At 40.6% G+C, this 72,089-nt stretch overlaps 1 protein-coding gene across 1 annotated transcript; it reads left to right on the top strand.

The window, feature by feature from the left end:
- The first annotated feature begins 29,105 nt into the window (after positions 1-29,105).
- On the top strand, positions 29,106-57,183 carry LOC138875892 (uncharacterized). Its single transcript, XM_070154767.1, has 3 exons — positions 29,106-29,389; positions 29,542-29,773; positions 56,938-57,183. The coding sequence occupies exons 1-3, from the start codon at positions 29,106-29,108 to the stop codon at positions 57,181-57,183; spliced, it is 762 nt and encodes a 253-aa protein (XP_070010868.1).
- Positions 57,184-72,089: the final 14,906 nt, after the last annotated feature.

Raw genomic sequence — 72,089 nt, 5'->3', positions numbered from 1 at the left:
AAGGTTCAACTCATATCCACAAAAGTTCAAGTCATATCCTAAAATTTCAATTTATAAACTAAAATTCCAATACATAAACTAAAAGTCCAACTCATATCCTAAAGGTTCAATTTTTATCCTAAAGTTTCAACTCATATCCACAAAAGTTCAAGTCATATCCTAAAATTTCAATTTATAAACTAAAATTCCAATACATAAACCAAAAATTTCAATTCATATCCTAAAGGTTCAATTCATATCCTAAAGGTTCAACTCATATCCACAAAAGTTCAAGTCATATCCTAAAATTTCAATTTATAAACTAAAATTCCAATACATAAACTAAAAGTCCAACTCATATCCTAAAGGTTCAATTCATATCCTAAAGGTTCAACTCATATCCATAAAGGTTCAACTTATATCCACAAAAGTTCAATTCATATCCTAAAATTTCAATTTATAAACTAAAATTCCAATACATAAACCAAAAATTTCAATTCATATCCTAAAGGTTCAACTCATATCCACAAAAGTTCAAGTCATATCCTAAAATTTCAATTTATAAACTAAAATTCCAATACATAAACTAAAGGTGCAACTCTTAGGATTTCTTCTCTTCAAACAATTTCTTCCCCAAATTAGTAGGTAAAACTAAATATTTTGGACTAAATGTATTAATAAGAACCCTAAAAATTACAAATAATATATAACTTTGAACCCTAACATGGTTGAGCTAACTTTGAACCCTAACATGGAGAAATTAACTTTGAACCCTAATATGGTTGAACAAATAATATATAACTTTGAACCCTAACATGGAGAAATTAAACAAAATCAGTGTATTTCGAAAAAAAACAAAGAAAGGAGAGAGAAACCTACCTTGGGAATGGAGGTCGCCGGCGGTGGAGCTGCTGCCGTCGGTGGTCGTCGGTGGCGCCGCTGCTGCTAGGAGTCGGAGGGGGGGGGTTTGAGTGTGAGAGAGAAAAGAGAGATTTTGGGGAATTTTTTTGAAAGAATGGGTGGGGAAACCCGGTTTTGACACTGGAATTAAAAATAATGACCAACTTTGGTCGCTATTTTATTAGCTAAATAAGTTTTGACTTTTTGACCAAAATAGCGACCAAAGTTGGTCGCTATTTCTAAAAAAATTAAATTACTTTTAATTCAATTTAAAACTATGTACATATGTAGTATAAATTTAGGATTTTAATTCAATTTAAGCTATATATATATTAATTGATATAAGTCGAGTCGTTTTAATTTATTATTAATATATATACATGCATATGAGTAGGTTATAAGTCGATAAATCAATTTAAGAGTGTATCAATACCTAAAAGAACCCGTCCCTATTTTTCGAGCGCTTCATGTTCTTATATATATATATATATATATATATATATATATATCGAATATACCTTGATATATAATACACTATACTATATCGAATATAGCTTATATATATATATACATATATTAATTGATATAAGTCGATGAATCAATTTACAAGTGTATCAATACCTAAAAGAACCCGTCCCTGTGTTCCGAGCGCCTCATGTTCTTATATATATATATATATATATATATATATCTTATATACGATATACTATATTATACTATATATATCGAATATACCTTGATATATAATACACTATACTATATCGAATATAGCTTATATATATATATATACATATATTAATTGATATAAGTCGATGAATCAATTTACAAGTGTATCAATACCTAAAAGAACCCGTCCCTGTGTTCCGAGCGCCTCATGTTCTTATATATATATATATATATATATATATATATATCTTATATACGATATACTATATTATACTATATATATCGAATATACCTTGATATATAATACACTATACTATATATATAGTATAGTGTATTATATAATACACTATACTATACACTTAGTATATATAATACACTTAGTATATATATCTATACTATACTATGCACTAAGTATTAGTGCATTAGCTAATATTATATCGAATATAGCTTATATATATATACACACACACACACACACATATATTAATTGATATAAGTCGAGACATTTTAATTTATTGTTAATATATATATGCATATGAGTAGGTTATAAGTCGATGAATCAATTTACAAGTGTATCAATACCTAAAAGAACCCGTCCCTGTATTCCGAGCGCTTCATGTTCTTATATATATATATATATAGCTTATATACTATATACTATATATATCGAATATACCTTGATATATAATACACTATACTATATATATATAGTATAGTCTATTATATAATACACTTAGTATATATATACTATACTATACTATGCACTAAGTATTAGTGCATTTGCTAATATTATATCGAATATAGCTATATATATATATATATATATATATATATATATATATATATATATATATATATATATATATATATATATATTAATTGATATAAGTCGAGACGTTTTAATTTATTGTTAATATATATACATGCATATGAGTAGGTTATAAGTCGATGAATCAATTTACAAGTGTATCAATATCTAAAAGAACCCGTCCCAGTGTTCCGAGCGCTTCATGTTCTTATATATATATATATATATATATATATATATATATATATATATAGTCACGCACGCTTCATAGTACTGCTTAAATGCATGTATAGCATGTTAGAGTATATTTTAGTCTATTTTATCCTTTATATTACAAAAGTGTTAACGGGTTACATTTATATTATTTAGATAGTAAATACAAAAAGTGATTTAGATAGTAGATATTTCTTGTCGTTGTAAAAAGTTATATAGGTAATAGAAAAATGATGAAGGGGAATTCGCGTTAACGAGAATATTGCTGTTCTGAAAGAGTCAGGGATGAGATATCTGAATTTTGAATACAAGAATAAGGAGATATATAAAGGAATTTGGATTATGAAAGTCATTTCTATATGTGCTAGTTTTATCAGTAGAATTACACAATTGTGATGACCCAAAAGGTCATTTCTTGTTTAAGAAGTCAAATTTGTGTTTCGAGGCCTTAAAAACCTCCTTTTGCCTCTCCTCGTTTTGCGTGTACAGTCCGGGCGTATATCCGGAAAGCCCATATGTGAAATTTTTTAAGAAATAATGAATTTTGGCTTAAAAAATGTTTTTGTTGACTTCAGTCAACATTTTAGGTAAATGGACCCGGACTCGTATTCCGACGGTACCAGAGAGTCCGTAGTAAAATATGGGACCTGGGCGATTTCCAGGAATTGAATTCCTAGGTCTCTAGCCCGAGAAATGAATTTTTGAAAAAAATTGTTAACTAAAAAATATAATAGTTTATGAAAATTGAATAGTGTTGAAACTTGATGGTATCGGCCCGTATTTTTATTCGAAGCTCGATACAGGTGCGTTATAATATTTAAACATTATCGGTAAAATTTGGTGAGAAACGCAAGTAATTTGACGCGATTCGAACCTTTGGTTGAGAAAATAGGAAGTTTGAACTATCTTGAAAATTTCATGAGTTTTGGTGTTAAATTCGTTGTTTAAGATATTATTTTGGCGATTTGTTCGCATGAACAAGTCCGTATGATGTTTTTAGACTTGTTTGCATGTTTTGTTTGGAGCCCCGAGGGCTCATGTGAGTTTTGGATAAGCCACGGAGTGTTTTTAGCCTTTAGGAAATTTGCTGGTGTTACAGATCTGCAGACTTCGCAATTGCGAAGTCTGGCTCGCAAATGCGAGCACTACAATTGCGAAGAATCATTTATGATGATTGAGCTGTGCAGGGGGTCTTCGCATTTGCGAAGTTTAACGTCGCAAATGCGACATGAACAGTGACCACAATTGCGAACATTTGTTCGTATTTGCGAAGGCAGCATGTCAAACCCTAAAACATCTACTTTTCCTATTTCCTTCACTTGAGAAGACCCATTCCTCTTCTTTCCTCTTCCTCTCTGCTTCATCTTCATTTTCTGCACTTTCCTCAAGCGTACGCCCAATTGTATTCACTCAATGCAAACGATTAGTATGTAAGAGTGAGCACGATCTAGTTGGCACTATTTTAGATCGGCCCCTTTTTGTATTGTTTCAGACAAAGCTAATTTTATAGTTATATTTTTGGAGGGTTTCTTCTTTCTTTTCTTTGATATGGTTTATTAATAATTATTTGATCCATTTGCGTTGTTTTCTGCCAATTCTACTTGAGTATATAGAGACAATGATATACTATAGTAGTAATACTATACTGAGTATTCCAAACTGAAGGGAAAACGAAGTTTTTTCTACTTTATAAAAATTATCTAAAGTAACCAATTAAATTAAAATATAAATTATTTTTTATTTGCATTAATTCATAATTAAATATATTGTAGAAATCAGATCCTTTATAATGTTAACAACTTTATGGATATTTTTGTCTTTTTAATAGAAAAAAGTGTTTACCAGCACTTGTTTACCAAACACTTCAATAACTTTTTTTAAGTTTCAGCACTTTTATCCAAACAGGTACTGCTTATTTACAAAACAAGTTCCAGCACTTAAAAGTTGCTTTTTTTAAGTCAATCCAAATGGACTTTAAAACCTGATTAATCGGATTTGCGCAAGATGTGGTGACGAGTATCTATACGTCGTTGTCGGGTCATAGCATGCGAGTAAGTTCTATACTTGTGGCAGTTGTGTTTTCTTTTCTATACGTGTCATTCCCGCTTAAGCTAGTTATGGTTCATGTTAACAAGTTTTACTGTGTTGTTCCCGATTTGGATATTGGATGAGTATTGTCTCAAGTTGAGATTTCTATCGTGAAAGTAAATGATGAAACAAGTTGTTTGATTGTGATGCCCTTACCGAGTTGTTGTTGTTTCTGTTGTTGTTATGGTGAGGAAGAGTGATAAAGCACGAAGGGTGATACCGTGCAAATTCATACTTATGCATATTGTGAGGAAGAGTGATAAAGCATGAATGGTGATGTCGTGCACATTTACATTTATATTTATGTATACGGTGAGGAAGAGAGATAAAACACGAAGGGTCATGCCGTGCACATTTCTATTATTTATATGGTGAGGAAGAGTAATAAAGCACGAAAGGTGATATCGTGCACATTTCTATGATTGATTGCATGGTGAGGATTGAGAGTAAAAGCACGAAGGGTGCTGCCGTGCATTTTTTGTTGTTGCTGTGATTATTTCTGTTATCGGTTCAAGTGTACTAATTGTTTCATTTCCGTTACTACTGTGATTCCTTATTCTGGTACCCCCATAGCATGTTGCCCTTCCCGTTAATTTCTGTTTAGCTTCTATTATTGTTATTCTGTTATTATATTGATAACTACACAGGTTTATGTTGTTTGTCGTGTCCTAGCCTCGTCACTACTTCGCTGAGGTTAGTTTCGACACTTACCAATACATGAGGCCGGTTGTACTGATACTGCACTCTGCACTTTCTGTGCAGATTTCGGTGATAGGTCTCGTGAGTAGAGTTTGGGTGGCTACCTTCAGTCCACAGGAGACCTGAGGTAGATTTGCCGGCGTTCGCGGACCCTGGAGTCCCTGTGATGACCCATTTGATTTAAAAGTAAATTCTGTGTTCCGAGGCCTTAAAAACCTCTTTCGGCATCACCTCGATCTGCATGCGCAGTCCAGGCGCGTAGTCGGAAATCTATTATGTGAAAATCTGTGAAAAATGATGAATTTTGCCTTTAAAATGAGTTTAAGTTGACTTCGGTCAATAGTTTGGGTAAACGGATCCAAACCCGTGACTCGACGGTCCCGGAGGGTCCGTAAGAAATATGGGACTTGGGCGTATGCCCGGAATCGAATTCCGAGGTCCCAAGCCCGAGAAATGAATTTTCAAAGAAAATTATTTTCTAAAATTGTTTTTGAGTTTTGGAAATGGAAAGTGTTTAAAACTTGATAGTATCAGGCCCGTATTTTGGTTCCGGCACCCGGTACAGGTTTGATATGTGATTTAAGATAAGTCTGTGAAGTTTGGTAAGAAACGGACTTGAAACGACGTGAATCAGATCATTTTTGAGAAAAATGGAAAATTTGAAGTTCTTAAGAAATTTCATGATTTTGATACTAAATTCATAGTTGTTGATGTTATTTTAGTAATTTGAATGCACGAGCGAGTCTGTATGTTGTTTTTAGGTTGATGTGCATGTTTGGTTTTGAGCCCCGAGGCCTCCGGTGAGTTTTGGATAGGCCACTGAGTGAAATTTTAACTTAGGAAATTGCTGGTATGCTATAAGCCTGCAGGTTTCGCATTTGCGAAGCCTGTCTCGCAAATACTAGCAATGTGTCGCAAATGCGAGATGTGGCCTGGGCTGCCTTCTTCGCAAATGCGAAGTGACTGTCGCAAATGCGACAACTGCCTGGAATCCCCCTTGGTAACAAATGCGAGACTTTAGTCGCAAATGCAACATTTCATTCGCAAATGCGAACTTAGTAGAAATCTGGGTTCGCAATTGCGAACCCTTGTTGCAGTTCCCATATCTGCAACCTGCAATTTTATAACTTAGCCGAAAACTTTCATTTTTTACTCTTTTAAAACCAAAACACTCTTGGGCGATTTTTCAAAGACAACTTTTCTTCCAAATCCATTGTAAGTCAATTTTAACTCGTTTTGTTCAATCATTAACATCATTTCACATGATTTCAACTCAAAATCAATGATTTTCATGGGGGGAATTGGGTGTTTTGGGTAGAACCTAGGTTTTTAAAAAAATTGGGGATTTAGATCTCGACTTGATGTCCGATTTCAAAACAAATTATATATTTGGGTTCGGGGGGGGGGGGGAATGGGTAATCGGGTTTTGGTTCGAACCTCGGGTTTTGACCATGTGGGCTCGGGGGCGATGTTTTTAACTTTTTGGCTAAAACTTTGGAAAACTCATTTTCATGCATTGGAGTTGATTCATTTAGTGTTTATTGATATAATTAAGTAACTTGTGGCTAGATACGAGCGAATTGTGGGTGGAATCAAGAGGTAAAGCAATAGTAAAGGCTTGAATTGTGTTCGTGGCATTGAGATAAGTGTTTAGTCTAACCTTAGCTTGAGGGATTAGGAGTCAAGTCCTATTTGCTATGTGATATTTGTCGAGTACGACGTATAGTCATGGTGGCGAGTATATATACGTTGGTGTCAAGCATGCCCGTGAGTCTTATATTGTGATTATTATGGCTTCGTTGTATTATTCATGCGTTGATGATGATTTCTATTGCTGGGCAAAGTTTGTGGAAGTAATTGTGACATTTGAACATTGAGGAGCATTGGCTCAAGTTGTACAATGAAATATGAAAGTATAAGTGGAAATTGAACCTTTTAGAACATTGGCTCAAGGTTGTGAAGTAAAAGTGAAAAAGAGAACAGAATCATTATATTATCTCCCTTGCCGGGAATTTGTTATTTTTGATATTATCTCCCTAGCTGGGATGTTGATGCTTCTTTTGATGTTATTCCCTTGCCGGAACTTGATTGTTGAACTATTGTTCCCTTGTAGGAATTCTTATTGTAATTTTATTTATTCCTTTACGCTATTATCTGTGATTATTGTTTGGGTGGGGAAGAGTGTTAAAGCACGAAGGGTGATGCCGTGTACTATTTTGGTGAGAGAGTGTTAAAGCACGAAGGGTGATGCCGTGCCGCACGATGTACCATTCCGTGCCGATTATATTGATTATATGGTGTGGACGAGAGTAAAAGCACGAAGGGTGATGCCATGCACATTTTCATTACTTGATTGCTTTGGTGAGGATGAGAGTAAAAGCACGAAGGGTGGTGCCATGCACTTATTGATTTTTGATTCTTTATTGATATCTGAGATATGTTATTTCTTCAATTACCTGTTGTTTTTCTATTCTAAATTGATAGTTCCCCCGCAACATGTTACCCCTCCTATACTTGACTGTATATCACTGCTCTTCTTTTCCGCTGTATATAGTTAAATTGCACAGGTTTATTTGGTAGTCCGGTCCTAGCCTCGTCACTACTTCACCGAGGTTAGGCTAGGCACTTACCAGCACATGGGATCGATTGTGCTGATACTACACTCTGCACTATGTGCAGATCCCGGAGCAGCAGCATTTGGACCGTAGATTGGGTGGCTGCCATCCGTCCACGCGGAGATCCAAGGTAGACCTGCAGGCGTCCGCAGGCCCTAGCGTCTCCCTCTATCCCTTTTTTCCTATTTTATTTCCTTAATTCAGAAATAGTGTATTGTTTATTTTCAGACTTTGTATGTAGCATTCTTAGATCGTCTGTGGTACTGTGACACTAGTTCTGGGTGGTCGAGGTTCAAACAGTTGTATTAGACATATATATTCAGATAATTTATGCACTTCTTCCGCTTATTGCAATTTTTCGTTGTCTACACGCTTTGGCTTTATAATTGTTAAACAGTATAAAATGGATAAAGAAGCAGTTTGTTCAAATAATTGGCTTGCCTAGCTCACATTAGTAGGCTCTATCACAACTCCCGAGGGTGGGAAATCCAGATCGTGACAGTCCCCTTCATTCTGTTTTAAATTTCCTGTCTCTTTTCATTTCGAGAACAATTATATTTCTTTTAAACCAATGTTTGTAGAAATTCTTAGATGTTCGTGAAATTGTGACACCAGATCATTGGAGTAGTCTTGTTTTAGAACTTTGAGATGTTATGAAACTTCCGCACCTTATATCTGTTTAGCTGTAGTTATCATTATCTTTACTGTTTGGGTTAATAATAAATGTGTTAGAACTGTATCTGTTACCTAACTTTCAAGAGTATGCGCCATCACGATCCCAACGGTAAAAAATCCGGATCGTGACAATAACATAATTCCTTTTCGGGATAATTTTTATTTTATGTGCAACTGAACTAAATATTCACGGAGGAATTGAGGGGACCAGCTCAAAGAGAATGTTTAGGGAAAGAAAACAAGTATACGAACTAGAACCACCAGCTTCGCTTTTAGGGAAATTTTTAACTCTAGATTTATATTTGCCATAATGAAGAAAGACAAATTTGAGGATAGTTGTAGTTTTAATTATACGAATAAATGGTACTGTCTCAAAATTAATTCAGTCAAATAAACATGACAAGATGAGGAAAACGATGTTGAGATGATTCTGGTATATGAAGAGGAGATGTTCAGATGGCAACGGAAATAGATCACAAAATTTAGCATACACATATAATATTATGAATTTCTGGGCTTTTAATATGCGTATTCCGACCGAATGTCGGAAATTAGTCTTTTATTTTGGGTGAAAATCTGGCAGAATATGTCTGCTTTTTAGCTGCACCACCTTTCAATTACAACCAATAATCATCTTATAATAACAACATTACATTGCTGCCATTCAATCACAATTAACCAACAACAATAACAATTAACCAACGCCTACCACAACAACAACGCTAATAACAACAACAATTAAACAACGCCAACCACAACAACAACAATACAAATGTTCAATAACAAAATAATATCAACAATAAAATGTCAACAATATAATTATCATTCAAAACTATTCCAATTAAATATTCACAAGTTCAAGACTTTGTTTAGCAATACACACCATTCAATAGTGTTTTATACTACATCATCTCTATCTCCACTACTAGAAGCTTCATCATCGGCATGGTTCGAAGGATCACGACTAGAAGGATTAGCATCCGTGGAAGACTCACGAGATCGGGGAATAAGAAAAGCACCACTAGCAAGAAGATTGGCCAGCTGACCTTGAAGGACATTATATTGTTGGTCCCTCTTTTCTAGCTGACCTTGAAGACTATCAAATTGTTTATCTCTCTTTTCTTCTCTAGCCTTTTCCTTTTCAAGCTCTGCTGATAGCTTTACGATTTTCTTCTCCATAGCCGAGAGAGTCGACCTATCAAGTGCCTCGCCTTAGGCGGAAGTCCCTATACCTTACAATCCAGCCTTGTAGTGCCAAAATAATCTTTTTGGAAGGCTGTATGCTTCCCCTTTTTAGGACCACCAACAATATCCAACCAAATCTTCTGCGCTTCTTCATCTGAAATGGAAGGCGGGTCGCCTTGCTCAATCGGTAGCAATCTCTGACTGTACTCCTCCACAATAGTCTTATAGCAATTCTTTATTTAAAAGATAGAAAATTATTAGCTATATAATATTATAAAATTTTAAGTTATAGTAGTTATGAAACTTATAAATGCAGTCTCCGCCCGATCCTCGACCCATCTACTAGGATCTGTCGGTGCCTTCTTCTTTCGGATGTGAGTCTCAATGAAGAACTCATCGTGAGTCAGCTTCCTCCTATATATTTATCCTAAAAATATAATAAAATATTTCAATTAAAATAAAATAAATATAGTTCGATAAAATTAAATTTAAATGCTTTAACAAATTACCAGTAGCCTCCTCACAGTCCCCATATTCCTTGCACCACACAGTGCAAAGAGCTACCCTTCTCAAATACTCGGGCCTTCTTTCCCTGTTCACTCCTCTTCTCGAAATCCTCAATGGCCCACTGCCTCAGCAGATCCTCCCATAAATGTGGTAGAACCTATGAAGGCTTCTTATTTTTCTTCCGAGCGGAACAAAAGGAATTATATAGTCTCTTACGACATTTGAACTCAAAATTTACAAGAATGACATTGTTATGCCGGTCGTCCCATGCACACTTAATCTGCAAATGAAGTGTGTAATGTTAGATGAAAATATTATTAATATAATTCTTAAACAGATAAGAATTTTATTAAAACTTTAAATTAGTTAAAAATTTGTTCCACGAGCTCCGGTGGAAATCACTCCAACTCGCATAGGGTGCATCATACAACCGACCAAGAGCTTTAGTGATTATCTCTGTAGTCTGATGACTTGGTATGAACCTGCAACATAACAATCATCATACTATATTATAAGTGTGAAGACTTTTGGATAAAGTTATTTTGCTAAAATATCCTTCAAAAGCTAAACGACTATTTTACCATTCAGTTTAACAATACTCCTTTAACATTGTTGAATAAAAATGTAATTATACATTTGTATACAGTGAAAATCGGGGCTACCCGATTTCGTTCTTCGATGGAAAAAGTGATACCACGTCGGAAGCCCAAGACGCCGAGCTCGAGGTCGAAGCTCCTTTTTCAATGTCGAGATCGATATCATTTACCGAGGTTAGAAGAAGGCATGCTTCGAGATGATACCATTAAGATTCAATAACGAAAATAGCGAGATACCCGCAACGGGCCGGAGATTACGGCGTATATTTCAGAATGGATTGGTCTTCGGCGGTTAGTGTCATGACCCAAAACTAACCCTGTCGTGAAATGCCTAACGCGGTACTTAGCAAGTCGAAACACTACCAAAACCCATCAATATTTTCAATTTTAAGACAAAACCAAAGTTATTTAACAATAAACATGCATAAGGAGTTTAAATCAACATAACAATGAGTAAAGAAAGCTCGACATCGGGGTATTACTAGTTATGAGCATCTACTACAACTGTGTGACAACATCAAGACTAACATACTTTGGAAATAACTGAAAACAACTAAGGGAGGATAAGGAGGGAGAAAAGCAGGGCTGCGATCGCCAGACAACTACCTTGCTAACACCGATGAACCTGTCACTAAATAATCAACACCCGCTACCGGGTTTAGAAATACCTGAATCTGCATACAAGGTGCAGGGATTAATGTGAGTACGCCAACTCAGTAAGTAATAAAAGTAAATAAAGACTGAGCAGTAAGAAAACACATAATCCACGTCATAACACCACAGCAAGTATATGATGTTTCCAAAACAATATATAAATCAAGTCATCTTGTTAAAAATCAAATTTCAGTAAAAATCCTTTGAAACTGTCTTTCAACAATTTTTCATAACAAAGTAATAAAATAGTGAGTAAAAATAGTAAAAACATAATCATCCCCTTAGGCAAAACTCACTCGTATACAGCCCCTCGGGCAACATAAATCACAAATAGCCCCTCGGACAAGACATGTATCATAAACCACCCCTCGGGCATAATATCAATAGAACCAGCCCCTCGGACATAACATGAATCAAGATCATCCCTTCTGGCAATATCATATCACTCTCTCTGGGTACCCGCGCTCACTGGGGGTGTTTAGACTCCGGAGGGGCTCCTACAACCCAAGCGCTATAACAAGCCATCTCGGGGCATAACTCAATCAGGCCCTCAGCCTCATAACAACAAGCCACCTCGTGGCATAAATATATCAGGCCCTCAGGCTCACAATATCATGAATTAGTAACAACGTGCTGCGACGTGTAGCCCGATCCCATAATATCCTCACAATACAGGCCCTTGGCCTCACTCAGTCAGAAACCTCTCAAGCCATTCGGGCTAATAGTAAAACAGGGCGTTCAGCGTGTGCGTCACCTCAAAGTAGTGAAACAATGTGAAATCTGGGGTCTCATACCCTCTGGACAAGATTTACAATCATTACTTACCTCAAACAAGCCAATTCCAATACCGAGCAAGCCAAACGATTCTCCAAAAATGTCATCTCGCGTGTTCCGACCTCCGAATGGCTCGAAACTAACCAAAAACAACTCAAATACATCAAACAATGCTAAAGCAACCAATCCAATTGAAAAAGGTCGTATCTTTAATCAAAAGCCCAAAATCAGCGAAAAAGCCCAACTGGGGCCCGCATCTCGGAACCCGACAAAACTCACAAATTCTGACAACTCATTTAATTATGAGTCCAACTATACTAGTTTCATCCAATTCTGATTCCGAATCGATGTTCAAAACATAAAAATTCACTTTATGAAACTTTAGGCAAAACCCCCAAATTTCACTTTGAAATCATCAATCAAATGCCAAAAACGAAGATGAATTCGTGAAATATAACCAAAACCGAGTATAGAATACTTACCCCAATACATATGGTGAAAATCACCTCCAAAATTGCTCAAATCCGAGCTCCCCAACTCAAAATAGGACCAAATGAACAAACCCTTATTTTATATATTTTTCTGCTATCTATTCTGCCTCGATTCTCATTCTAAACGACCCCAAAACTAGCTTTTGATGCCTTCAATAGATTTCTTGTGAAATTTTAGTAAAGTTAGGATCTTGAATCACTCAATTTGACCTTATATTGAAGGAGATATGATGGTTTTAATATTTGAAAATAATGTATAATTTTAAATACGAATTCAGTGGTAATTTCGTAATTAATCTGAAAAATCTGGCAGCCCAATTCTTAGTAAAATGACCATAAAATCCTTATACGATTTTCAAAATCGACGATTCTTTTTGCTATGGATCCGTAATTACAACACGGATCTAATGCTTCAATAAAAACAGAGATCGGAGCTCATTTGCTTAATGTAGTACAATTTATGCTTGAAAAACAACGTCGAAACATAAAAAACGATCGCAACACAATCCAAACTTATCCGAAACTCACCCGATCCCCACGGAACCCTGTTTGAACATACCAACAAGTCTCATATCATAACACAGATCTACTTGAGTCCTCAAAACACACATAACAACATCGAAACGACAAATCACACCTCAATTCGAAATCAATGAACTTGAAACTTCAAACTTCCACAGCCGATGCCGAAACCTATCAAATCATGTCCGATTGACCTCAAATTTTGCAAGCAAGTCACATTTGACATTATGGACCTAGTCCAACTTTCGGAATTGGAATCCGACCCTGATATCTAAAAGTCCACCCCGATCAAACTTTCCAGAATTCGAACTTTCGCTATTTCAAGCCAAATTCTACTACGGACCTCCAAATTACAATACAGACGCGCTCCTAAGTCCAAAATACCCAACGGAACTAACTGAACCATCAGAAATCCAATCCGAGGTCAAATTCTAAAAAGTCAAAACTTGGTCAAACCTTTCAAATTTAAAGCTTCTAGCTGAGAATCATTCTTCCAAATCAACTCCGAATAACCTGAAAACCAAAACTGACGATTCACATAAGTCATATACTTCCTACGGAGCTACTCATGCCCTCAATAACTGAGCGAAGTGCAATTGTTCAAAATGATCGGCCAAGTCGTTATATCCTCCCCTTTTAAACATACGTTCGTCCACGAACGTGCCCAGAGTTGTTTCAAAAGCCATCAACTCACTGTATAATCTCACTATGCACATACCCGTGGGTGATTCCACGTCACCCTATCCCATATAGGTTTGATAATGCAACATGACTAAAATTTCTTAATCCAACCTAGTCCATAAGCCTTAGGGCCCAATTTCCAACATCCAGAATTTTCTATAAGATCAGAACCTTGCATCTACACACTATATAAGTCATCAAATCATATCTGTAACCTAAGATATAATCACATGATATACCACATAACTCAAACACTCATGGCAATAACTCATAATCACAGTAGCTGCTCAAACAACCCAATACCGGTAATACACCTCTTAACAAATAAAGCCTCATTCTAACACTTTCATATACTCCCAATGATGAAAGAAACACGCAGAAACTCATAACCATTCGTCAGATCAACAAGTCATGGAGCTCCCTCTTCTCCAATAGGAACTATAGCAGATTTCTAAGTCGACTTCCGATATTATCCTTCCAACCATGTTGTAACCAATTCTGATAGTATTCATTCTAGGTCCAATGACCTCATCTTATCCAACACGACTACTCAGATGACATGACATACCAATACAATCCAAAGCCATAACCTATGCAACTCGTGCACCTAATAGCAACATCCCAAATGTACTCAAATCATGAAAACAAATGACTCAAACGAGAGGACTATCCCGCAAGCTTAACAAGTACTGCCACAACGAAATACTAAAAATCGATCACACCCCGTAGGACCACCACACGAATCTAACACAAAGGTTCATACCTCAACATAATTTCGCTGCAATGTGTTCCCCATCCAAACACTAATCCATGGCATGTACCTCAAGCCACCTTGCTCAAAATCAATAACCACGCGCAACGACATCAAGTACTCAAAGTGCATTACCATAACTACGGAGAAGCAATTGACATAACACCACACGAAACCTGAAAGAGCATAACCAATACGCCATCCACCAAGCAATACCCAATACTCTTCCCGCTCAAATTCCGCTATAAGACCCCAATAGAACCTCACCATATGTGCATATAACCAACAAATCATAACCCCTTGTAACATAGAATAGTAGCTCATAGATCACTCCAAAACACGAATAAGCTCAACAAAAATCGAATGTCACATCCTTCAACAATAGCAATTTGGAGTCAACAAAGCCGATCCAATGCAGAACACACATCCATATTGGCCCAATGAACCCCTTATCAAGGAATTCCGGAAGCTTCTCCTTCAACTTCTTTAACTCCTTCGGTGCCATACGATACAATGATATAGAAATGGGCTGAGTGCCCAGCACCAAATCAGTACCGAAATTAATATCCCTGTCCCGTGGCATGTCTGGCAGGTCTGCAGGAAATATATCCGGAAAATCCTTCAACCGGAACTAAAGTAATGGTAGGAGTCTCTGCACTAACATCCCTCATGAAAGCCAAATAAGAAATACAACCTTTCCCAACCATCAGTTGGGTCCTTAAAAATGAAAACACTCTACTGGGAACATAATCCATCGAACCTCGCCACTTAATCCGTGGCATCCCCGGCATATCCAATGTCGTCGTCTTAGCGTAACAGTCCAGAATAATGGAGACAACCAATCCGTACCCAATATCACATCAAAATCTACCATACTAAGCAACAAAGATCCACTCGGGTTTCCAAACCCCCAATAGTCACCACACAAGACCAATATATGCGGTCCACAACCATGAAATAACCTATTTATGAGAACTCCAAGTCACTGAATCCATAAAGAACACGAATCACCATATTCAATTCCCACTCCACTGCCCAGATACCTAACACACCTCTAATACTTGATCATTCCACAAGGAATACTTCTATAATCCTTTCGTGCCACCAAGCAAACTTGGATATCAACAGTCAATCAAATAAGGGAGTGCTGCAATACCAATGAAGTATCCATGACTCACACACATCGCCCATTCTGAAATGTTTACCCTCATCAAGCCGCACCAATTTATAATATCATTAGCCTAGTCATTTGAAACTGCCCGTGCTGCCTAAGAATTTATGACCTTCCTTTCAGAACTGAATCGTGACCTTACACATGCAAATCTCAACCCTACACAACATACCACATATACCATGCCGTCTTATGACAAATATGAGAACTTCATAATCCATTCCGAGCTACAAGCAACTACGTACTCCACTAGCCAAGAACTTTCTATCTGATCCAATCTAGAAGAAAATTGCTATACATCACATGCTCCTCACGCCAGTAGAAAATATACATCTCTAACCGTGGTAGAAACTATCAAGAACTCTCCAGAACCATTTGCACAAAACCACCCCGTAAGGACTGAATCCTTCTAACTCAACCAAGCTACGTAGGTCACCAAAAACCCAAGAGCATTGGCACAAAACACCTGTAGAAACTCATTACCTCATAAACACCCAAAGAACTAATTATACCCATTACCATGCCGATCCAACCTACTACCAAGCTGTCCTATCAATCCGAGTTCCTTCTGAATTGCATTCACATTGATACTTCTCCTCGCCATAATACCTCAATCCTCAACCCAGACTCACCACACGATACTCAAGCATGAAACCGCACGCCCTAAGGCTCATAAGCTGCTGAATACTCTCGTAAATATCCCCAAAAGTACCATATTCAAAATACTTACCTTGAAAAGGCTTTATACAAACCTAAATCAATGACCTTCACCTTCCTGATACTAATATGTAGAATCCATAATGATATAAAAATGCCACAAGTCTTGACACCCTCCACTGTAAACCTCAGTTTCTAGCCAAATACACATCCCAAAGATCCCCCAATTGTTACATATACATCTTGAATCCATTAAAACCATTCTCGGGAGTTATACACTCTGCTCGAACCTCAATTAATTGATCAAATGGACCGAACGACCTGTGCTCCATTAGCACTCCAACACCCCAGGAAGTAACTCCACCTTAATGCAACCAAATAAATTCCTACTTCATGCACATTATATCCTTCACCAATAACAACTCAAGTCATTCCATGATTCGTATATACCCATAAAGCATAACACAACCCCGACCCAAAATTTTTTTTTACTCGAGTCATCCTCGATCTCAACCCTTGTAAGCCACAACTGATTCGCCAGTATACCTCAAACTGAAACTGATACGATACTTAGTCGCGCAATCAACTTCTCAATAGCAAACTCCCCCACTTAGCTCAAAGCCATAAGTCAAAACCTACAAAAACTCATAATGCCTATACTCTATTACTGCCATAGTACCATAGTGAGATTGAACTAAATCCTTCATAAGCTCGTGCAACATAACCCATCTGGTACTTCAAATTATCTGCAAATCTTGCATTCACACTCATAACAGTCAAGACAACTTTCATACGCGATCCAAACTCAATTTGCAGCACATATAGTTCACTGGTAAAAGAGGACTCTCTACAAAATAGCATAGGTATCACACGCCCTCAAGACACCCCGCAGGAGATAACCCACCTACTTCGTCTCAAACTAACATCTCTTTATACTCTTCCACCATCATAAACATCCCGCAATCACTTAATCTTCCTGAGTCTGAACTCATATCACGACATGAAATCTACTTCATCCCCCAACTAACAACATGAAAAGATCCTTCAACACACCCATAACTCGGGGCTATACATCAAATAAAGATGTAAATCAAGCACCAAATAGTTCTTTCTACCCTCAAGCAGACCCTCCTCGTCACATCCAAATCATATAAATACATCCCGCAGTCACATCATACTCATCACGTAGTCATCCAGCCATCACTTCCACTAATAGGGACACTATCGAACATATAAATCCAAAAGCATGCGCTCACACAATCAACACCTTAGTACTCAAGCTACAGGCAAAGCCCAGCCAAAAATCCTCCAAACTGGCCGAACATCAACATACAGAAATCACATCTCGCTTCTCGTTCAGGGAATCACAAGCCGTCGATGCACAACTGACACCGAGCGCTCATGCACGCACACGAACATGTGGAAGAAATTTCAAGAGTTACATTTCAAGTTGAATCAATGTCGCACGATAAGAATTTAAGAATGTGGGATTTCCTAAAGGTTCTGCAGCCTCTTGAAGATAAGCACAGACGTCTCCGTACCTATCCGCGAGACTCTACTAAACCTGCTCATGACTCGTGAGACCTATGTAACCTAGGCTCTGATACCAACTTGTCACGACCCAAAACTAACCCTATCATGATGGCGCCTAATACGGTACTAGGCAAGCCGACACACTACCAAAACCAATCAATATTTTCATTTTAAGACAAAATCAAAGCTATTTAACAATAAACCTGCATAGGGAGTTTAAATCAACACAACAGTGTGGAAAGAAAGCCCGACATCGGGGTGCCACTAGTCATGAGCATCTACTACAACCGTGTGACAACATCAAGACTAACATAGCCTGGAAATAACTGAATACAACTAAGGGAGGATAAGGAGGGAGAAAAGCAGGGCTGCGATCACCAGGCAGCTACCTTGCTAACTCCGATGAACCTGCCACTAAATAATCAACACCCGCTACCGGGTTCAGAAATACCTAAGTCTACACACAAGGTGCAGGGAGTAATGTGAGTACGCCAACTTAGTAAGTAATAAAAGTAAATAAAGACTGAATAGTAAGAAAACATATAATCCACATCATAACACCACAACAAGTACAAGATGTTTTCAAAACAGTATATAAATCAAGTCATCTCGTTAAAAATCAAATTTTAGTAAAAATCCTTTGAAACTATCTTTCAACAATTTTTCATAACAAAGTAAAAAATTGTGAGTAAAAATAGTAAAAACATAATCATCCCCTCGGGCAAAACTCACCCGTATACAGCCCCTCAGGCAACATAAATCACAAACAGCCCCTCGGGCAAGACATGTATCATAAACTGCCCTTCAAGCATAATATCAACAGAACCAGCCCCTCGGGCTACCTCACAATCACTCGTAATCAGTCCCTCGGCAATAACATGAATCAAGATCAACCCCTCGGGCAATATCATATCACTCACTCTGGGTACCCGCGCTCACTAGGGGTGTTCAGACTACGGAGAGGTTCCTACAACACAAACGCTATAACAAGCCATCTCGTGGCATAAATCAATTAGGCCCTCGGCCACATAACAATAAGCCACCTCGTGGCATAAATCAATCATGCCCTCGGCCTCACAATATCATGAATAAGTAATAAGTTGTTGCGGCGTGTAGCTCGATCCCATAATATCCTCACAACATAGGCCCTCGACCTCACTCAGTCAGAAACCTCTTAATCCATTCGGGATAATAGTAAAACAGGGCGTTCAGCCCAAAATATCATTTATAGTATCAAAACAGAGTACATAAGGCTGAGTTATGAAATCAGTAAAACACAGCATGATTGAGTACAAATATTAAGCCAAAACAGTGAGGAATAGTAGTAAAAAGCCCTTAAGGGTCCAAACAGTTGGCACGAGGCCCAATGATGGCATCCAGTCCAAACCATAGTAATAATTCCCAAAACACAATAGTATCAAATAGTTTTCAATCAAATACGCGACTTAATAGTCGTATGAGACGGACCAAGTCACAATCCCCAATGGTCCATGCCCCCACGCTCGTCATCTAGCATGTGCATTACCTCAAAGTAGTAAAAAAATTTAGGACAAAATTTACAATCATTACTTACCTCAAACAAGCCAATTCCTATACCGAGCAAGTCAAGCGATGCTCCAAAAATGCCATCTCACTCGTTCCGACCTCCGAAGGGCTCGAAACTAACCAAAAATAACTCAAATATATTAAACAATGCTAAAGCAACCAATCCAATTGAAAAAGGTCTAATATTTAATCAAAAGCCCAAAATCTGCCAAAAAACCCAACCCGGACCCGCATCTCGGAACCCGACAAAACTCACAACATCCAACAACTCATTCAATTATGAATCCAACCATACTAGTTTCATCCAATTCCGACTCCGAATCGATGTTCAAAACATAAAAATTCACTTGATGAAACTTTAGGCAAAAGTCCCATTTGAATCACTCCATTTGACCTTATATTGAAGGAGATATGATGGTTTAAATATTTGAAAATAGTGCAGATTTTTAAATACGAATTCAGTGGCAATTTCGTAATTAATCTGAAAAAAATCTAGTAACCCAATTCTTAGTAAAATGACCATAAAATCCTTATACGATGTCCAAATTCGACGATTCTTTTTGCTATGGCTCCGTAATTGCGATACGGATCTAATGCTTCAATAAAATGAGAAATCGGAGCTCATTTACTTAATGTGGTAACATTTATGCTTGAAAAATGACGTCGAAACATAAAAAACGAGCGCAACACAACCCAAACGTATCCGAAACTCACCCGAGCCCCTCGAGACCCTGTTCGAACATACCAACAAGTCTCATATCATAACACGGACCTACTTGAGGCCTCAAAACACACATAACAATATCGAAACGACGAATCACACCTAAATTTGAAATTAATAAACTTGAAACTTCAAACTTCCACAACCAATGCCGAAATCTATCAAATCATATCCGATTGAACTCAAATTTTGCAAGCAAGTCACATTTAGCATTACGGACCTACTTCAACTTCTGGAATCGGAATCCGACCCTGATATCAAAAAGTCCACTCCTGATCAAACTTTCCAAAATTCCAACTTTCGCTATTTCAAGCCAAATTCTGCTACGGACCTCCAAATTACAATCCGGACGCACTCCTAAGTCCAAAATCATCCAACGGAGCTGACGGAACCATCAAAAATTCAATCCGAGGTCAAATTCTAAAAAGTCAAAACTTGGTCAACCCTTTCAAATTTAAAGCTTCTAGCTAAGAATCATTCTTACAAATCAATTTCGAATAACCTGAAAACTAAAACCGACGATTCACATAAGTCATATACTTCCTACGGAGCTACTCATGCCCTCAAACAACCGAGCAAAGTGCAATTGTTCAAAATCACCGTTCGGGTCGTTACAGTTAGACAGCTGTCAAATAGCATTTCCTACTATAATTAGAAGTGTACCTTATTTAGGACTCTCCTATTATATAAAGGGGGATCCCATTCATTTGAAACACACTGTTCACTGATTAGAAAATATACGCGCATTATTCTCTTGCTATTTTACTTACTGTTCTTCAGAGTTGTTTTGCCGTTTATTCTCATTATCATACCTCGAGACTGTCACAGGTCGAGACCGAGGTCGATATTTAGCCTACACACTGGTTTGATCTACTTTATTCTTTAATTTATCTATTTAATCTCTTATTTATCAATTGGCGTTAAATTAAATCACATATCCATAAAACCACAATACAAGTTTAATTGTTACTCTAATTTTAGGATAAACAACAACATTATAATGAATACCAAAGATAAAATTGAGCACATTTATTGTATATACATGCTTTAGACATTTATTTTTAATGATAATAATCCTACTTTATCTCTCATTCTAATTTATTACTTGTGCAAATTTCTGAAGTTGAGTCATTATTCAATTACGATTTATAAGTATTAGCAAGTCTTTAATACTGCTCAATATAAATATACAAGTAGAATACATAATGTATTTGCAAATTAACTGATTAGTGAAGGTTATTAATTATTCATAATTGGCTGCTCACTTGACCATTTAACTTCTTTATTATACGTTTATATTTATAATTCATTATAGCTCTTTGCTAGAATTGTAGACTATTTCTCATCTTTGTTATCTTCTTTTATAGATATTGACTCATGTTATGGAGCATATCGGCAATCTATTTTACAAGGAATAATTTCTGTTGAATTTTAATTAAAAAGTTCAAAGTATGCTGCTCAATATCTCAAAGGAGCACCCCATGGTTATTGGTCACAGTGAGAAAAGCTAATTATTTGTAAATGACATATACTAAAATATTTTAACCTAGATTCAATTGGATAAGATACGTGTAAATTGTTTTTTTTTTTTTTGAGATCTTCAACATATATCCACAAAAGATCTTTAGAAAATTATTCATTAAATTTTTTTATTACGAGATGTTGACGGTCTCATAAACTAACAATACACTATTTGGACATTCTTGCATAATGCTAGAACGTTGAAAGATGTAGAATTTGAGAACGTCTAGCTACATGATCCTGATCTTATTTTTGAACAGTCTTTATTTTAGTTTTATTAGTATAAGTTAAAATATTTTTTGGCTTATCGATCCTCTTAGACTTTTAATCTATATTGTTCATTCACAGCCTGATGCAAAGTATATATTGAATTCATTAAAAAAGAAAGTAATGGGAGATCGCCATGAAAAATAAAGGAGCGTCTCTGAGTGGCACTGGGTGTTTTTGGCCCTATGGATCAACTGACTTACCTCCCAATGGTGTTGTGTATTTATTTTGGGACCACGGGACGATATTTCGGGAGATTCCTCTGTATGTTTACCTTCGGACTATGGATCGGTATTCCGGGAGATCCCCTGCACATTTATATTTGGGGCTACAGACATCCCCGGAGATTCCCCCGTACTGGATATTTACTTTGGGGCTACGGATTGGTATTCCGGGAGATTCCACTGCATATTTATGATTCAGACTACGAGACGATATCCCGGAAGATCCTCTGCACATTTACGTTTGGGACTACGGGATGATATCCTGGGAGATCCCCTATTGCTATCTCTATGTACTGAGTTATATTCTTTTGTGATTTTATTCTTTATCGACTGTTATTATTTTAATTATACTGTCTCATTTCATACTGTTTTACCTTGTTTTCATATATATGTAGCCGCAGGCCCTGACCTTCCTCCTAACTACTCGACCGAGGTTAGGCTTGGTACTTATTGGGTACCGCTGTGGTGTACTCATGCCCTTTCCTGCATATGTTTTTCATGTGCAGATCCAGATTCTTCTGCTTAGCCGTTCTATCAGTGTGACATCAAAGACTTCGAGGTATATCTGCCGCGTCCGCAGACCTAGAAGTCCCTCTCTATTCTCCCTTTAGCTTTAGACTTCATGTATTTTCTTTTGATTAGACATTCTGGAGCTAGAACACTATGTAGTTTCTATAGCTTGTGATTTTATGAGATTTCGGATTTTGGGAGTTTGATTCAGGTCGAGAGTATGTATTGTATATGCCGAGCGGCATTTTTAAACTCTTTATTTATGTTTTTACTCGTAACTTGCCAGTTTCGTATTTCATTTCCTTTTTCCACAATTTATTAGGCTTACCTAATCGTAGAGACTAGGTGCCGTCACGACAGTTCACGAAGGGAGAACTAGGAAATATCTTATCTATTGTTGAAAGTTGTTAGGAAAAATCACAATTTCCTGATATACTCATATTTTGGTGATTTCGGTAAAATATTTGGGTTTTACTGTTATACCTGGAAAGCATGCCTATCTTCCATAACTGTGAATGAGCTGGAAATAATATCTTTAAGTTATTACTTGTACTGCTTTTATTATATTGTTACAAGTTGTTCTTGGTTATTGGTGTTGGACTTTGACCATTGTTAAAGCACGTCACTTCTTTTAACCTAAGGTAAGGTTTGTTACTTATTGAGTACATGGGGTCGGTTGTACTCATACTACACTTCTGCACCTTGCGTGCATGTGACGAACCGGCCAGTCGTCTCATGAGTTACCACTCCGTTTCCACCATTTCTTCTTCTTATTGCTTTGTCTATCGGATCTATATGTGATCGGGTTGATTGACTCAGGTTCGGAAAGGAATTGGTAAGGTTTGAGACATTTAGTTTCTTTTGAGGAAGCTTAAGTTGGAAAAGTCAACCGGATGTTGACTTATGTGTTAGAGGGTTCGGATGTGAGTTCCGACGATTCGAATAGCTTCAGGAGGTGATTTGGGACTTAGAAGCATGATCAGAATGAATTTTGGAGGTTCGGAGTAGATTTAGGCTTGAATTGGCGAAGTTGAGATTTTAGCGATTTTCGGTTGGTAGGCGAGATTTTGACATAGGGGTCGAAATGGAATTCCGAGAGTCGTAGTAGTTCCGTTGTGTCATTTGGGATGTGTGTGCAAAAATTTCAGGTCATTCGGACGTGTTTTGGTTGAGTTTTTAATCAAAAGCGGAATTCGGAAGATTTTGGAAACTTAGGCTTGAATCCGATGTGTTTTGGCTGATTCTGTATTGTTTGAGGTGTTTTGAAGATTGGTACATGTTTGAATAAGGATATGGGATATGTTTGCGGTTACTATTATTATTATTATTATTATTATTATGAGATATTAATGAGCCCGAGTGCTGAGATTGTGTACTGAGTGATGAGAGCTAAGTCACGAGTGACTGAGAGGCTGCCCGAGAGGCCGTATTCTGAGTGATACCTTGCCCAAGGGGCCCAGTTATGATATGTTCACTGATTTCACTCTTCCTTTAAATAAGCATCTGTTGGAAAAATTTCTAAGTATATGATTTCAAGTATTTAAACTAAAATTGATGATTTCACGACGAATCTGGTTTTAAACCATGGAGTTTGATCGGTTATCCTGTTGTTTATTCATTTATATGATTTTTAACTGCTCGCCACTACTTTTAGAACTTATTTACTTTAGTTACTTACTGATTTGGTATACTCCCGTTACTCCTTGCACCTTATGTGCAGATCCAGGTGTCCGAGCGGCAGAGTGAGGATCCTCAGCTTATCCAGAGTTTGCCGGAGATTGCAAGGTAGCTACATGGTGTCCGCAACCCTGCTTTTTATCCTTCCTATCTTGTTCTCATCCGCATATTTTTAGACTTATGATGTATTAGACAGTTAGCTGTGTACTAGAGGCTCTAGACTTGTGATACCAGATGTTTGGGCTGTGTTGGTTTATGTTTTATTGATTTTCCGCACATTTAAGTTGTTTTAAACACTTATTATGAAAAATTTGGTAATTAAACTCGTGTTAGAAATGATTTATTAAAAGAAAAGGGTTATGATCGATGTTTGGGTAGGCTTGCCTAGTAATGTGATAGGCGCCATCACGACCAGGTATTTGGGGTCGTGACAAGTTGGTATCAGAGCCTAGGTTACATATGTCTCACGAGTCATGAGCCGGTTTAGTAGAGTCTCGCGGATCGGTACGGAGACGTCTGTATTTATCCTCGAGAGGCTGCAGAACCTTTAGGAAAAACTTCATATTCTTGAATTTCTTGTCGTGCAAATCTGTTGACTCAAGTACTAAACTTCTGTTATTCCATTATCTCATAGATGGTGAGAACACGTGCTACCGGGCAGGATGGACGACCACCAGTACCACCAGCTGGGGCCACTAGAGGCCGAGGACGCGGTCGGGACCGTGGTAGGAGCAGAGTAGCTAGGGTAGCACCTGCGGATCCACCAGCTGCCCCAGTTCAGCATCAGGTCCTAGTTGTGGACGCTATGGCAGCACTAGCTCAGGCACCAGCTATGCCCATTGTGATTCCAGGCCTTCAGGAGGCTTTAGCTCAGATATTATCAGTGTGTACCGATCTAGCTCAGGCGGTCTCAATTATTATGGCCGCAGCTACTTCTTAGGTCAGGGGAAGCACCCAGACTCTCGTTGCTCGCACACTTGAGCAGGGACTTCAGACACCGGGGTAGCCTCCAGCCCAGCCGATTGCACCAGCTCAAGAGTATGTGGTACCAGTTATACCGAACGACGAGAAGCGTCAACTAGAGAGGTTTGGTAGATTTCAGCTTCCTACTTTCAGCGGAGTAGAGGGCGAGGATGCCCAGGGTTTCTTGGATAAGTGCCAGAGGATGCTTCATACAATAGGTATTCTAGAGACCAGTGGTGTAGCTATTACCACCTTTCAGTTTTCTGGGGCTGCCTTCACTTGGTGGGAGGCGTATGAGAGGCGTAGGCCTGTTGGTGCAGCGCCCCTTACCTGGCAGTAGTTCTTTGTTCTGTTTCTGGAGAAGTAAGTGCCACAGTCTTGCCGAGAGGAGCTGCGTAGGCAGTTTAGGCAATTGCGTTAGGGAGAGATGATTGTGACATAGTATGATATGCGGTTCTCTGAGTTAGCTCATCATGCGGTCTAGTTGGTTCCGATAGATAGAGAGAGGATTACGAGGTTTGTTGATGGTCTGACATATCAGCATCAGATTCTCATGACTAGGGAGAGGGTGACAGATGCTACTTTCAAGGAGGTTGTTGACATCACCTGTGAGATTGAGTTGGTTCACCGCCAGGAGCGAGATCAGAGGAAGGCCAACAGGCCTCGGGGATCTAGTAGCTTTAATAGTGCTCCTTCGAGGGGTCAGTTCCAGTAGGGCAGAGGCCATCTATTCAGGCAGGCTCATTCAGCTCGCCCAGGTTATCGTGAGGCATCGTCGGGTCATGGTTCTCACAGTCTCATCAGGGCCACTCATCACTACGTGCCCTTCCAGCTTAGAGTTAGTCCCATGCTTCATCGGTTCAGGGTTCTTCCATGCCAGGTCCTTCTACTGGTCATTCCGGTGTCAGGGGTTCCCTTCAGTCCCTATCTCCAGCACCGGGGAGTTGTTATGAGTGTGGAGAGTTTGGGCGTATGAGGAGGTAGTGTCCTCGTCTTCATGATGGCCCGTCTCAGCAGAGGGCAACCCTCGACTTTAGCTCCAGTTACTTCACCACCCACCCAACCAACTAGGGGTGGAGGTCAGTCAGCTAGGGGTCGCCCTAGAGGAGGAGGTCGATCAGGTGGTGGTCAGGCTCGTTTCTATGCCCTCCCAGGTAGACCAGATGCTGCTGCTTCAGATGCCGTAATTTCAGGTATTGTTTCAGTCTGCCACAGAGATGCCTCTATATTTTTTTATCCCAGTTCCACTTTTTCTTATGTGTCATCATACTTTGCCCGTTATTTGGATATGCCCTGTGAGTCTTTTATTTCACCTGTTCATGTATCTACTCCGGTGGGCGATACTGTTATTGTAGACCATCTTTACCGGTTGTGTGCGGTGACTATTGGGGGTTTGGAGACCCGAGTGGATCTTTTATTATTTTGTATTATGGATTTCGATGTCATTTTGGGCACGGATTGGCTATCTCCGTGTCGTGCTATTCTGGACTATCATGCTAAGACAGTCATATTGGCTATACCGGGTGTGCCACAGATCGAGTGGCAAGGTTTGACTGATTATGTTCCCAGTAAGGTGATATCATTCTTGAAGGCCCAGCATATGGTTGGGAAGGGATGTCTTTCGTATCTAGCCTTTGTGAGGGATGTCGGTGTAGAGACTCCCAGTATTGATTCTATCCCAGTTGTGAGGGATTTTTTTGAGGTGTTTCCTGCAGACCTGCTGGGCATGCCATCAGACAGGGATATTGATTTTAGTATTGACCTGGCACCGGGCACTCAGCCCATTTCTATTCCGCCATATCGTATGGCACCAGCGGAGTTGAAAGAGTTAAAGGAGCAACTTCAGGAACTCCTCGATAAGGGGTTCATTCGGCCTAGTGTGTCACCTTGGGGTGTGCTGGTTCTATTTGTGAAGAAGAAGGATGGCACTATGAGGATGTGCATTGATTATAGGTAATTGAACAAAGTAACAATTAAGAACAAGTATCCTTTGCCTCACATTGATGATTTATTCGACCAGCTTCAGGGAGCGAGAGTGTTCTCCAACATTGATCTCCGTTTGGGTTATCACCAATAGAAGATCAGGGGCTCGGATATTCTTAAGACAGTTTTCAGGACCCGATATTGTCATTATGAGTTCTTGGTAATGTCTTTTGGGCTGACCAATGCCCCAGCAGTGTTCATGCATTTGATGAACAACGTGTTCCGGCCTAATCTCGATTCTTTTGTCATAGTCTTCATTGATGATATTCTAGTGTATTCGCGTAGTCAGGAGGAGCACGCAGAGCATTTGAGAGTTGTGTTGCAGAGATTGAGGGAGGAGAAACTTTATGCAAAATTCTCCAAGTGTGAGTTTTGGCTCAATTCAGTGGCTTTCTTAGGGCACGTGGTGTCCAACGAGGATATTCAGGTTGATTCGAAGAAGATAGAGGCGGTTCAGAGTTGGCCCAGACCGTCCTCAGCCAAACAGATTTACAGCTTTCTTGGTTTGGCAGGCTATTATCGCTTGTTTATTCAGGGATTCTCATCTATCGCATCGCTCTTGACCAAGTTGACTCAGAAGGGTGCTCCATTTGAGTGGTCGGATGAGTGTGAGGAGAGCTTTCAGAAGCTCAAGACAGCCTTGACCACAGCTCCAGTGTTAGTTTTGCCATCAGCTTCAGGTTCATATACCGTGTATTGTGATGTTTCGCGAGTTGGTATTGGTTGTGTATTGATGTAGGTGGGGTAGAGTTATTTCTTATGCTTCTCGTTAGTTGAAGCCCCATGAGAAGAACTACCCCATTCATGATTAAGAGTTGGCTACCATAGTTCACGCGTTGAAGATTTGGAGGCATTACTTGTATGGTGTGTCTTGTGAGGTGTTTACTAATCATCGTAAGCTCCAACACTTGTTCAAGCAGAAGGATCTTAATTTGAGGCAGCGCAGATGGTTAGAGTTGCTAAAGGATTATGATATTACTATTCTGTACCATCCGGGAAAAGCCAATATGGTGGCCAATGCTTTGATCCAAAAGGCAGTGAGTATAGGGAGTTTGGCATATATTCCAGTTGGGGAGAGATCTCTTGTAGTTGATGTTCAGGCCTTGGCCAATCGATTCATGAGGTTAGATATTTCGAAGCCCTGTCGGGTATTGGCTTGTGTGGTTTCTCGATCTTCCTTATATGATCGCATTAGAGAGCGGCAGTATGATGATCCACATTTGCTTGTCCTTAAGGATAGAGTTCAGCATGATGATGCCAGAGATGTGACTATTGGTGATGATGGGGTGTTAAGGATGCAGAGCCGGATATGCGTGCCCAATGTAGATGGGCTTCGGGAGTTGATTCTGGAGGAGGTCCATAGCTTGCGGTATTCCATTCATCCGCGTGTTGCGAAAATGTATCAGGACTTGAGGCAGTATTAGTGGCGGAGACGAATGAAGAAAGACATTGGGGGATTTGTAGCTCGGTGCCTCAATTGTCAGCAGGTGAAATATGAGCATTAGAGACCGGGTGGCTTGCTTCAACAGATGGATATCCCAGAGTGGAAGTGGGACAGGATCACCATGGACTTTATGGTTGGACTTCCACTGACTTTGAGGAAGTTCGATGCTATTTGGGTGATCGTGGATCAGCTGACCAAGTCCGCACACTTCATTCCTGTGTGTACTGCCTATTCTTCAAAGTGGTTGGCAGAGATCTATATCCGGGAGATTGTTCGTTTGCACGGTGTCCCAGTTTCCATCATTTCAGATAGGGCACTCAGTTTACTCCGCAATTTTGGAGGTCTATGCAGCAAGAGTTGGCTACTCAGGTTGAGTTGAGCACAACTTTTCACCCCCAGACGGACGGGCAGTCCGAGCGCACTATTTAGATATTGGAAGACATGTTGTGTGCTTGTGTCATTGATTTCGGAAGGTCATTGGATCAGTTTCTACCGCTTGCATAGTTTGCTTATAACAATAGCTACCAGTCGAGTATTCAGATGGCTCCATATGAGGATTTGTCTGGGAGGCGGCATAGATCTTCGGTTGGTTGGTTTGAGCCGGGTGAGGCTAGGCTATTGGGGACAGACTTGGTACAGGATGCCTTAGAGAAGGTGAAGGTAATTCAGGAGATGCTTCATACACCGCAGTCGAGGCAGAAGAGTTATGCTGACAGGAAGGTTCGAGATGTGTCCTACATGGTTGGCAAGAAGGTTCTGTTGAAGGTTTCGCCCATGAAGGGTGTTATGAGATTTGGGAATAAATGCAAATTGAGTCCTCGGTTCATTGGGCCTTTTGAGGTGCTTCAGAGGATTGGGGAGGTGGCTTATGAGATTGCTTTGCCACCCAGCTTGTCGAGTGTGCATCCGGTATTTCATGTTTCTATGATTTGGAAGTATATTGGGGATCCGTATCATATTCTAGACTGCAGCACGATTAAGTTGGATGGTGATTTAACTTATGATGTGGAGCCAACAACTATTTTGGAGTGTCAGGTTCGAAAGTTGAGGTCAAAGGATATAGTTTTAGTGAAAGTGCAGTGGAGAGGTCGGCCTATGGAGGAGGCTACCGGGAGACCGAGCGGGAGATGCGGAGCAGATATACTCACCTGTTTGAGGCTTCAGGTATATTTCTTGACTCGTTCAAGGACGAACATTTGCTTATGTTAGGGATGATGTGATGACCCAGCCAGTAGTCTCATGAGTTACCGCTTCATTTTCCCCATTTATGCTTTTTATTGCTTTGTCTATCAGTTCTATATGCGATCGGGTTGGTTGGATCGGGTTCGAAAAGGAATTGGTAAGGTTTGAGACACTTAGTCTCTTTTGAGGAAGCTTAAGTTGGAAAAGTTAATCGGATGTTGACTTATGTGTTAGAGGGATCGGATGTGAGTTACGATGATTCGGATAGCTTCGGGAGGTGATTTGGGACTTAGGAGCATAATCAGAATGAGTTTTGGAGGTTCGGAGTAGATTTAGGCTTGAATTGGCGAAGTTGAGATTTTGGCAATTTCTAGTTAGTAGGCGAGATTTTGATATACGGGTCGGAATGTAATTCCGAGAGTCGCAGTAGTTCCGTTGTGTCATTTGGGATGTGTGTGCAAAAATTTCAGGTCATTCGGACGTGTTTTGGATGGGTTTTTGATCAAAAGCGGAATTCGGAAGATTTTGGAAACTTAGGCTTGAATCCGATGTGTTTTGGTTGATTCGGTGTTGTTTGAGGTGTTTTGAAGATTGGTACAAGTTTGAATAAGGTTATGAGATATGTTTGTGCTTTTGGTTGAGGTCCCGAGGGCCTCGGGGTAATTTCGGATGGTTGACAGAGAAGTTTGAGATTTTGTAAAGTTGTAGATTTTCCTGCTTCTGGTATTTCCGCACCTGCGGATTGGGGACCACAGGTGCGATGTCTCAATGCGGAAGAGGGGGTCACAGAAGCGGGAGCTGGCGAGGTTGGCAGGAACCGCAGAAGCGGTTGTGGGACCACATCTGCGAAGGCGCAGGTACGGATATTTCATCGCAGATGCAGAATTGGGCATTTTAAGTGATTTCCGTAGAAGCGGTAAATTGTTCGTAAATGCGAAAATGCCTGGGCCAGAAGGTATAAATTGTGTCCTTTGCGATTTTTGAGCTATTTCACCATTTTTTGAGTCGGCTTTAAAGCTCTTCGAACGATTTTGAAGAGGGAATTCAAGGGAACTTCATTGAGGTAAGGATTTTGGACCTAAAACTCGTTCCTATGGTATTATTTCACGGATTAGAACTATAATTAATGGAATCTAAGGTTAAAATTGGGGAAATCAGGGCTTGGTATTGGAGACCTAGACTTGAGGATTTGAGGGACCTATTGTGGTCGGATTTTGGTACTTTTGATATGTATGAACTCGTGGGAAGATAAGGAATCCATTGATGTAAAAATTATCGAATTCCGAGACATGGACCCAGGGGTCGGGTTTTGGTAATTTCGGGATTTGTGTCGTATATTGATTATTTTCGCTTGGGCTTCGTTCCCTTAGCATATCTTGACACCGTGATTCTGATTTTGGATAGATTCGATGCGAGTGGAGGCCGATTCGAGGGGCAAAAGAATCGCGGAGTAGTATTTTCACCGGTTTGAGGTAAGTAACCATTGTAAATCTGGAACTGAGGGTAAAAAACCCTGGTATTTGACTTGTTTTGATAATTGCGGTGACGCACATGCTAGGTGACGAGCATGTGGGCGTGAACCGGTAGGGATTGTGACTTGGTCCGTCCCGTAGCGACTATTAAGCCGCGTATTTGATTTGGAACCTTATGATATTCCGTACTTTAGTCATTTTTACTGTATTATGGGTTGTATGCCATGTTTGGGGCCTTGTGCCGACCTGTTGAGACCTTTAGGGGCATGTTTACTGTTTTTCCTCACTCTACTTGTTGAAAGCATATCCTTAGTCATGCTTTACCTGTTTAAATGTTTAAAACTGGTTTTATCACTCTACTTCTAAATGTGAGGACTGTTTGGACTAAGTTTCCCTAATTTCTACTGTTGTACCCGAGAGGCTGTGAGGTTAACGACTGAGAGAAGTTGAGAACCTAATGGTGAGGACATTTATACATGTATGAGTTATGGATCGGGCTGCAACCCGTAGCGATACTTATATGAATCGGGCTGCACGCCGCAACGATATATATATATATTGATGTATATATGTATATGTAAATTAGACCGCTTGCGCGCCACATCGATATGATGCTTGGGCTGTAGGAGCCCCTCCGGAGTCTGTACACCCCCAGTGAGCGTAGTGGACTATAAACTGTGGATCGGGCTGCACACCGTAGCAGTTACTGTGATTATTATTATTATTATTATGAGAAATTAATGAGCCCGAGTGTTGAGATTGTGTACTGAGTGATAAGAGTTGAGTCACGAGTGACTGAGAGGCTGCCCGAGAGGTCGTAGTCTGAGTGATACCTTGCTCGAGGGCCCTAGTTATGATATGTTCGCTGATTTCACTCTTCCTTTAAATAAGCATCTATTGGAAAAATTGATAAGTATATGATTTCAAGTATTTAAACTGAAATTGATGATTTCACGACCAATCTGGTTTTAAACTGTGGAGTTTGATCGGTTATCCTGTTGTTTATTCATTTACATGATTTTTAACCACTCGTCACTTCTTTCAGACCTTATTTACTTTAGTTACTTACTGAGTTAGGGTACTCACGTTACTCCCTGCACCTTGTGTGCAGATCCAGGTGCCCGAGCGGTAGAGTGAGGATCCTCACCTTATCCAGAGTGCCGGAGATTGCAAGGTCGCTGCATGGCGTCCGCAGCCCTGCCTTTTCTCCTTCCTATCTTGCTCTCTTCCGCATATTTTTAGACTTATGATGTATTAGATAGTTGGTTGTGTATTAGAGACTCTAGACTTGTGACACCAGATATTTGGGTTGTGTTGGTTTATGTTTTATTGATTTCCGCACATTTTAGTTGTTTTAAACACTTATTATGAAATATTTGGTAATTAAACCCGTGTTAGAAAATGGTTTATTAAAAGAAAAGGGTTATGATCGATGTTTGGGTAGGCTTGCCTAGTAATGTGATAGGCGCCATCACAACCGGGTATTTGGAGTCGTGACAATGCAGATTTTGGAGTTGATATTGTTGTGTGTGGAGGGAGCTGGCACTGAAAAAATGTACCTACATTCTGGTTATAGCTTCCTCATATTTTTCGTAGCTTTAGATTTATAAATCTGTTTATGTATATTTCAAATAGATGATGTATTTATTTTATACTCACTTTGTAAACTCAAAATCATAGAACTTCATAATTTGTACCACCAATCCTGGGGTTGTTGTATAAAAGTTCAATGATTTCATCATTTATTTTCCTAGTAAATCTCATTTGAATTGGATTACTATTAATTGGCTTACTTAGAAGGTTGGGTCAAGTGCCATCACGACTAGCTGGATTTTAGGTCGTGACAGCCCGTCATCTGCTCAATTTGCTTCACCACCAGCTAGATCGCATCCATCTAGATTACAACCACCCGGATTACAATAAGGTCTGGATCGCAACAGGGGTCTAGATCGCATCCATATTCATCAGCGACCCCGTCTCCCTCTCCACGGAGTTCCTCTTCTAGCATTTCTAGACTTCACCTTCATAATAGCACCGCTGAACCAGATGCTTCCCCTTTTACGCACGCTTCAGATACGCCGGAGGATGATGATCCAGATGCAGTGCAGTTTGATCATTATCATAGGATGATCATCATGCCCGAGGACAATGGTTAAGATTTATTTATTACTTTTTTTTTATTTTTGTTGAATTGCAATAGCTAGTCTTGTTTATTTAATGTAACTAGTATTTGGACACGTGCGTTGCCCGTGTATTCTGTGTCAATGAGAACAAAACTTTCAAAAAAGACCTAAGAATATTCATAAATATATTTGATTTATAAAATAAATAAAATTGCAAGTTCTTGAAAATGATAGACTTTAATTGTATTTCGCTAATTCAATATAAGAAAATACATGTCTCACAGAATTATCCAACTTTGTATGGGTGGTAATATTAATTGAAGTATAAAAAAATAAATTTATCTACTAAATGCTAAAAAAATCCTACTAAATAAAAAGAATTGCATGTCCAGCAATGACAACGTAAGCTACATTTGATTTATGCAAGAGCATTTAAAATTCTAGAAAGAGGATTGAGGACCAAAGCATGTCTCAAGAAAGAAGAAAAGGATTGTCATGTTTAATTTATTATTTTGATAAATTAATTCATAAAAGTCGTCCATTGTCTTATTTCAAATGGTATGTAGGAGAACATCATTAAGCATAGAAAAATGTGTCGTATTAATTATTGATATACCTAATCAACTACAAACAATGAATTTAGCTAAAGGAATCGAAGTTAAGGTAAGAAAATAGAAAAACGCCCAAAAATCCTTCCCGGGCCCATGTCTCGAAATTGAGTAAAAGTCACAAATTATGAACACTCATTCACTCACGAGTCTAGCCATACCAAATTCACTCAAATCCGATACCAAAATCTTGATCAAAACCCCCAAATTAGGCCTAAGAACTTTACTCAATTTTTCCCAATTTCTCAACCCAAATCCTAAATTAGATGATGAATTCATGTTTACATAAATGTGTTATAAGCAAGAAGGAGTTAAGAATCATGACCCACAAACTTCCTCCGAAAATCTCTTCTTATTTCGCCTCCTACCGAGCTCTCAATCCAATTTTTGAGTTATGAAATCAAACCCTCAATTTGGAATTTAAATTTTGCCCTGACGCGTTCTTCTTCGCGAACGCGAACCTACTATCGCGAACGCGATGCACAAAAATCCCACTGGCCAATTTCCTCTTTTGCAAACGCGAGTGTCCACTCGCGAACGTGTAGCTTGCACTTGTGGACCCTTCGCGAATGCGAGGACCATGTCGCGAACGCGAAGGCTAAAGGGTCCACACCTTCTGCGAACGCGGGAGCATCATCGTGAATGTGAAGCACAACTCAGTTTCCTCACCGAGATGCTCTATGCGAATGTGATACACCCCACATGAACACGATGAAAGTTTTCTTTACAATACAAGAACAGAAAATCTGCCACTTCTCTAAGTCCAAAAATAACTCGTTGAGCATCCGAAGCACACCCGAGGCCCCCGAGACCTCACCCAAATATGTCAACTAGTCCTAAAACATCATACGAACTTAGTCCAATCCTTGGGTCACATCAAACAATGATAAAACCACGATTCACCCTCCAATCCAAGCCTAATGAACTTGAAATCTCAAGAATTCTACAATCGATGTCGAAACCAACCAAACCATGTCGGATTGAACCCAAATTTTGCACACAAGTCACATTCAACACTATAGAGCTATTAAAACTTTTGGAATCGGATTCCGACCCCGGCATCAAAATCTCACTATCGATCTGGAAACTTCAAAAATTCAACTTTCAGCATTTTAAGCCTAAATAAGTTACAGACCTCCAAAACATAATCTGAACACACCCCTAAGCCCGAAATTAGCCAACGGAGCTAACAAAACCGCCAGAATTCCATTCTGAGGACGTCTTCACACTTCTCTAACTACGGTCCAAATTCTGAAGCTTAAGCTCTCATTTAGGGACTAAGTGCCCCAAAACACTCCGAAACTCTAAACGAAACCTCCTGGCAACTCACAATAGCAGAAATAAATACGGGGAAAATAGTTAATAGGGGATCAGGGCATTAATTCTAAAAACGACCAGCTGGGTCGTTACATCCTCCCCCTCTTAAAACAATCATTCGTCCTCAAACGAGCATAGAGACATACCTAAAGTGGTGAAAAAATGAGGGTAACAGCTGCGCATATCCTGCTCAGTCTCCCAAGTTGCCTCCTTGACTGGCTGACCCCGCCACTAAACCTTTACTGATGCAATGTTCTTTGACCTCAACTTTCAAACCTGCTTGTCCAATATCAATACTAGGGCTGTAGTGAAAGCTGTCTTGATCTTCTGGAAGCTCTTCTCACACTCTTTCATCCACTGGAATCGAGCACCCTTCTGGGTCAGCCTGGTCGTAGGTGCTGCAATAGATGAAAATCCCTCCACAAATCGACGGTAATAACCCGCCAAGCCAAGAAAATTACGGATCTCTATTGCTGAGGATGGTCTGGGCCAACTCTGCACTTCTTCCACTTTCTTCGGATCCACCTTGATCCCTTCACTCAATACCACGTGACCCAAGAATGCCACGGAATCCAACCAAAACTCACATTTCGAGAACTTTGCATATTATTTCTTTTCTTTCAAGGTTTGAAGCACTGTCCTCAGGTTTTGCTCATGATGTTCCCGACTTTGGGAGTATACCAAAATATAATCAATAAAAACAATGACGAACGAGTCAAGATATGGCCGGAACACGCTGTGCATAAAATGCATAAAGACTGCTAGGGCATTGGTCAACCCAAATGACATAACAAGGAACTTGTAATGACCATACCGAGTCCTGAAAGTAGTCTTCGGGATATCTGGCTCCCGAATCTTCAACTGATGGTAACCTGAATGCAAGTCGATCTTAGAAAACACTCATGCACCATGTAACTGGTCAAACAGATCATCAATACGAGGCAAAGGATACCGGTTCTTCACTGTAACTTTGTTCAACTGGTGATAATCAATGCACATACGCATAGAACCATTCTTTTTCTTCACAAACAAGACCGGAGCATCCCAAGGTGATACACTGGGCCGAATAAAACCTTTGCCAAGCAATTCCTGCAACTGCTCCTTCAACTCCTTCAACTCAGAAGGAGCCATACGATAAGGAGGAATAGAAATGGGCTGAGCGCCCGACAACAAATCAATGTTGAAATTAATATCTTTGTCGGGCAGTATGCCCAGAAGATCAGCTGGAAACACATCAGAGAAATCCCGTACTACTGGGACTGAATCAACTATAGGGGTATCCATACTGATATCTCTCAAATAAGCTAGATACGCGTTACACCCCTTCTCAATCATTCGCTAAGCCTTAAGTTATGAAATAACTCTACTGGTAGTGTGATCTAAAATACCCCGCTACTTTACTCGTAGCACATCTATCACAACCAACATCACGGATTTGGCGTGACAATCAAGAATGGCATAGTAGGGCGACAACCAGTCCATGCCCAAGATAATATCAAAATCTACCATGTTGAGCAATAATAAGTCGGCTCTGGTCTCAAAACCACTAAGAGCAATCAAACAGATCGATAAACGTGGTCCACAACAAGAGAATCTCCCACAGGAGTAGAAATATAAATAGGGGAACTCAAAGAATCCCGAGATATGCCCAAATGCGGGGCAAAATAAGAGGACACATAAGAATAAGTGAAGCCTAGATCGAATAAAACTGATGCATCTCTACGATAGACCAGGACAATACCTATGATGATAGAATCGGAGGTGACAACCTCAGTACGGGCAGGAAGGGTATAGTATCTATCCTGGCCTCCTCTTCTAGGGTGACCTCTACCTCCCCGATTTCCACCTCTAGCTGGCTAGGTAGGTGGGGTGGCAACTGGTGCTGTAATCATAGCATGAGGACCTGGTGGAGCACGTTATGGCTGAGAAAGCTGTAGAGGTGCACCCCTCCTAAGTCTGGGGAAATCCCTCACCATATGGCGTGTGTCGCCACACTCAAAACAAGCTCTTGGAGGATGTGGGGGCTGTGACTGGATCTGTCCAGGTCTACTGGATTGACCACTGAAAGCACCTAGTGCAGGAGGTGCACTAGATACTAGAGGTGCATAATAGGACTCCTAAGGTCTAGGAGGAGCTGGAATACCACTGGCTGCTGGAAGAGCTGAATGAACAGGGCGACTCATATAACCCCTATCATGACAAATTGCAGCTAGGGCACAGGCACCGGAATAATGACCCGACTCTCGAGACCTCTTGGCCTCTCTCCCCTCTCTATCCCGAGCATGCACGCCCTCTGCTCTCCTAGAAATACTCACCACCTGCTAATAAGAGATATCCGTCTCAACTCCCGGGCCATGCTATATCTAATGCTGGGAATAAGCCCCTCAATGAACCGGCGAACACTCTCGCAAACCGTAGAAACCAAGGCCGATGCATGCCTAGCCAAGTCAGTGAAACGGACAGCATACCTCGACATATTCATAGTACCCTGGCGCAACTCAAACTCTGCGTGCCATACATCCCTGAGGCTCTGAGGAACAAACTCCCTCAAGAACATGACTGAAAACTGGGTCCAAGTAAGGGAAGTTGCCTCAGCTGGACTGTCCAACTCAAAAGTATGCCACCACTGATAGGCTGCTCCTCGAAGCTGGAAGGCAGTGAAAGAAACCCCACTCGATCCTGATATACCCATAGTGCAGAGGATACGGTAGAACTCTGTTACAACCCATATCCACATGTGTTAGTTCATGCCATATATTAGTTAACATAAATCCAATAAGGAATTATCTTTGAGATGATAAGAAGTCAATCCTATTGGTCTTAAGTGATACAAGAGTGTATAAGGGTGATTAACCAGTATTAGAAGTTAAACGAATCAAGGATGTTGTAACTCGTATTTTCAGGTAATCTAGCGGTGCTTAATACACTCAAGAGGTCATTTATTAAGGTATTTTAATCATATAATATCCGTATCATAAGTCTTGAAGTCAAACGAGTTATGAAACAAAAGTCGACAAAAGTTGTCGCAACTTAGGTTCATAATTTTACTTAAACATTAGGTCAAATGTTTCTAATCTTTTCTCATAATTTACAAGGAATTACGGGGTGATCTACCCACCAAATTAAATATCTATGAGTCTAGTTTCCAACGCATTAAACCGTTCATCGATACGATCTCGGAGTAGAGAGATATTCGCGTTTTCGCGAGACTGCGCCAAGCACCTCTCCCACTAAGTCGGTTTAAGATATTTGGACCTATATAGGATGACTCCAACCCGTTTTAAGTCATTTCTTTTCACTATTTTCAGACCTTAGAACCCTAGGAACATCCTCTCAAGGTTCTCTCAAGATTCAAGACCCAAAAAAAGGGCAAACAACACAAATCAAGTGTCGGGAATTCCGTGGCGCTAGTAAGTCTCTTGTTCTTCTTGTTGTTGCTCATTTTTGTGTCGTTTCAGCTCGTGTGGGAGGTTGTTTTAAAGGGTTTATGTTCTGTAAATACTCCCTCATGTTCTTAATATCAATCCTAGGTGATTTCAAGCCTTCTAAAGTGATTCTAGTGCCGAAAAACACTAATTGATCGCTAGTTTCACTTTTTTGTTGTTGTGGCAGCATTGGAGGGATATTTCATGGAAATTTAAGGTCAAATTGGAGTTGTTCTTTCTGTATAAAGGTAAGGAACCTCTTACTCTATATGTATTTAAGATTATCCAAGTTGCGGCTAAGCCATTGAAGCTAGAACTTGTGAGATATATATCGAAAGGCTTGGTAGTAATGTTATTGTTTTGTGGACTGTTTTGCGTTGTTGTTGGGCTGCGTATTTTACTACTATATTGTGGAGTTTTGGAGGAGGAAGGGTGTGGAGAAACACCATATATATGTAGGGTTATGGGCTGATAGTTATTCGTAACATTTCCAGGTTGTTTGACACGACTACGGTGGTCGTCGTATGTATGGAGTGATTAGGCTATGTGTGGACTATTTTGGGAGGCTCAATATGTTTATTATTGATGTTGTTTGGGCTGTTTGGTGACTGTTTTGAATGGTGTGAGGTCATATATATAGGGGAGGTGCTGTCCGTTTCATCGTAAAATAGGTTGTGGTCGATACATAATAGTTATGACGCTTAAATGATAACGATAGTATCGTTTCTCTTATTGTAGACTAAGGAGTTTTGACAATTGCATAGCTTGAGATTGGGGCAGTATATACAAGGTATGTGAGGCTATCCCTTTCCTTCTTTTGCACGACTCCGATTGTACATAATGTAATGAACGAGCTTCCAAAGATACTCTACTCTTAGAAGCTAGCAGTACTTACATTGTTTTCCCTCTTATGGAACGATTGATGTTAATGTTGCTTCTCTTATTCTTATGTTATCAATGTTGTTCATACTTCCTGAATTCTTATAAGGTTCATAGTGAAGAGTTAGTCCTAATAACGTGTACAGAGGATACCGACCTTACGTCACTCCGAAAGGTTTAGAATGTGATTCCATGAGTCGAGCATGCATTATATATATGTATCTATTTTACTCTACCGAGCCACGCTATAGTTGGCCGGGTACGACACCTATTGTGCAACCACTGATCAGTTGGGTTTTACCGAGCTCCACGTGGCCGGGTACGATTCTACCGAGCCTATTATGGCCGGGTACGATATGATGATAATGATGCCCACAGAGGCGAATGCTTTAAAGGTTTATGTATTTATACATATGTATCATGCATTTCATGTAAGTAGCCCTCAGAGGTACTAAGATGTTACAGGTTGTATATTCTCTATCCTTGCTTACATTACTGATCGTATTTATGGTTCCTTGCCTTACATACTCAGTACTTTATTCGTACTGACGTCCTTTTATTTGTGGACGCTGCATGTCGTGCTGCAGGTCCTGATAGACAGGCAGGTGCAGCTCCCCCACCACAGTAGACTGTCCAGTTCAGCGGTGATTGGCGAGATCCCTTCTCCGGACTTGCCTTGGTCTTGGTATGCAATTTTTGTTATAGACATTATGGGTATGTCGGGGCCCTGTTCCGGCTATGTTGCAACACTTATGTTCTTTTAGAGGCTCATAGACAGGTGTCGTCTCATGTATAGTTTGGTATGCCTTGTCGGCTAGTTTTTGTTGTATAGTCTTTCATAGTAGCGAGGTAGCTCATACCTTATACGTAGTTTCTTGATTGTCTGGTCATCCCCTGCTATGTATGTTCATGCCATCATATTTTATTGCTGGTTGTCCATGATCTAGGTCTACCATTTATATTGATCTCGTCAGCCTTAAAAGATAATAATGAAGGTTAGATGAAATGTACGTTGGTGCTCGGCAAGTGTGGTCGGGTGCTAGTCATGGCCCTTCAGTTTGGGTCGTGACAAACTTGGTATCAGAGCAAGTCTGTCCTAGGGGTTGTCTATGAGCCGTGTCTAGTAGAGTCTTGATTATGGATGTGTAGCGCGCCACATTTATAATCAGGAGGCTACATGACATCTAGGGTTGTTACCTTCTTCCTGAATCTAGATCGTGCGTAGAGTTGAGTCGTAAGTGTTCGTCTCTAATATTCACCTTATTTTTTTCAGTGATGCCTTCGACTAGGAAGCAAACGATTAGTAGACGGCTTGATACAGCAGCGGGAGAGGGTACCAGTCAGGTTCCCCAAGTCAGAGCAGGACAAAGTGAGGCTCAAAGTGAGATGCCCTCTCATACCTCATCTACTCCATCTCCTCCAGAGGATATTAGAAGGCACCCAGCGCCTCCAGTTCCTCCGTCTGGCACTCCAGACCAGGATATGCGGAGTGCTTTGCAGTTATTGACTAGCTTGGTAGCTGCTCAGGATCAGAGGCAGAATACAGGTGCTACTGAGAAACCAGTTAGTACAAGAGTTCGTGATTTTATTAATTTAGACCCTCCAGTGTTTACCGGATCAGACCCGAAGGAGGACCCACAGACTTTTATTGACCAGGTTCATCGTACACTTCGGGTTATGCATGTTAGTGATACAGAGGCAGTAGAGTTGGCTTCTTATCGGTTACGGGATTTAGCGGTTCTCTGGTATGATAGTTGGGAGAGATCCAGGGGTCCGAACCCTCCTCCAACTGTGTGGAAGGAATTTTCTGAGGCCTTTCTTCGTCACTACTTGCCAGTTGAGATACGACGAGCTAGAGCTGATAAGTTCTTGAACCTTAGACAAGGTAATATGAGTGTGCGAGAGTACAATATGCAGTTTGATTCTTTGGCAAGGTATGCTCCCCATATGGTGGCCGAGATGAGTGATAGGGTGCATATGTTCGTGAATGGGTTGGGACCACATCTGATAAATGAGTGTACGACAGCCTCCTTGGTGGAGGGCATGGATATTTCCCGTATTCAAGCTTATGCCCAGACCCTAGAGGATCGTAAGCGCCAGCAGAGGGCAGTTAGGGAGCAGGATAGGGGCCAGCATAAGAGGGCGAGATTTGCAGGGTATTCTGATGACTTCAGAGGCCGCATCAGGCCACAGTTTTCGAGGAGTTCGGCGCCACCTGTAGCTAGTGCTCCTCCACAGTTTCAGAGGCCTCGATATGATCGATCCTATTCTGGTCCAGGTCAGAGTTCGCGGGCATCTGGCTCGCAACATCACAGGGATACTAGTCAGATGAGACCCCCAACACCACATTGTGATCAGTGCGGCAAGGCCCACTTTGGACTGTGTCGTCGAGGTTCTGATGCATGCTATTCGTGCGGGCAGCCTGGCCATATGATGCGGGATTGTCCTAATAGAGGAGGTGATGGTATGGCTCAGCCGACTGGATCTGTGTCTGGTTCTTCCTCATCAGTTCGACCTCCAGCACGGGGTTTTCAGCAGTCGACAGGTCGTGGTAGGGGTAGAGGTGCAGTGCCGAGTTCGAGTGGTGCTCAAAATCGAACCTATGCTCTAGTAGGTCGACAGGATCTCGAGTCGTCTCCAGATGTTGTTACAGGTATTATATCTGTGTTTTCTTATGATGTATATGCGCTGATTGATCCGGGATCTACATTATCATATGTTACACCCTTTGTGGCTAATAAGTTTGGCATTGAACCTGAATTGATAAGTAAACCCCTCGTGGTATCTACTCCGATAGGAGATTCTGTGATTGCTAGAAGGGTATATAGAGGTTGCACTGTGATGATTTGTAGTCGTCAAACCTCGGCAAATTTATTTGAGTTAGAAATGGTTGATTTTGATGTGATAATGGGAATGGACTGGTTGGCCTCATGCTATGCAAATGTTGACTGTCGTACGAAGATGGTTAGGTTCCAATTTCCGGGTGAACCCGTCATTGAATGGAAAGGGAACATTGCTACACCGAAAGGTAGGTTTATTTCCTATCTTAAGGCAAGGAAAATGATCTCAAAAGGTTACATTTATCATCTCGTTCGCGTTAGGGATGCGGAGGCGAAACCGCCTACTTTACAATCAATCCCTGTGGTTAACGAATTCCCAGATGTTTTCCCAGATGAACTCCCAGGCCTTCCTCCTGAAAGGGAGATTGAGTTTAGCATTGATGTGTTGCTTGACACTCAACCGATCTCTATTCCTCCATACAGAATGGCCCCGGCAGAGTTGCGAGAGTTGAAGGTGCAGTTGAAGGACTTGCTAGATAAGGGCTTTATTAGGCCTAGCACTTCACCTTGGGGTGCACCAGTCCTATTCGTGCGGAAGAAAGACGGGTCGTTACGGATGTGTATCGACTATCGACAGTTGAATAAGTCTACTATAAAGAACAAGTATCCACTTCCAAGAATTGATGACCTGTTTGACCAACTCCAGGGTGCCAAGTATTTCTCTAAGATTGATTTACGTTCAGGGTATCATCAGGTGAGGGTTAGGGAGAAGGATATTCCAAAGACGGCCTTCCGGACAAGATATGGGCACTTTGAGTTCTTGGTGATGTCGTTCGGGCTAACAAATGCCCCAGCAGGTTGAGTTTAGCATTGATGTGTTGCTTGACACTCAATCGATCTCTATTCCTCCATACAGAATGGCCCCGGCAGAGTTGCGAGAGTTGAAGGTGCAGTTGAAGGACTTGCTAGATAAGGGCTTTATTAGGCCTAGCACTTCACCTTGGGGTGCACCAGTCCTATTCGTGCGGAAGAAAGACGGGTCGTTACGGATGTGTATCGACTATCGACAGTTGAATAAGTCTACTATAAAGAACAAGTATCCAACTTCCAAGAATTGATGACCTGTTTGACCAACTCCAGGGTGCCAAGTATTTCTCTAAGATTGATTTACGTTCAGGGTATCATCAGGTGAGGGTTAGGGAGAAGGATATTCCAAAGACGGCCTTCCAGACAAGATATGGGCACTTTGAGTTCTTGGTGATGTCGTTCGGGCTAACAAATGCCCCAACAGCTTTTATGGATCTCATGAATACTATATTCAGGCCCTATCTTGATGTGTTCGTGATTGTATTCATTGATGACATTCTAGTGTATTCTCGTTCGGAGGCGGAACACGCGGGCCACTTGCGGATAGTATTACAGACGCTTCAGGATCGTAAGTTATATGCTAAGCTCTCCAAATGTGAATTCTGGCTGAACTCAGTAGCATTCCTTGGCCATGTGATATCTGATGAGGGTATTAGTGTCGACACTCAGAAGATCGATGCAGTAAAGAATTGGCCGAGACCTACAACACCATCAGAAGTCCGCAGCTTCCTAGGGCTAGCAGGATATTATAGGCGGTTTGTAGAAGGATTTTCCTCTATATCATCACCATTGACTAAGTTAACACAAAAAGCTACCAAATTCCAGTGGTCTGACACTTGTGAACGTAGTTTTCAGGAGTTGAAGAATCGATTGACATCTGCACCAGTGCTCACTCTTCCTGAAGGAACAGAAGGTTATGTGGTATATTGTGATGCCTCAGGTATAGGTTTGGGGTGCGTATTGATGCAGCGTGGGAATGTGATTGCTTATGCATCAAGACAATTGAAGAAGCATGAAAAGAATTATCCAACCCATGATTTGGAATTGGCTGCAGTAATATATGCTTTGAAGATATGGCGGCACTACTTATACGACGTCCATGTTGACATCTACACAGATCACAAGAGTTTACAATACATCTTCAAGCAGAAAGAGTTGAATTTGAGGCAGCGTAGGTGGCTTGAATTATTGAAAGACTACGACGTCGAGATATTGTATCATCCCGGTAAAGCCAATGTTGTGGCAGATGCTCTCAGCCGTAAATCAATGGGAAGCTTAGTACATATTGAGGCAGGTAGATGGGGGTTGATTAAAGAGCTTCATCAGCTAGCCAATATGAGAATCAGATTGTTAGACTCTGATGATGGAGGTGTTACTGTACAGAATACATCAGAATCATCTTTGGTAGCCGAGGTAAAAGCACGACAATATGAAGATCCTATCTTAGTACGATTAAGAGAAAGCATTCAACAGTGTAAAAGTATGGCTTTTGGGATCGGAAAAGATGGGGCACTGAGATACCAGAGCCGATTGTGTGTGCCTAATGTGGCAGGGTTGCGAGAGAAGATTATGAATGAGATTCATCAATCCCGATATTCCATCCATCCCGGCTCGACAAAGATGTATCATGATGTCAAGGAGCAGTATTGGTGGGATAATATGAAGAAGTCTATTGCAGAATTTGTAGCCCAGTGTCCCAATTGTCAACAAGTAAAGATAGAACATCAGAAACCCGGTGGATTGCTTCAAAATATAGAGATTCCGACCTGGAAGTGGGAGGTGATTAATATGGACTTCATTATTGGATTACCTCGCTCTTATCATAAGTTTGACTCCATCTGGGTGATAATTGATCGACTTACAAAATGTGCCCATTTTCTGCCAGTAAAGACAACTTACACGGCTGAAGATTATGCGAAGTTGTATATCAAGGAGATTGTTAGGCTTCATGGTGTGCCCATATCTATTATATCAGACCGAGGAGCTCAATTTACGGCTAACTTTTGGAGGTCTTTCCAGAAGGGTTTAGGCACACAGGTAAATCTCAGCACTGCATTTCATCCGCAGACTGACGGACAGGCTGAACGTACCATTCAGACACTGGAAGATATGCTACGAGCATGTGTTCTAGATTTTAAGGGGAATTGGGATGATCATCTTCCACTCATAGAATTCGCCTATAACAATAGCTACCATTCCAGTATTAAAATGGCCCCATATGAGGCACTATACGGGAGGAGATGTAGATCACCAGTTGGATGGTTCGAAGTCGGTGAAACAGAATTATATGGGCCAGATTTGATTCACCAAGCTATTGAGAAGGTGAAAGTGATACAGGAGCGATTGAGGACGGCACAAAGCAGGCAAAAATCTTATTCTGATGTCCGACGTCGTGATCTAGAGTTTGAGGTTGGTGATTGGGTTTTCCTGAGGATCTCACCAATGAAGGGTATTATGCGTTTTGGGAAGAAAGGTAAGCTGAGTCCAAGGTATATCGGGCCGTATAAAATTCTTCGACGGATTGGACAGGTTGCTTATGAGTTAGAATTGCCATCCGAATTGGAATTTGTCCACCCGGTATTCCATGTATCTATGTTGAGAAAATGTATTGGAGACCCTTCTCGAGTCATCCCTATCAAAGATGTACAAGTTACAGAGGACCTATCATATGAAGAAGTGCCAGTGGCGATATTAGATCGGCAAGTCCGCAAGCTGAGAACAAAAGATGTAGCTTCCGTCAAAGTATTGTGGAGGAACAAAAATATGGAAGAAATGACATGGGAAGCAGAAGAGGAGATGAAGTCTAAATACCCTTACTTATTCCAGAATGAAGATAACAAGGATGCTGGTGGAAGACAGGATACATTGGAAGGTGAAACGGCTCTATGAGGTAAGCAATAATTTGAGAATACTCCTCCTTAATACAAAATGGTGATATGTAGATAATGTAAATACGCATAATGCTTTGTGTAGCCTTGTGAAGCCATATGTTGGGCTTAATTACTTGCAAGTTTTGCTAGTGACCATTTTATAGGGGAAAATTGATCGGAAATTTCCATTGGAATCCACGATGATTTAAACTCCCCATAAACCCTTACATTCGAGGACGAATGTTCCTAAGGGGGGAGGGTGTTACAACCCATATCCACATGTGTTAGTTCATGCCATATATTAGTTAACATAAATCCAAGAAGGAATTATCTTTGAGATGATAAGAAGTCAATCCTATTGGTCTTAAGTGATACAAGAGTGTATAAGGGTGATTAACCAGTATTAGAAGTTAAACGAATCAAGGATGTTGTAACTCATATTTTCAGGTAATCTAGCGGTGCTTAATACACTCAAGAGGTCATTTATTAAGGTATTTTAATCATATAATATCCGTATCATAAGTCTTGAAGTCAAACGAGTTATGAAACAAAAGTCGACAAAAGTTGTCGCAACTTAGGTTCATAATTTTACTTAAACATTAGGTCAAATGTTTCTAATCTTTTCTCATAATTTACAAGGAATTACGGGGTGATCTACCAACAAAATTAAAGATATATGAGTCTAGTTTCCAACGCATTAAACCGTTCATCGATACGATCTCGGAGTACAGAGATATTCGCATTTTCGCGAGACTGCGCCAAGCACCTCTCTATGGGGCCCACTAAGTCGGTTTAAGATATTTGGACCTATATAGGATGCCTCCAACCCGTTTTAAGTCATTTCTTTTCACTATTTTCAGACCTTAGAACCCTAGGAACATCCTCTCAAGGTTCTCTCAAGATTCAAGACCCAAAAAAAGGGCAAACAACACAAATCAAGTGTCGGGAATTCCGTGGCGCTAGTAAGTCTCTTGTTCTTCTTGTTGTTGCTCATTTTTGTGTCGTTCCAGCTCGTGTGGGAGGTTGTTTTAAAGGGTTTATGTTCTGTAAATACTCCCTCATGTTCTTAATATCAATCCTAGGTGATTTCAAGCCTTCTAAAGTGATTCTAGTGCCGAAAAACACTAATTGATCGCTAGTTTCGCTTTTTTGTTGTTGTGGCAGCATTGGAGGGATATTTCATGGAAATTTAAGGTCAAATTGGAGTTGTTATTTCTGTATAAAGGTAAGGAACCTCTTACTCTATATGTATTTAAGATTATCCAAGTTGCGGCTAAGCCATTGAAGCTAGAACTTGTGAGATATATATCGAAAGGCTTGGTAGTAATGTTATTGTTTTGTGGACTGTTTTGCGTTGTTGTTGGGCTGCGTATTTTACTACTATCTTGTGGAGTTTTGGAGGAGGAAGGGTGTGGAGAAACACCATATATATGTAGGGTTATGGGCTGATAGTTATTCGTAACATTTCCAGGTTGTTTGACACGACTACGGTGGTCGTCGTATGTATGGAGTGATTAGGCTGTGTGTGGACTATATTGGGAGGCTCAATATGTTTATTATTGATGTTGTTTGGGATGTTTGGTGACTATTTTGAATGGTGTGAGGTCATATATATAGGGGAGGTGCTGTCCGTTTCATCGTAAAATAGGTTGTGGTCGATACATAATAGTTATGACGCTTAAATGATAACGATAGTATCGTTTCTCTTATTGTAGACTAAGGAGTTTTGACAATTGCATAGCTTGATATTGGGGCAGTATATACAAGGTATGTGAGGCTATCCCTTTCCTTCTTTTGCACGACTCCGATTGTACATAATGTAATGAACGAGCTTCCAAAGATACTCTACTCTTAGAAGCTAGCAGTACTTACATTGTTTTCCCTCTTATGGAACGATTGATGTTAATGTTGCTTCTCTTATTCTTATGTTATCAATGTTGTTCATACTTCCTGAATTCTTATAAGGTTCATAGTGAAGAGTTAGTCCTAATAACGTGTACAGAGGATACCGACCTTACGTCACTCCGAAAGGTTTAGAATGTGATTCCATGAGTCGAGCATGCATTATATATATGTATCTATTTTACTCTACCGAGCCACGCTATAGTTGGCCGGGTACGGCACCTATTGTGCAACCACTGATCAGTTGGGTTTTACCGAGCTCCACGTGGCCGGGTACGATTCTACCGAGCCTATTATGGCCGGGTACGATATGATGATAATGATGCCCACAGAGGCGAATGCTTTAAAGGTTTATGTATTTATACATATGTATCATGCATTTCATGTAAGTAGCCCTCAGAGGTACTAAGATGTTACAGGTTGTATATTCTCTATCCTTGCTTACATTACTGATCGTATTTATGGTTCCTTGCCTTACATACTCAGTACTTTATTCGTACTGACGTCCTTTTATTTGTGGACGCTGCATGTCGTGCTGCAGGTCCTGATAGACAGGCAGGTGCAGCTCCCCCACCACAGTAGACTGTCCAGTTCAGCGGTGATTGGTGAGATCCCTTCTCCGGACTTGCCTTGGTCTTGGTATGCAATTTTTTGTTATAGACATTATGGGTATGTCGGGGCCCTGTTCCGGCTATGTTGCAACACTTATGTTCTTTTAGAGGCTCATAGACAGGTGTCGTCTCATGTATAGTTTGGTATGCCTTGTCGGCTAGTTTTTGTTGTATAGTCTTTCATAGTAGCGAGGTAGCTCATACCTTATACGTAGTTTCTTGATTGTCTGGTCATCCCCTGCTATGTATGTTCATGCCGTCATATTTTATTGCTGGTTATCCATGATCTAGGTCTACCATTTATATTGATCTCGTCAGCCTTAGAAGATAATAATGAAGGTTAGATGAAATGTACGTTGGTGCTCGGCAAGTGTGGTCGGGTGCTAGTCATGGCCCTTCAGTTTGGGTCGTGACAAACTCCTCCAGAAATCCCAGAGCATCATCTGATGCTCTTGAACTTCTCAAGCCTCCGCTACTCATCCTCTGAAGTTGTTGCCCTGTCCTCAGGCTGAACTGGCGCTACAAGCGGTACCGGTATAACCTCTGGGATCTGATCAACCTAGACCCACTGCTCTAGGGTGCAGGAGTTTGTGCTCCTCCCCTGTCCTGGGATATGGCTGCAGCAGGGTAAATCAACCCTGCCTGAGCTAGAGTGGTGTACATGCTCAAGAACTGTGCAAGGGTCTCTTGGAGAGCTAGAGTAGTAGTAGTAGTAGCAGTAGGCGTATCAGGTGCCTGGGCTCCAGATGGAGCTGATGGTGGCTCCTTGGTGGTAGCTCTCACGAGTGCTCTAGTTGCACCACGTGTACGTCCTCGGCCTCTCCTTCGGCCCCGACCTTTGATGGCTTTAGTAGGGGCGGGGGTTCCTGGTCATCTCCGGCAGCAGGTGTCCTCACCATCTGTGAGAGAATAGAAAACAGAGGTTTAGAAATTTCGATATCAAAAATCTCGCACGATAAGGAAATCAAATAAAGTGGAATTTTTCTAACAGTTACATAGCCTCCGTAGATAGGTACATACGTCTCCAAACCGATCTGCGAGACTCTAATAAACCGACTTGTGATTCATGACTCCTATGAACCTAAAGCACTGATACCAACTTGTCACGACCCTAGTTCTCCCTCCGTGAACTGTCGTGACGGCACCTAGTCTCTACGACTAGGTAAGCCTAACAAATTGCGGAAAAAGGAAATGAAATACGAAACTGGCAAGTTACGAGTAAAAACATAAATAAAGAGTTTAAAAATGTTCCTAGTCATATGCAATACATACTCTCAAACTGAATTAAACTCCCAAAACCCAAAATTTCATGAAATCACAAGCTATAGAAACTATATAGTGTCCTAACTCCAGAATGTCTAATCAAAAGAAAATACAGGAAGTCTAAAGCTGAAGGGGAGAACAGAGAGGGACTTCTAGGTCTACGGACACGGCGGATATACCTCGAAGTATCTCATGTCGCCGCCTCATCGATAGAACGGCTGAGCAGAAGAACCTGGATCTACACACGGAAAATATGTGCAGGAAAGGACATGAGTACACCACATCGGTACCTAGTAAGTACCAAGCCTAACCTCGGTTGAGTAGTGACGAGGAAGGTTAGGGCCCTACCGGTTATATCTATACGAAAATAGGGTAAAATAGTGTGAAATGAGACAGTAATTAAAATACTAAAAATTGATAAAGAATAAAATCACAGAAGAATATAACTCAGTACATAGAGATAGCAACAAGGGATTTCCCAGGATATCGTCCCGTAGTCCCATACGTAAATGTGCAGAGGATCTCCCAGGATATTGTCCCGTAGTCCAAATAATAAATATGTAGGGGAATCTCCCATAATACCAATCCGTAGTCCCAAAGTAAATATCCAGTATGGGGGTCTCCCGGGATGTCGTCCTGTAGTTCCAAATATAAATGTGTAGGGGGATCTCCCGGAATGCCGATTCGTAGTCCCAAGGTAAACATACATGGGGATCTTCAGGGATATCGTCCCGTAGTCCCAAAGTAAACACACAATAGTCTTAAGAAAGAATCTACAGTTCTATCCAAATTCATACCAAGAAAACAAAGATTTCTATTCTAAACATGCTGCATAGAATTCAAGTAAACAGTTAAGTCACTTAAGCATGCTTTCCTACGCTAAACAGTAGGCTTTAAAATACAGGTAGTGTTCAACAAAAAAAAGGAAACACAAATATTTACTTAATGAAAACGTGATTTTTCAACAATTAGCATGTGTACGCACTCGTCACCTCACGTACATGGCATTCATATAACAACAACAATACCAAATCCTAAGGGGAATTCCCCCACACAAGGTTAGACAAGCCACTTACCTCTAACCGACTCAAAATCAACCCGAAACCATGCTCTTGCCATGAGTATCCATCTCCGAGTGGCCCAAATCTAATCAAATAAATTTCATAATGTAAATACAACTACAAACGATGAATTTAGCTAAATGAATCAAAGTTAAGGTAAGAAAATAGAAAAATGCCCAAAAATCCTCCCCGAGCCCATGTCTCGGAATCGTGTAAAAGTCAAAAATTATGAACACCCATTCACTCACGAGTCTAATCATACCAAATTCACTCAAATACGATACCAAAATCTTGATCAAAAACCCCAAAATTAGGCCTAAGAAATTTTCTCAATTTTTCCTAATTTCTCACCCCAAATCCAAAATTAGATGATTAATTCATGTTTAGATTAACGGGTTATAAGCAAAAAGGAGTTAGGAATCATTACCCACAAACTTCCTCCGAAAATCTCTCCAAATTCCAAATTCTCCCAAGACGCGTCCTTCTTCATAAATGCGAGCCTACTATCGCGAACGCGATGCACAAAAATCCCACTGGCCAATTTCCTCTTTCGTGAACGCGAGGGTCCACTCGCGAATGCACTGCTTGCACTGGTGGTCCCTTCACAAATGCGTGGACCATGTCAGGAATGCAAAGGCTAAAGGGTCCACACCTTCGCGAACGTGGGAGCATTATCGGAAACACAAAGCACAACTCAGATGCCTCACCCAGATGCTCTACGCAAATGCGAGACATCCCTTGCGAACACGATGAAGGTTTTCTCTGTAACACAATAGCAGAAAATCTGCCACTGCTCGAAGTCCAAAAATGACCCGTTGAGAATCCGAAACACATCTGAGGCCCCTGGGACCTCAACCAAACATGTCAACAAATCCTAAACATAATACGAACTTAGTTCAACCCTCGAATCACATTAAATAATGCTAAAACCATGATTCACCCTCCAATCCAAGCATAATGAACTTGAAATATCAAGAATTCTACAACCGATGTCGAAACCAATCAAACCATGTCGGATTGACCCTAAATTTTGCACACAAGTCACATTCAACACTATGGAGCTATTCCAACTTTCATAATCGAATTCTGACCCCAATATCAAAATCTCACTATCGATCCGAAAACTTCAAAAATTCAACTTTCGGCATTTCAAGCCTAAATAAGTTACGGACCTCCAAAACACAATCCGAACACGCCCCTCAGCCCAAAATCACCCAACGGAGCTAACAGAATCATCGAAATTCTATTCCGAGGCCGTCTTCACACTGCTCCAACTACGGTCCAAAGTCTAAAGCTTAAGTTCTCATTTAGGGACTAAGTGTCCCAAAACAGTTTGAAAACTCTAAATGAAACCTCCCGACAACTCACAATAGTAGAAATAAACACGGGGAAAGCAGTTAATACGGGATCGGGGTGTTAATTCTTAAAATAACCGGCCGGATCGTTACATGCCTACATGTCAATGTGAATGTGAAATCATGAATGTCATAATATCGTATAACATGAGAAAATATATCTTTATGCATGTACGTCGAGTATGCATGTCAAATGTAATGCATCACAGTGATGAACTCATGTACTCACACTCTCAGAGTACTCAATCTCACTGTCTCACACTCAGTCACTCGGCACACTCAATCACTCGACACTCAATCACTCAGTACCTGCGCTCACTGCTGGTATGTTAGACTTCAGAGGGACGGATCCTACCCAAGCACTAATATAAGTCAACATGGCATGATGCGACGTGCAGCCAGATCCCATAATTAGTCAATAAAGCATGTTGCGGCGTGCGACCCGATCCTATAAATGTCACTCACAACTCGACCCTTAGGATCCAACTCAGTTATCAATCCCTCCAGTATCTCGGGCTCACAAATCTTATGACAATAAGCCCAAATAATGATAACATGATTAACAGTGAACGATGAATAGAGACAGAGATATGACATGTAAATGAAGAATCATGACTGAGTATATGATTATAGTGAGAACAGATATATCATGATACCAATTTCCCACCTTGGGATGTCGTTATGACACCTAGTATCTAAAATAGGTAAGCCTAACGCATGCTGATTATTAAAAGGATTTAACTAACTTAACTGCAATACATTAAATAATAACTTTTACAATATAGTTGAACCAACGTCGGTCATATAATCCCAAAACCAGTAGTACAAGTCATAAGTTTTTATAAGAGTAACTAGAAATAACAAGTACATCACTATACTGGAATAATTGTGAACAGTGGAAATAAAAAACGACAGAAGGTGACTTCGGGGCCTGCGAACGTCGAGCATGTATACCTTGAAATCTCCAGCCGCGCAGACATATAATGACCCGACCAGTCATTTGAGTATTATAGCCTCACTTCCCCATTTATTGCTTATTTCACGTTAAATAATAATTACATGACTTGTCGGGGAGGTTTTAAAATAAATTGGATCACTTAGTTCCAAAAATCAATACTTAAGTTGAAATAATTGGTCGGAGGATGAATTATGTATAAACGACCCTAGAATGGAATTTTGATGGTTCCAATAGCTCGGTACGGTAATTTTGGATATAGGAGTGTGTCCGAATATTTATTTTTAGGTCCGTAGTTAAAATTGACTTGAAATGACGATAATAGGAAATGGAAAGTTTGGAAGTTTAACCGAGGGTTGACTTTATTGATAATGGGCTCAGAATCTAGTTATGAAATTTTTTATAGGTCCTTATGTCATTTATGACTTGTGTGCAAAATTGGAGGTCAATCGGACTTGATTTGGTAGGTCTCGGCATCGAATGTAGAAGTTGGAATTCGTTAGTTTTTGTTAGGCTTGAATTGGGGTGTGATTCATGTTTTCAGTGTTGTTTAATTTGATTTGAGGTATCAACTAAGCAAGTATGATATTTTGGGACTTATTAGTATGTTTTGTTGAGGTCCCTAGGGCCTTGGGTGGATTCCAGATGGTTAACAGATCAAAATTTGGACTTGAAGCAATTCTAAAAAAATTTCAGGTCTTGTGTAACCGCACCTACGGATTTTTGACCGCAGGTGTGAGCTCGCAGAAATGAGTTTTCTATCAAAGAAGAGGCTAGGTGTGGGTTGAGGCAGTGATCACAAAAGCGGGCCCGCAAAAGTGGGTCGCACCTGTGAGTGTGCGACCGCAGAAGCGGAAGAGTGAAATGGGAGGCTGCTTTGTAGAAGCGGACAACTTCTTCGCAGAAACGAGTCCACAGAAGAAAACTTCTTGCCCGCAGAAGCAGAAACTTCACCGCAAAAGCAGAATCGCAGATGCGGCCAAGTGCATTGCAGATGCAAAATTGCTGGGAGTGTATAAATCGAAGTGTCCCAGATTTTTTCTCACTTTTGGACATTTCAAGCACAGATTGGGGTGATTTTTGAGCGAGAATTCATGGGAAAACTTGAGGTAAGTCACTTGTGCTCGTTGTTAGTCAATAATATTGAATTATCATTGAATATTCCGACTAGATTACGTGTTTTTGAGGTGTAATTCGAGAATTTGGGCTTAGAGATTTGAAAATAAGATTTGAGGATTTGGAGGTCGAGTTGATGTCGGAATTTAGTATAATTGGTATGGTCGAATTCGTGGTTGAATGAGCATTCATATTTTGTAACTTTTGTCTGGTTCTGAGATGTGGGACCCACTGTTGATTTTGAGTTGTATTTCGGATTTTTAATTGGGAAATTTAGTATTTTCATGTGGAATTGATTTCTATAGTTCATGTCGACTATATCAAATTAATTGTAATTAGATTCGAGGTTTTTAGAGGCCATTTCGTGAGGCAAAGGCTTATTGGAATAGAGAATTTACATGGTTTGAGGTAAGTAACACTTCTAAACTTGGTTTTGAGGGAAAGAAATCCCTAAATTTCATGTTATATGAGTTGTTTGGAGGTGATGCACATGCTAGGTGAAGGGCGTGTGGGCATGCACCATTGAAATTGTGACTTAATTGATTATGTGGAGTTGCATAATCAAATAATCATGTCATTTTCCACATATCATCCATGTGTTAGAAAGAATTGAGCTTAGACTCATGTTAAAGATTATGTTAGGCTACGTGCCGATATTTTTAGGACCTACAGAGGTCGTATAGCTATTGGATTAATTGTTTAAATTGTAATTTTGTACTCAGTCACATCTATTATTTGCATATCATATCTCATTCCTGTTGTCATTCATTGATACATCATATCATCATGTCAGTTAGATTTTCATGTCATTAAAGCCCAAGAGACTGGAGATTTTGAGTGATTTTATGGGATCGGGTTGCACGCCGCAGGATGTTTTATTTATTTATGCCTGGATCCAATTTATTATAGCGCTTGGGCTGAAGGAGCCCCTCCGGAGTTTGCACCCCACACAGTGAGCGCAATTGATTTATATTGAGGGATTGATCTTCCCTGGGCATGGATCTTTCCCGAACCATTTACATTTTTGGGATGGATTTTCCCTAGCATGGATCTTGCCTAATTATTTATATTGAGGGATGGATCTTCCTTGGGCATGGATCTTGCCCGAATCACTTATATTATCGGATGGATCTTCCCTGGGATGGATTGGCCTTATACAGTATTGAGTAACTGACTGTCATTTGATATATATATATATATATATATATATATATATATATATATATATGGATCTTACCTGGGCTAGATTGGCCATATACAATACTGAGTGATTGAGTATTTTGAGAGTATGAGTGTACGAGGTTTCCATTGAGGTGCATCACATACAGCATGTACATTGGCATGTAGATATAGAGATGTCATATTCCTCATATCATTCAAATTGTTCTATTTTACTTGCACTGAGTTTAACTGTTGAACTTGAAAGTATGCCTACATTTCTGTACAATTATTTCTATGTTGGACAATACCTGTTGAGTTCGTCACTACTTTCATCCCAAAGGTTAGTCTTGTTACTTATTGATTAAATTGGGTCGGTTGTACTCATACTATACTCTGCACTTCCTGTGCAGATCCAGGTACCTCTGGATATGGCGGCTGCTAGATTTCAGGGATTTTATTTGTTAGAGACTATCGAGGTAGCTGCTTTGGCATCCGCAGACCTAGACTCTTTTTCCTTTCAATTATTTATACTGTTTTACATTTCCAAACAGTGTATGTATCAGTGAGTCTATGTTATTATTTAGATGCTCATGTACTCAGTGACACCAGGTTTTGGGAGTGTATTTGTATCAGTATTTGTGGGAATTTTTATTAAATCTAATTATTATGTTTTCAAAATTAAAAGATTATTGTGATTTGTTGAGGTTATCAGCTTACCTAGGATTGAGATATGCGCCATCACGACATGCAAATTATGGGTCGTGACAAGACATAGAATAAGAGCCTAGGTTACATAGGTCTCCCGAGTCATGAACATGTTTAGTAAAGTCTTGCGGATAGGTACGGAGATGTCTGTACTTATCTTCGAGAGGCTACTGAATCCTTAGGAAAAATTCCATTTTCTTGTATTCTTGTCGTGCGAATTTGTTTATTTCAGAAACTAAGAATTCTTTATTCTATTCTCTCACAGATGGTGTGGACAGGTACTACCGGATCAGACGGCAAGCCACTAGTACCACTAGTTAGGGCCATAAGAGGTCGATGCCGTGGTAGAGGCCATGTCCACGGTAAAGGCCGAGGTGTAGCTAGTACAGTAGCTAGAGCAGCACCTATTGACCCACCAGCTACTCCAGCTCAGGAGCAGGTTCCAGATAGTGTTGAGCCGGTGGGACCAGCTCTAGCACCAACTATGCCTATTGTGATTCCAGACCTTTAGGAGGCTTTGGCCCAGATATTGACTGTTTGCACTAGCCTTGCTCATGTGGTTTCGGCTCAGGCCGCACCAACCACTTCTCAGGCCGGGGAGGTACTCATATTCCTGTCGCTCGTACTTTAGAGCAAGTAGTGTAGGGACTTCAAAAATCGGGGGTACTACCTGCCCAGCCGGTTGCAGCTGCTCAGGCCCATGTTGACCCTATTATGAATGACGAGGAGCATAAGAGACTAGAGAGATTTGGGAGACTCTATCCTCCATCATTTAGTGGAACTGAGTTAGGGGATGCTTAGGATTTCTTGGACAGATGCCAGTGGATTTTTTCGTACATCGAGTACTCTGGAGACTAGTAGGGTCTGATTTACTACTTTCCAACTGATCAGGGCAACCTTTAAATAGTGGGAGGCTTATGAGAGGAGCATACCATTTGGTTTTCCACCACTTTCATGGCATGAGTTCTCCATATTATTCTTGGAGAAATTTGTGCCACAGACCCATAGAGAGGAACTGCGTAGATAGTTCGAGCAGCTTTGTCAAGCAGACATGTCTATGACCAGTATGAGATGAGGTTTTCAGAGTTGGCTCAACATAGAGTTTGGTTGGTTCTCACTGAGAGGGAGAGGATTAGGAGGTTCATTAATGGCCTCAACCGGCAGTTTCGTTATGTTATGACTCTGAGAATATAGCAGGTGCTAAGTTCGAAGAGGTAGTTGACAGTGCACGACAACTAGAGATGGCTCCTATTCAGGAGCGTAAAGAGAGGGAGTCCAAGAGGCCTCGTGGTCTGGGTAATTCTAGTGGTGTTCCTTCAGGGGGAAACTCTATCACAACATGGGTCATCCTTATTGGCCCCCTCAGATGGCTCGTCCAATTCATCATGGTGCATCAGCTAGCCATGGTTCATAGAGTGCTCGACTGGGTCAGTCTTCTCTCAGTTCACTTCTAGACTAGAGTTCATATCGTGCACCATCAGTTCAGGGTTCGTCTATACTAGGTTCTTCTGGTAGTCATTCTAGTTCTCGGGGTCCGCCTCAGTACTTAGAGACTTCAGAGAGGGGTCATATGAAGAGACATTGTCCCCACCTTTCGGGAGGTCCAGCTTAGTAGAGGAGTCAGGTTGTGGCTCCTGCATTGGTTATTTCACCACCCGCCCAACTAGCACGAGAGTGGGGCACAAGTAGCTGGAGGTGGCCCTAGAAGAGGAGGATGATCAGGTGGCGGCCAGGCTCGATTTTATGCTATTCCTGCCGGGCCAGATGCTGTTTCTTTAGACATAGTGATCACAGGTATTGTCTCAGTATGCCACAGGGAAGCTTCTATATTGTTTGACTCTGGTTCCACATATTCATATGTCTCGTTATATTTTGCTTGTTGTCTGGATATGCCCTGTGAGACCTTAGTTTCACATGTTCATGTATCTACACTAGTGGGCGATACTATTATTGTGGACCACGTATATAGGTTGTATGTGGTGACTGTTGGGGAACTAGAGACTAGAGTTGATCTCTTATTGCTTAGTATGGTTGATTTTGATGTAATGTTAGGTATGGATTGGTTGTCTCCATGCCATGCTATTCTGGATTGTCACGCTAAGACCATGACATAAGCGATCCCGGGTTTGACGAGGATCGAATGGAGAGGTTCTCTAGATTATGTTCCCAGCAGAGTAATTTCTTATTTGAAGGCTCAACGGATGGTTGGGAAGGGGTGTTTGTCATACTTGGCTTTTGCGAGAGATGTTGATGCAGTCACTCCTACTATTGATTCTGTATCGGTAGTGCGAGACTTTCCAAATGTATTTTCTGCAGACCTACCAGGTATGCCACCCGACAGGGATATTAACTTTGGTATTGACTTGGTGTCGGGCACTCAGCCCATTTCTATTCTGCTATATCCTATGGCACCAGTTGAATTGAAAGAATTGAAAGAGCACTTCAGGAACTTCTTGATAATAGGTTTATTAGGCCTAGTGTGTCGTCTTGGGGTGCACCGATTCTGTTTATGAAAAAGAAAGATGGTACTATGCGGATGTACATCGACTACAGGTAGTTGAACAAAGTTACAATCAAGAACAAGTATACTTTGCCATGTATTGATGATTTATTTGACCAACTTCAAGAGCGTGGGTATTCTCCAAAAAATAGATTTGAAGTCTGGGTATCATTAATTGAAAATTTGGGATTCAGATATTTTAAAGACAGCATTCAGGACCCATTGTGGTCACTATGAATTTCTTGTGATGTCTTTTGGGTTGACCAACACCTCACCAGAATTTATGCACTTGATGAATAGTGTATTCCAGTCATATCTTGAATTGTTTGTAGTAGTATTTATTAATGATATCCTGGTGTACTCACATAGCCCGGAGGAACATGCACAACATTTGAGTATTGTACTACAGAGGCTGAGGGAGGAGAAACTTTATGCCAAATTCTCAAAGTGTGAGTTCTAGCTTAGTTTGGTGGCATTTTTGGGACACATAGTGTCTAGTGAGGGAATTAAGGTAGATCCGAAGAAGATTAAGGCAGTTCAGAGTTAGACCAGGCCATCTTCGGCTACTGAGATTCAGAGTTTTCTCGGCTTGGCCAGTTATTATCGTCGCTTTGTGGAGGGTTTCTTGTCCATTCAGGTGGTCTGATGAGTGTGAAGAGAGCTTTCAGAAGTTCAAGACTACTTTGACCACAACTCTAGTTCTATTTTTGCTTTTATCATCGGGTTCTTATACTGTATATTATGATTCTTGGATTGGTATTGGGTGTATCTTAATGCAAGAGGGTAGAGTGATTGCTTATGCTTCGCACCAGTTGAAGCCACATGAAAAAATTACCCTGACCATGATTTAGAGTTGGCATCTATTGTTCAACATTAAAGATTTGGAGGCACTATCTCTATGGTGTGTCTTGTGAAGTATTTATAGATCACAGGAGTCTATAGCACTTATTCAAACAAAAGGATATAAATTTGAGATAGTGCATATGGTTGGAGTTGCTAATGATATTACTATTTTGTATCATCCCGGGAAGGCCAATGTGGTGGCCGATGCCTTGAGTAGAAAGGCGGTAAGTATGTGTAGTCTTCCATTTATTCCTGTTGGTGAGAGAAACTTGCTTCAGATGTTCAGTCCTTAGCCAACTAGTTCATGAGATTGGATGTTTTACAGCCCATTCGAGTTCTAGCCTGTGTGGTTTCTCGATCTTCCTTATATGACCGTATCAGAGAGCGCTAGTATGATGATCCCCATTTTCTTGCCTTAAGGACACAGTTCAACACAGCGATACAAAAGATATTACTATTGAAGATGATGGGGTTTTAAGGATGCAAGGTCGAATTTGTGTGCCAAATGTAGATGGACTGCGTGAGTTGATTCTTGAGAAGGCTCACAGTTCATGGTATTCCATTCATCTGGGTGTCGCGAAGATGTACCAGGATTTGAGGCAGCATTATTAGTGGATAAGGATGAAGAAAGATATAGTGAGGTTTGTAGCTTAGTGATTAAATTGTCAGCAGGTGAAGTACGAGCATCAGAGATCGGGCGGATTACTTCAGAGACTTGAAATCCTGGAGGGGAAGTGGGAGCGTATCGCCATGGACTTCATAGTTGGACTCTTATGGACTTCGAGGAAGTTTGATGCTTTTTGTGTGATTGTGGATAGGTTGACCAAGTCCGCGTATTTTATTCCAGTTGGCACTACTTATTCTTCAGAGCGATTGGCTGTGATTTATATCCGTAAGATTATTTGCCTTCACGGTGTGCCAGTGTCCATTATTTCAGATCGGGGCACGCAGTTTACATTATAGTTTTGAAAAGTAGTGCAGTGAGAGTTAGGCACACAGGTACAGTTGAGTACAATATTTCACCCTCAGACGGACAGACAGTCTGAGCGTACTATTCAGATATTAGAAGATATGTTATGCGCTTGTGTTAATTTTGGGGGTTCTTGGGATCAGTTTCTACTGCTTGGAGAGATTGCCTACAATAATAGTTACCAGTCAAGCATTCAGATGGCTCGATATAAGGCTTTTCATGGGAGACGGCGCCAGTCTCCGGTAGGTTGGTTTGAGTCGGGTGAGGCTAGGCTATTTGGTACTGATTTAGTTCAGGGTGCTTTGGAAAAGGTTAAATTGATTCAGGATCGGCTTCACACGGCTCAGTCTAGATAGAAGAGTTATGCCAACTGGAAAGTTCGCAATGTTTCTTACATGGTAGGAGAGAAGGTACTACTCAGAGTTTCGCCTATGAAAGGTATTATGAGGTTCGGGAAGACGGGCGAGTTGAGTCCCTCGGTTTATTGGGCCTTTTAAAATAATTAAGAGGATTGGAGAGGTGTCTTATGAACTTGCATTGCTGCCTAGTCTATCGGGTGTTCACCCAGTGTTTCATGTTTCCATGCTCTGGAAGTATGTCGGAGATCTGTCTCATGCTTTGGATTTCAGTACGATTCAGTTGAATGGTAATTTGAATTATGATGTGGAGCCGGTGGCCATTTTGGATCGGAAGGTTTGAAAGTTGAGGTCAAAGAATATAGCTTCAGTGAAGGTACAATGGAGAGGCCAGCCAGTTGGAGAATTTACTTGGGAGACTGAGCAGGAGATGCGGAGCATATATCCACACCTATTTGAGACTTCAGGCATGATTCTAAACCCGTTCGAGGACGAACGTTTGTTTAAGAGAGGAGAATGTAATGACTCGGCCAGTTGTTTGAGTATTACAGCCCCGTTTCCCCATTTACTGCTTATTCTGTGTTCAATTATAATTATGTGTCTTGTCGGGGAGGTTTTAAAATGAATTGGAACACTTATTTCCATGATTTAAGGCTTAAGTTGAAATAATTGGCCGGATGATGAATTATGTGTATAAGGGTGGCTTGTGGGCCGGTTAGGCCCGGGCCCGGCCTAGGCCTGCGAGCCCCATATGGGTAGTGGGCCTAAACGGGCCTAACTGTTTCGGACCAGGATCGGGTGGCGGTGGGCTTCCAGGTGGGCCGGTCCCTTGTTGTAGGCCCGCGAGACCGGGATCGTTTGGGTCCGGGACCGGCTGGTAAGTGGGTCGGTTCAACCGGTCCTATACGGTCCTAAGTGGGCCTAAACTGATCCTACAACTAATTTTTTTAATAAAAACAATTCTGCCATTCTAGCCATTATGGCATTTAAAAAATGGTCGTTTTCTATCTGTTGGCTATTATTGGTTACTTTATTGTTGCAATTTATGTGAAAAATTATTAAGTTGGTGAATTGAAGTATTCAAGTCTTCAACGATAATTAATTTTCAACAAGTTGTTCGTCAATTCGGTAAACTCATTCCAACTCTTAAGTTTTAATATTATAGTTTTGTTTACTTTTGTATTGTTTGATTAATTAAGATGGATTTTTCGTTAAAAAAATATTTAGTAAAAATAAGGGAAAATTCAAGAGTGGTGAATCTAATGGCCAATCTATTCCTCCTCCAATTCCCCGGGCTCCCCTACCCAAACCCCATACCCGTCCTCCACCATCTCCTATTCTTGATAGTGATAATACTTTATTACAATTTACTAAGAGTCAATATTTGGATAATGTTCGAGGTGGTGAACAATTCGACTATGAATATATGAATGCTCTTTATGGTAATCCAACTATTGATGAAGATAATGAGGAGGAAATAGATTTTGATGAAACACAACCAGATGACGATACACCCACTAGTCCTATTGCTGAAGTTAACCCAACTAATTTTATATTACTACAAATGATTTTTCTGGGCAATATTGTCCTACTACTTCTAACTGTTTAGTTTATATTTTAGAACTTGTCAATTTGTTTGCTTATTTTTCAGAGGGTGGGGAAATTTATGAACAAGCTATTAATTATATGAGAAAGAAGTTTAAAAAATATTTTTTCCCTATTCCCCTTATTTATGGTGTTGTTGCCTTGTTAAATCCTACTATGAGATTAGGAGGTCCTCAATTTTGGTATCAAACTGTTTATAATGGTTTAACACTTGAAGATGAGGAGTTGTCTACACTTTCGGAAGCACAAGCCTCAATTAAAATAAATGCTCAAACTATTTATAGTGCTTATCAAATTGCAATAGATCATGCTAGACCAAATGTTCCAACTCCTTCTTCTTCTAGTTCTCAATCATCTAAAAGAACTGCGGGAGTAAGGGCACTTACGGCTTGGGCCGGGTTCAAGGGTTCTCAAGGTTCTAGTACTAGTGATTGTTCACAACTAAATAAGCTTGAAGTTTATTTGTCATAGGGAATTGAGGAAGTGAATCCCGATGGCTCCTTTAATATTTTGGAAAAATCAGTACTTTTCAGAGATTGGATCCGTTCGGAACGTAGAAATTTTGGACTTGCTGAATCACAACCAGAGGTAGATGAAGCTTACAAAGAAATGCTAGCTGAACTTGTGGAGGATGCAGGTTCGCCTGAAAGCGGTGATGAACAAGCTTCTTTTCCGCCACCACCAACGAAAATTCCTCCGAACCTTGAAGGATTTATGAAATTTGTAAGAGATACCATGTAAAATTAATATGTAACTTGTATTTTGGCACATCTTGATTAGTTTATTTTTCTTCTCAATGGTGGTATTAGCACCTTGTTTTGCTCATTCCATAGGGGGAGGAAGACTAAGAAAGATATTGCCATATTTTGTTAATGCTACAATAAAATTATAACGCATTGCTTTGAATATCTCTTTACAATATTTTGTGTTTAAATTTGAATTCACAATTCTATAATATAATTTTTACAAGGAATTGCCTTAGATAATAGTTTTTTTTAAAAAATTGAAATTAACCGTTGGGCCCACATAGGCCCGGGACCGGCCCACTTAGCCCGGGACCATTAGTTTGTGGTCCTGGTCCCAGGCCAGTTCCTACCAACAGCCCACGAAGCCCGAGACCACTTAGGACAAGCCCACGAGGCTTGTTTAGGCCTGGCCCCGGCCCACATTACACCCTTATATGTGGAAATGATCTCGGAATAGAATTTTGATGGTTCCAATAGCTCCTTATGGTGATTTCGGACTTAGAAGTATATGCAGATATTTATTTTGAGGTCTGTAGTTAAATTTGGCTTGAAATAGTAAAAATAGGAAATGGAAAGTTTGGAAGTTTAACCGGGGGTTGACTTTATAGATAACGAGATCAGAATCCAGTTCTGAATAGGTCCGTTATGTCATTTATGACTTGTGTGCAAAATTTTAGATCAATCGGGCATGATTTGATAGGTTTCGACATTGAATGTAGAAGTTGGAATTCGTTAGTTTTTGTTAGGCTTGATTGGGGTGTGATTGGTGTTTTGAGTGTTGTTCAGAGTGATTTGAGGCATTGAATAAGTTCGTATTATATTTTGGGACTTATTGGTATTTTTAGTTGTGGTCCCGAGGGCCTCGGGTGGATTCTGGATGGTTAACGGATCAAAATTTGGACTTGAAGCAATTATGAAAAATTTCCAGGTCTAGTGTAATCGCACCTGCGGGTATTTGACCATAGGTGTGAGCTCGCAGAAGCGAGTTTTCCATCGTTGAAGCATCCAGTCATGGGTTGAGGCACTTATCGCATAAGCGGGTAGGTGGACCACAGAAGCGGGTCACACATGCGAGTGTGCGAGCGCAGACGCGTAAGGGTGAGAGGGGAGGCTGCTTCACAGAAGTGGACAACTTCTTCGTAGAAGCGAGTTTGCAAAAGCGGACAACTTCTTCACAGAAGTGAGTTCACAAAATCGAACTTCTTGTCCACATAAGGCAATCACAGAAGCGGAAGCTTCACCGCAAAAGCGGAACCGCAGATGCGGCCAAGTGCATCGCAGACTCGAAAATGCTGGGCGGTGTATAAATCGATGTGTCCAAGATTTTTTCTCACTTTTGGACATTTCAGGCATGGGTTGGGGTGATTTTGGAGCGAGAATTCATGGGGAAACTTGAGGTATGTCACTTATGATCATTGTTAGTCAATAATATTGAATTATTATTGAATATTCCGACTAGATTACGTGTTTTTTGAGGTGTAATTCGAGTATTTGGGCCTAGGGATTTGAAAATAAGATTTGAGGATTTGGAGGTCAAGTTGATATCGTTATTTGGTTAAATTGGTATGGTTGGACTCGTGGTCAAATGGGCGTTCATATTTTATAACTTTTGTCCGGTTCCGAGACGTGGGCCCCACTATTGATTTTTAAGTTGTATTTCAGATTTTTAATTGGGAAATTTAGTATTTTCATATGGATTGATTCCTATAATTTGTGTTGACTGTATTGAATTAATTGTGACAAGATTCAAGGCGTTCAGAGGCCAATTCGTGAGGCAAAGCCGTATTGGAATAGAGAATTTACATGGTTGGGGTAAGTAACACTTCTGAATTTGGTTCTGAGGGTATGAATCCCTAAATTTCGTGTTAAATGAGTTGTTTGGAGGTGATGCACATGCTAGGTTACGGGCGTGTGGGCATGCACCATTGAAATCGTGACTCAATTGATTCTATGGTGTTTCATAATCAAATAATCATGTCATTTTCGGCATATCCTTCACGTGTTAAAGAGAATTGAGCTGAGACTCATGTTAAAGATTATGTTAGGCTACGTGCCGATATTTTTGGGACCTACAGAGGTAGTTTGTTGTTGGATTAATTGTTTAAATTGCAATTTTGTACTCAATCACATCTATTATTTGCATATCATATCTCATTCTCTGTTGTCATTCATTGATACATCATATCATCATGTCAGTTAGATTTTCATGTCATTGAGAGCCCGAGAGACTGGAGACTTTGAGTGATATTAATGGGATCGGATTTCATGCCACATGGTGTTTTATTTATTTATGCTTGGATCTAGCTTATTATAGCGCTTGGGCTGAAGGAGCCCCTTCGGAGTCTGCACCCTACACAGTGAATGCAGTGGATTTAATATTGAGGGATGGATCTTGCCAAAACCATTTATATTTTTGGGATAGATTTTCCTTGGCATGGATCTTGCCTAATTATTTATATTGAGGGATGGATCTTCCCTGGGCATGGATCTTGCCCGAATCACTTATATTTGGAGATGGATCTTTTGTGGACTGGATTGGCATTATACAATATTGAGTGACTGACTGTCATTTGATATATATATTTGGGATAGGTCTTCCCTAGGCTGGATTGGCCATTTACGGTACTGAGTGATTGAGTATTTTGCAAGTATGAGTGCACGAGGTTTCCATTGAGGTGCATCACATACAACATGTATATTGGCATGTAGAAATAGAGATGTCATATTCCTCATATCATTCAGAATTGATCTATTTTACTTGTACTGAGTTTAACTGTTGAACTTGAAAGCATGCTTACATTTTTGTACTGTTATTTCTATATTGGACTGTACCTATTGAACTTGTCACTACATTCATCCCAAAGGTTAGTCTTGTTACTTATTGAGTATATTAGGTCGGTTGTACTCATAATATACTCTGCTCTTCGTGTGCAGACCTAGGTACCTCCTAATTTGGAATTGGGAATTTTGAAGTCCCTCCAGAAATGCGAAGTGAACTGAGAGCCTCTATCTGATATGATGGATACAGGCACACCATGCAATCGAACAATCTCCTGAATGTAAATATAGGTCAATCTCACTGAAGAATATGTAGTCACCACTGGAATGAAGTGTGCCGACTTCGTCAACTTGTCGATAATAACCCAAATTGCATCAAACTTCCTAGAGGTCCATGGCAACCCAAATATAAAGTCCATAGTGATGCGCTCCCATTACCACTCAGGTATAATCATCTGCTGGAATAGGCCACCTGGCTTCTGGTTCTCATACTTGACCTGCTGGAAATTTAGACATCTCGCCACGTGCTCAACTATGTCCTTCATCATCCGCCTCTACCAATAATGCTACCTCAGGTCACAATACATCTTCATAGCACCTAGATGAATAAAGTACCGAGAACTGTGTGCCTCCTCTAGAATCGTTTCCCTCAACCCATCAACATTAGGAACACATATACGACCCTGGAGTCGCAGAACACCATCCTCACCGATAGTAACCTCCTTGGCACCACTTGTAGTACTGTCTCCCTAAGAACCAACAAGTGCGGATCATCAAACTGACGAGCCTTGATCTGATCGAACAATGAACACTGAGTGACGACGCATACAAAATCGGTTGGGCACTTAAATATCCAACCTCACAAGTATGTTATCCAAGGGCTGAATGTCCAAAGCTAATGGCCTCTCCTCTGCTGAAATGAATGCCAAACTACCCATACTCTATAACTTTCTGCTCAACGCATCCGCAACCACATTCACCTTGCCCGGATGATAAAGGATGGTGATATCATAATCTTTTAGTAACTCAAGCCACCTGCGCTGCCTCAAATTGAGATCCCTCTGCTTGAACAAATGTTGCAAGCTGTGATGATTGGTGTAAACCTCACAGGACACCCCATAAAGATGATGCCTCCAGATCTTGAGATCATGAACTATCGCAGCTAACTCCAAATCATGCACGGGGTAATTTTTTCCTAGGGCTTCAGTTGACGTGAAGAATATGCAATAACTCGCCCCTCCAGCATCAATACATAACCCAGGCCAATGCATGAAGCGTCTCAATACATAGTATACATCCCTGAACTAGAAGGCAACACTAGAACTAGTGTCGTAGTCAAAGATGTCTTGAGCTTTTGAAAGATCTCCTCACATTCATCGAACCACCAAAATGGAGCACCCTTTTGGGTTAATCTAGTCAAAGGTGATGCAATAGATGAGAAGACCTCCAAAAACTAGCGATAGTAACCTGCTAACCCCAAGAAGCTCCTGAACTTAGTCGCTGTGGTAGGACGAGGCCAACTCTGAACTGTCTCAATCTTCCTGGGATCTACCTTGATTCCCTCGCCTGATACAACATGCCCCAAGAATGCCACAGAATCTAACCAAAACTCACCCTTGTAGAACTTAGCATATAACTTCTATTCCTGCAAGGTCTGAAGCACCACTCTAAAATGATGCTCGTGCTCCTCCATGCTACACGAGTAGATCAATATGTCATCATTGAAGAAAATGACAAATGAGTCAATATATGACTTGAAAACCCAGTTCATCAAATCCATAAACAGAGGTGATTAGTCAAACTGAAAGACATCACTAGAAACTCATAGGGCCATATCTAGTTTAGAAAGCCATCTTCAGAACATCCGAATCACGAATCTTCAATTGATGATACCCCGATCTCAAGTCGATCTTAGAGAACACCCTGACACCTGGTCAAACAAATCATTAATATGCAGCAATAGGTACTTGTTATGGTAACTTTGTTCAACTAACAGTAATTAATGCACATCCGCATAGTCCCATCTTTCTTATTCACGAATAACACTGGTGCACCCCAAGGCGACACACTCAGTCTAATGAACCCCTTTGCTAGAAACTCCTCAAGTTGTTCTTTCAACTCCTTTAACTCTTTTGGAGCCATATGGTACGATGGACTAGAGATAGGCTGGGTACCTGGAGCCAAATCAATACAGAAATCGATATCACGATCTGGTGGCATGCTTGGTAGATCAGAAAGAAACACATCGGAGAACTCCCGGAACATGAGCACTGAATCAATCACTGGAGTCTCTATAGTAGTATCCCAAACATAAACTAAATAAGCCAAACAACCTTTCTCGACCATGTGTCGAGCCTTCAAAAAAGAGATAACCTGACTAGATGCACTAACAGATGAACCCTTCCACTCTAATCTAGGCAACTCTAGCATCGCCAAGGTAATACAATTAAGGATAGCGTGATATGGAGACAACCAATCCATTCCCAGGATAACCTCAAAGTCGATCATATCAAGCAAAAGAAGATCCGCTCTAGTCTCATAAGCATAGAAAGTCACAATACCGGACCGATAGATCTGATCAACAATAACAGAATCGCCCACTGGCGTAGACACATATACAGGAGTACCCAACGACTCGTAAGGAAAACCCAAAAAATAAGCAAACAGAGATGAAACATATGAATATGTAGACCCCAGATCAAATAGTACCGAAACATCCCTATCGCAGATAGAAATAATATATGTGATCACGACATCTAAGGCTACTGCATCTGGTATATCTAGAAAAGCATAGAACCTAGCTGGAGTGCTAACTGACTAGCCTCCCCTCTAGACAACCCCTATCCACCTGCCCTCCGCCTCTGGGCGGTCGGATGGCTGGTGCGGCAACTGGTGCTGTAATCATAGGTTGATGACCTTGCCACACTGCCTTGCCTCGAAGCCTGGGGCAAAACCTCTTTATGTGGCCAAGATCCCCGCACTCATAATAACCCCTTGAAGCGGTGGACTGCTGGCCTGAAGTCTGACCCTGATGGCCTGAATACCCACTAGAGGAACCCTAAATAGCTGGTGGACTGTAGGAACTCTCTAGAATGGCGCTGAACTAGGGCCACACTGGAGCACCCCGAGAAGGCAGCGGTGCTTGATATGTGGGCCTGCTAGACTGACCCCTCACAAATTGACCTCTACCCCCAAATGGAGAACCACTGGACCCTCTAGAATAACAAAACTGCTTATCATGCGACATCTGCTCTCGGCTCCCAGATCTACTAGCGAACACCCTCGATCATCCGAGCTATCTCCACAACCAGCTCATAAGAAGTACCCATCTCAACCTCTCTAGCCATAGTGGTCGAGATACCAGAATGTAAACCCGCAACAAACCTCTGCACTCTCTCTATATCGGTGAGGAGTATCATAAGTGCATGGAGAGATAACTCAGAGAATCTCATCTAAGAGTCGGTCACTAACATCTGACCCTGTTGGAGTTGCTTGAACTGAAACCACAACTCTTTCCTCTGAGAGGGTGGAATATATCTATCCAGAAAAATATGTGTGAACTGGTCCCAAGTCAAGGGATGAGAACCTACTAGCCTGCTGAGAAAATAGGACTGCCATCGTCTACGAGTTCTACCCCTCCAGCTGAAAGGTGGTAAAGTCTATCCTGTGGGACTCCAATATCCTCATGTTGTGCAGTCTGTCCCTGCAACAATCAATAAAGTCCTAGGGGTCCTCATGTCACTCACCTCCAAAGACAGGAGGATGTAGCCTGGTACATCTATCTAATAGCTTCTGTGGCTCGCAGGTTGTAGCTGGTTTGGGCTCAGGTACAACTATTATAACTGGCAGAGCTCCGCCCATAGGTAGTGCGTCCGGGATCTGATATACAACATCTGCATGTCCCAGAGCCTGAGCGGTACAGATATGTGCTCCCCCTCCCGCCTGAAATGTGGCTGGGTTTGCTGGAAATAAACCAGCCTGAGTTATAGAATCCATGAATCGAAGCATACGTCCCATGACATTCTGGAATCCTAGCGTGGACTTGAAATACACTAGGGTTGTCCCCACTATAGGCACCTCGACCTACTGCTTAATGACATGATCCTCCACTGGATCCACTGGTGGCACAACCGAAGCAACTCTAGGATATCCTCGTCCTCTGCCACGAGCTGGAGCCCTCCCTTGACCTTTGCTTCAGCCTCTAGCAACAGGGGGAGCAGCTCCTCCATGGTTAGGTACATTTTCCGCTAATGTTCTCACCATCTGTGAGAGAATAAGAGAAATATACATAGCACAACATCAACTGTAAGATAGGAGATGAAGAAAGAGTATTTCCTAACACCCTATAGCCTCTCGAAGATAAGTACGGACGTTTCCGCACCGATCCACAAGACTCTATTAGGACTGCTCATAACTTGTGAGGCCTAGGTGAACCTAGTGCTCTAATACCATGTTGTCACGACCTAATTTCTCCTATATGTCGTGATGGCGCCCAACGTCGCTGCTAGGCAAGCCAATGGTGATCTAGCCATGTAATTGTTCTTTTAAATAATTTCAAAGTGGTTGAATTTTATTTATTAAGAAAATAAGAAGTGGAAGATTTAATAAAGTAAAGTGAAAACTAATGAAAGAGCAAATGCAATGAAATAAATGCTCAAAAAACATAAAGTCTATGAGCATGTTTCCAAGACCCGGTGTTACAAGCGTATGAGCAACTAGTAGAATATACAAAATACTAAGCTACTATCTGAAATAGAGTAGACAGAAAGTAAATACAAAAGACAGACTCCTGTGATGCAGAACGGACTCAGAAAGCAGCTCACCACTAAGTCTCAGGGTAACGGGAGTGCGCGCCGGAATGACTGCTAGATGCACCTGCCTCAAATCCTGCTAGTGCAGAAGTGTAGAGTGAGTACATAAACAACATGTACCAGTAAGTATCAAGTCTAACCTTGAAGAAGTAGTGACGAGGGGTCGACATAGACACTTACTATGGGCCAACAAATAAATTACAGAAATTCTAAATGAGTATGAAATATGTAAATAATAGTAATAACACAATAGCAAGCAGTGAATAAGTGATTCTTTAACTGATAGTAAATTCCAAAATCTCTAACCACACCTACTAACTCCAAATCAATTTCTGTCATTAAATAAATTATAACCTCTCGAGCCATAAAATAATATCAAGTGTAATCAGGCTCCGAGTATTATCACACACGATTTATGTTGAGGTCGTACAACCTGATCAAAAAATATACTGTGTGCACTGTCAAAGGTCGAACGACACAAACCATATATGCATATATTATAATGTCGAGGCGAAGGGCCCGCTCCCATGAGAGTAGAGAAGCTTATCTCGCTCGCGGGAGTACTTGCGATGTGAGTGGACATTGATTTCTCAGAGTTATTTTCTTTAATTCTTCTCAAAAATAAGAAATCTAAATTGGAGAATTTCAACTTTAAAATCCCTAGTCTCAGCTCTATTTAAGACAATTAATATGCATAATAAAAATACAGTACAATCAAAGCATGATGGGGATCTATGACTACTCGGACATCTCATAGAATATAGCTACGCACATACTCTCGCCATCTAGTACATACGTAGCTCCCCAC

This window comes from Nicotiana sylvestris, chromosome 8 (genome assembly GCF_000393655.2).
Source record: "Nicotiana sylvestris chromosome 8, ASM39365v2, whole genome shotgun sequence".
Classification (NCBI taxonomy): Eukaryota; Viridiplantae; Streptophyta; class Magnoliopsida; order Solanales; family Solanaceae; genus Nicotiana; species Nicotiana sylvestris.
This window is presented reverse-complemented; position numbering and strand designations above follow the sequence as displayed.

Coding starts and splice junctions, on each gene's coding strand:
- LOC138875892 (XM_070154767.1), top strand. CDS start 29,106: ATGGATATCCCAGAGTGGAAGTGGGACAGGATCACCATGGACTTTATG. Junction 29,390..29,541: donor AGCAAGAGTTGGCTACTCAG/GTTGAGTTGAGC, acceptor TTATAACAATAG/CTACCAGTCGAGTATTCAGA. Junction 29,774..56,937: donor CCTACATGGTTGGCAAGAAG/GTTCTGTTGAAG, acceptor ATTCTCTCACAG/ATGGTGTGGACAGGTACTAC.